The following is a 51,653-nucleotide window of genomic DNA, read 5'->3' on the forward strand; positions in this document are numbered from 1 at the left end:
GCCTGAGGGGCTCCGGTGTGTAGGAGCTTTGGGAATGCAGAGGCCTTGGGGGCCTGGAGCTCAGATGGGGCCTAGAGGGTAAACTTTCTCACTCAGGGAGCAGAGATGGAGCAGATACAGAAAGACAGCAAGGGGAAAACACCTTGAGAGGAGTCTGTCAGATATGCACGCAGCAGCCGGAAGGATCCCATGAGGCTACACAGGCACAGAAACACATAAACACACATGTATGTATAACCCCAAACCAATATGTGGGCCAGCAAATAGACGCACAGCTATTTAAATATTCCCCTCTCTCCTCAACCATCCCATCTTTCATCTTCGCCTCTTTTCTTTTCTCCTGCTGTATCCTCTATTCTGCTGGAAGATATTAATGCCTAACAGGATTATATGTGTCTCTATCATGTGAGACACAAGATCACAAACCAACCCAAGCCCCCTGGGGAACAGCGGGATGGGAATGATGAAACAAGGCCTTGTCTTCCCTGTCCTCCCCTCCATCCCTAAGGTATCCAGATGCTGGGACACGGGGAGAGAGAATCAGAAAAGGGAAAGAGACAAATGGAGCGAGAGAGGCGTTTTGTCCAAAGATATCCGTCTCACTGGGATAGCATTGTCTCCAACCTCCCTGTCATGAACTCCAAAACAACACCACTGTGGGCCACTTTGCCCATCTTTTAATTAAAACTTGAAAAGTTTCTCTCTGCACATATCATTATAAGATATGCAGCGTCCTGTCAGAATGATTGGGCGACTAAAGCAGCGAAAAAGCTGTGTAAAAGCAGTTTGAGACTGATTTTGAGTCATCCTGACCTCAGTCCAAAGGGCTCCCATTACTCCAGAGGCAGTTACAATTAGTTACCAACTCACTAGGTTTATGGTTCCTAAATTGAAATGTATCGCTCTTTAAAGGCTCCTCTCTAATTGTGTAGTCATTAATGGGCGATTCCCTATCTACACTGCGTTGATGGGCACATAAAAACTCATCATGATAGACGGGCACAAGTGCAGTTGCTAAAAAGAGGTTTCCTCTTGTTCTGTCTCATCACCACTAGGGGGAGTAGAGTCCTGCAATGCGAGAGAAGAGGGACAACCACTTTCTCTGAGATGACATGAAAGATTGATGGATTCCTTCAAGCTTCATTGTCCAGAAGTAGAAACATGTGAGGCGCTGAATTAGCCTACATTCACATGACACGCACATACAATCACACAACTTGCACAAACACAGAAGGAATAGTCTGCATAGCATCAGGGCTGTCGCCAGCATCTTAGAAATACTGAGGTCAGAGGTCCAAGTTTATCCAATGCAATGCATTTTCTAACTTCACTGTTAAAATATATTTTCCATAAATTTGAATTTCCTACATGACGGTCGAAATGATACTTATTCCACACTGCCATGGAAAAAATGCTGGTGGAGAAATCCTTGAATACTTCATTTATTGTTATTATTATTATTCATTGTCACATTTAATTATATATATATATAGATATATATCATCATATTGAAAAAAATTGTTCTTAAGTGAGATTTAAGATGAAGTCCATTTCATGTTTTCTTGTTCATAATATAATGATTTAAGAGCTACACTTTTAAGTGGTGGGCTCTTCTGGATGAATGATTATTTTGTTTAATCTTGAGGTGTGTTTGAAGAACTTGAAGAAAGGTTCTTCGTTAACAATGTGATGTATAAAGTTATGTTCATGTCTGACAAATGTTTTTCCTGCTGCAACATTTTTTTTTTTTTGGCCTTTAATGTGCAAGTTTTTGACCGTAAAATGTAAAGTCCTCCCTTTAGGTTGGTAAAACTGCCAAATTCCCAGACAGATTACAGACATGACCTCATATAACTATATACAACTCCTAGCATACTGGGAAGTAGTAGTAATACTACTCATTATGATGGTGATAGCAATAATAGAAATAACAATGATATTATTCTAAATGTTATATAATATAAAAAGTTCTTCTGTGGGCAGTTACAGTATGCATTTGGCTCATTCACTGCAGTTTCAACAATACAACTATAATCTGACCTTCAATGTTAATGCAAAAAATCATATAAAGTTCCCGTTTGTCTTGGTAAATATCAAATGTTTTGTCTAAAGAGCTCGATAATGAACGGAGATTGTACAGTTTTTTTTAGTGATGCATGTTCTTATATAATGGGCAGAAAGCCTGTTATGAAAGCCTCGGCACTGGATGGGTCAGATGTCCCAAAGATCATTACAAACAACACAGTGGGCTACGAATCCCCAGGGTAGAAAGAACAAACACAAGAGATAAAAGACAAAGATGAGGGAGCGCGGATATATATTCCGATGAAAAATAGGGCATCGTGATGATAAGAGTCAGAGAGGAGCAGGGGATTTGAAGGGGGATGCACTTTACAGTTTGTTATGCAGGCAGTTTAATTGTAGTAGTCACTTTGGGTTTGCTGCTGTTAATTGCTGATATGGAAATGGCAGTGTACTTTGAAAAAAAAAGCTCTTTAAAAGGAGATCGTTGGTGGACAAGACTAAGTGAAAATTACACTGGATGGGGGGGCTTATAGTCTTAGACATTAATATTCTTCACTTTATGACCCTCCTCTCCCACTGTCTCCACCCTGTTCTCACCCAGAGGGCTCATTATTATCAGTGGAGAGGGGTTGATCTACGCAGACACTCATATGAGAGCTGTCTGAAGGCATTACTGTACACACACTCCCCCAGTGTGAATGATTAGCAACCTATCATAAACAAGAGGGGCAGGCTGTTAAACATGGCCGCGAGGCAGGCTGCACAGATAGTCCATGTGCCCCCATCTTGCTCAGACAAACACAAATTTGGTTCTTTTACATCTCTGTGCACCACTAATACTCATCCACCTTCACTCACACACATGGCTCAGACACACAGATGCACCCTGACACATGACAAACCTCATATGGTATTTGGAGGAAGTACATTGAGCTACTTAGTGTTTAAGTCCTCCCAATTATTCAAATGCATGATGCAAGACTGACCCCACACTCTTTAGGCAGTAGAGCAACCATTAGATTATCCAATGGACATTATAAAGACCAAAAATAACTAAAAACTTCACATGTCACCACAGGCAACACCTCCACTTTGAATGTTCCTCAGACCTGGAGCTTTTTGTCAGATGAACAAAAAAGGAATTCATCTGAAAAGAAATCAGTATTCTTGGATGAAGCTGTACAAGTGGAGCAACGCCAGAATTTGGTAACCTATTTTTGGCAAATTTCTATGAAATAATCAGTTATTTTCATGTTGCCCTCTTACAAAGTTATTTAAACCTGGAAAATGTCAAAGACACACACACACACACACATGTATATATATATATATATATATATATATATGAAAAGACCTGACCTGTATATGTATTAGCTTTCCAGACATTTTTGGCTTCTTGCAGACATGGTCCGAGAGTGTTTGAAGAAGGTCCTACATCACAACAGAATAACCCAGCCCACACATACATCGCCCTGTCCCTTGTTCCTAATGAGCTTTATCGCATTGGTCCCGCTTGACTTGTCATGCTAACTGGCACACATATATCCATATGTTCCACATGAGCAAGCAGAGGGGACAGGCTGGGTGGCAGAGCTGCTTTCTCAGTTACATCTGAGAGTTTTGCTGCAACAGCCAGCAGCAACAGCAAGTCAGCTTAACTCCATCTCTGCTGTGCGAGTGTGCAGACTGCATTTAGTCATGAGAAGTGTTAACAGCATCCGTTCGTTCCTGTTCCTGGTGTTCAATGAGTGAAAAGTTAAAAAGCAGACTTGAACATTTGAATGGCGTATACCCGATATAGCTACCTGTGATACAGTATACAGTATATGAAGGGACAGTTCTACATATGGGAATAATAATAATAATGGGAAATTACCTTATTTGCATTCTTGCCCTGAGTTAGAGGAGGTCAATACCACTCACGTCTGTCAGTTAGCTTTGCACAAAGATTGGAAACCGCTTGCCTGGCTCGGTCTAAAAGCTCAATAATTATTAAGTTTAATCTAAAAAAAAAAAAAAAAAAAAATCCCTTTACTCTGCCTATCATATTTATGCAGTATTTAGTCTCTATCCTTGAACAGCAATACTCAAAAGAAAAACTATTACAAATCCAATAATGATGCTTTGCAGCTTAACACACAAAATACACAATACATTTTTATTTTTTATTTTTACATAGTTCATTAGAATCTGCAGTGTGAAAAAGGAGATAGGTTGACATGTTTTTTGATGATGTGGACTATTAATGCATCTGAGGTTTGGGACAACAAAACACAATGGAAAAATACAAAAAGGATAAAAAAAAAAAAATAAGTTTTGAGTGACATTAATGTGACTACCATTACAAATTCTGGCCCTAGTTTGATCTTTTCACAAGTTGCATAGTTCTATGCACCGGTCATACAAACTATCCATTAAACAATACAAAAAAATGTGGAAATACATTTGGTACATCTGATACAAAAAGATGACCCTGAAGTGATGTAACAGGAAGCAAGGAGTAACAGGAAGCAAGGAGTCATGTGAAGTTACGCATTTAAACCAATACAATCCTCAAAAAAACAACCTTAATTAAATTAGACAGCTGTAAAAAGGTAAAGCTCAAAAGTCAGCAAAGGTCTATACAAATCTAACATGGAGCACACTGATGGCCTGAAGTATGTCAATAAATACAACTCAAACTAAGTATGAAGAAAATAAATCTTTTACAGGCTACACTAAAACCAAACGGGTGCAAATACCATGCCATTAAACATCAGTTAATGAACAGTTCTTAAAAGCACTTAGCTAATCAAAAGAACAACAAATCATTAAAGTCATATGGTCAGGAAAACTGTAAATAAAGAAACATCATTTGTGAACGAAAACGATCTCTAGTTGAACACTGTATTCCTCTCAAACCTAGATCGGAGAAGAGATTTGATAAATAAATATAATCTGTTGTAGTTTCACATTAACATGGCAATCAAAAACTGTTCCTGTATCTGACAATTCACCTAAAGCTCGGCATTCAGCTTTGACAGGTTTTTAAAACTATCCACACAGATCTCTGTGGCAGTGAAGCCGACGATGCGGCAGGAAGGCACCGTCGGAAAGTAAGTCCACTGGATCTGGCTTTGCTCCTGAATGTCAGAAACAGAACCGTCGCTATAAAACCGAGATGGACCGTTAGTGTTAGTGGTAGGACCGACCCTTATCCCTCCTCGTTTGGTATCTATAGTGATGGTTTTACAATCCAACACACTATCTGTCCCAACGTAACAAGGAAAGGATGGAGCGGTGGTTCCGGTGGTGGGAGGAGGTGCAAGAGTCCGATTCTGCCTCTGAAGACAAAGATCTTCACCAACCCTCCTCACGTATGCGTCAGAAACTGCGCTGAGATCTCAGAGCTCGTCATGGTTCTTGGTGAGGTCCTCTCCGTAGTTGGTGGCCTGGCTTCCCACAAACATGTTCCAGTTTCCAAGGATCTCCTCTTTGGTCAGCATCTGGTCCTGAGGAGGGACAAGGGAATTGCCAGATAAGTAAGCCTTATTCTAACAATATGTGACAAAACAAATAAAAAACAAAAATTCTCAGGCCATAGCCACAGCAATGATAAAATTCAAGTTGTATCCGTAAAGATGCATCTGTGTAAAATTCTAGTGTAAGTTGAAAAGGGTCAACATATAAAAAGCACTTTCAAATGAATCATTATTAAGTGTGGACAAGATACACATGATGACAAGAAATGGATCTTAAACATGTTGATGCAGCTGAAACAACGCACCTTGTCCTGGTCAGACTCATACACCAGATGTCTTGCCTCAGCTTGCGCATGGTCGTAGTCTTGTGGCATAATCCAGTGGCGGATTTCGTCCTGGTCCATTTTACCATCTTTGTTCAGGTCTCGGAAGTCAGAGAACTGTTCCCTCTCGGTCTTGACCCAGTCCGGCTCCGGACCCCCGTCCTCATGAGCAAACATGTCGGCTGAAACGGCCAAGGACAATGGAATTGAAAAAGTTAAAGTTTTAAGTTAATGTTTAAATAAATAAAAAAAAAATTTAAAAACAATTTACACCTCAAATGTTATCTTTGATTCCTTCATCAGGTCAACACAAAATATCTAGAACGTAGTGGAATGCAGCTCAAAACCATAAATGAACAAATCCCAAACGGCACATATAAACACACACTTAAAAGTGGGGGTAAATCAAAGAAAAGGTAATGGATTTTGCTAATAAAACTATGCTAATAACAGCTATGATGATGATGATACCCAACTGTATTTTCCTGTCTCTGTGACAACTGGCCTGTTGTTGCCCTTTTCAGTGTAGAAGGTTTACCATTATGAATTTCCATCTTTACTATATTCTCATTTATCGGTTTTATGCTACTAATTTTTACTTGTGGTTGTATTGCATTGGATAGCACATTGCTACGCTTAATTAATTTCACCCAAATCATTTCAATTCATTACTTAAACTTACCAATATACTCATCTTCATCCACGTGTCCGTCGCCGTTCTTGTCAATGTCCTCCAGGGTTTCCTGCATTCAGAATGAGTTAATGATGTCATTAAAAAAGGGAGACACAAGGGTCAACAATAGTGGAACTTTCACTTTGAGTAATAAATGAGAAACATGTCGCCCCAGGCAGGATGAGTGAAGGTATGAGGGTCAGCTTACAGCTGGACAGGCAGACTGACATAATAATTACAGGATTCCCTGCTAATGAGAGCCAAACCCTTCACATTAAAAGATGATATACATGTTAGCAAGCATTGGCTTTTAAAGCCCTGGTAGATGGTTTTCTCTCTCACATCCTGGTTTCGACAGTGTGAATTTGACTGAATGGTTACTTAAAGGCTTGCCGTGTGAGCTGATCATTAGTTTACAACCGCACACATGTACACTAATTGCAATGCATCCGGGCATAACACGCGCAGCTACACAGATTGAAATGACTGTATGCATCCTTACCTGCAGGTGAGAGGCCCTCTGTGAAACCTGCTGAATGATTAATAGCCATGTAGCTTCTGTAATCTAATCGCTGACTAATAATAAACAAGAACATCCATCCATTTTCTTTACCCACTTAACCTGTGAAAGGTTGTGTGTAAACAAAAAAGGATATGTCCATTAAAAATATATGACCTATAGACCACGATAGACCCCTGTAAACACTAACAGCGTGACGTTCTGTACATTTCAGAAGCATCTGAGAGGCCCATCACAATCACACTAGTCTATAACTTTCAGTTCAGTCAGTAACATACTTGTCATAGTTTACTACTATGGCCAAAACTATACAAAAAGAGTATAGTCTAAATCCCATATCATTAAACAAGGAATAAGGGTGCAACAACCAATGGCGTCTAACATATTCAACCAACCAATCTGCTTAAAGTGCTGTCCAGAATTTTCCACAGGTCATACTAAAATTAACATGGCATACCAAACATACAAAACATAAGCCAGCATGACGAAGGAAATGTAATGTATTTGAAAGATGTGTTGTGTGTGACAGTGTGTTGTGATAAAGATTTTAAATTATAACATCTAGCCCTACTATAGAGTTGACCTTATTATAATGACAGCAGTCAGAAAGCCATCCTGTAAGCCTTTAGGGAAAGCAGAGGAAAATAAAAAGCAAATGGGAATTAGAGTTAAATATCAAAAGTTCAGATTAAGAATGGTATACAATGTACACACAATGTATGTACTACCACTAGCTCATGGGTATTGAGAGATGTTGGCTGGAAGAATCTATGGTTCTTCATAACACCACAGATCAAAAGGCAGACAGGTAACCAACCTACAACTATATTGGAGGCTCTGTGGCGACCTGGAGGTGAACCATACTCATGTGTCTGGAACTGCACTAAACTAAAGCCTTTCTGGGACAATATTACACAACAATAAAAGACATTATGGGATATGCCATTCCAAACAACTGTGCTGTGATACACTGTACTTACTAGGGGAAACTGAGGAGGCTATCCAAGGTTGAAAGAAACCTCTCAGTGTTTTTTCTCAGTTTACAGTGTAATGCAGTGGAGGTCTCTGGCCTCTGAAAGCAGATATCAGCAGGTAGATATGTGAAGCCGGACATTTAAACAGAGGGCTTCGTTATGTGAATGAGTTTGTAGGTGCACAGTTGACTCAGTGAGATGACTTCATGTTCCTGCCTGAACCTGCACTACAAGCTCCATTAGTGATCTGTCCGGCTAGCCTACGCTTATGTCCTTTCTAAAGCTGTAAAGTATCTCTTTTTTCCTTTTCTTTCCCCACGTAAACCATCAATTACTCATTGTTGCATGGTTGTGTGAAAGATGTGCGTTATAGAAAATGAGTTGAACCACTTTTGTGAGAAACAGGCTAAGCTTCCACCAGATTCACCACAATCAGTGAAGATGCCACTGGCTGGCAACATTCGATGTCATAAAAATGAGAGATTAATAATTAACTCTGTCAAATGGGTAGTACAACTTTTATGAACATAGCAGCATAGTGCATCACTGCTAACATTTGCCACGCAACTGTTCCATGAAGCCAAATTTATATTTAAAGATTGGGTCTTAAATGGGACAGTTGGTCTATCCCACTGGACCTGTTCCAAAAAAAAATGCAGAAAGTCAATCATTTCCCTGCCCAGTTAAAATTGCATAAGTAGTTATCCAAATGTAGCACATTCATCCAAGTGGCCCATAAGATTAAAGACACGGAATAGAAACTCAAATCTGTTCCAGTAATTAAATAATATCTCTTAGTGGACAGACAAATTGCAAAACTCTAAATTTAGGGAATTTCATTTTCTCCTACATGCAAATCTGAACTGTGCTTAGTGTACCTACAGACAGACTAGCCTTGCCCCTTTCTAATCATACTTAATTACCATGTGGTTACAGAGGGCTTACCAGAACCACAATATCCCTCATGTGTTCAAATTCCTCAGGGTGGAGGAAGGATGTAAACTCTTCTCTGTCTGCTGCAAGGTCCCCGTTCAGATCAGCTGTTTTAAACCTCCTCTCATCACGAGGGAGCATCTTCTTGAAGCTGAACTGGTCTGTTGCTTCATCAAACTCCTCCGGGTTGGCTAAAGAAGGGGAATTAAAATCAGGTTACTCTCATGTGTATAAATAGCTACTTTATTACTGTATGTAAAAAAAGAAAAGGACATAGCTGCCGAAAACACCCATACCGAGGTAGTATCCGTATGTGGCTTGCTTGTACTCATCCCACGAAATCTTGTTGTCTTTGTTCAGGTCATAATCTGTCCACACCTTTGCCACATTCTCATAAACGTAACGCTTCTGTACACGTTTTATCCAAGCCTTGAGTTCGGCTGTGGTGATGTAGCCATCAACGTTGCCGTCTATCCGATCCACTATTTTACTGTAAAGCAAGAGAATAAAGACAGGGAGCATTTGTTAGTGTTATTATATATACTTTCAACGCTCAAACAAGATGTTGAAGATCCAATATAGGCACTTTCTTATTTTCAAGGATGATTGACGAGCACAAAAGGCAAGTGTTGTGTGCTCAATACACTGAGCTACTATTCTTACCAGCAGACAGGAGAGAAAACAAATAAATATTTGGTAGTACCATTTTTACAATTAAGGGATGTGGCTTCAGCAGGCAACCCCCTTTCATTGAAGAAAGCAGTGTAGCTGGGGTGTATTCTTAGACCTGGGTTGCCACGTTGTGATGTTACAGGGGTGACAGGGTCCTCCCACTCTCATCACCACAGGAAACCGTTTTCTTTGGGAGGAAAGCCCATTTAGCCAACGTGTGTTAGGCTACATGGTGCCAACTTGACATCTAGGCAGTGGCGAAAAAACACTTTGAAGCACACAAACAGAACCACGTAGCACATGAAGTGTAGACTTTACAGTGACAGCAGCTCTATATGAACACGGTCTACTGCCGCACAACTTTACTCAAACTTCACTACTTACAAATGGTTCTTTAATGACGATGTATAATTAAGATTCCGGTTGAGCAATTAACTCTGTAGGAGTGTGTGCGAATAGTACCGGTGGCGCAATAATGCAGCGTTTTATCTAGCCTTGTAGATTTGCTGGCATGCACATCTTTCTCAGGCACTTGTGCTCATGTTGTTAAATTTTAATGTCCTTAGCCTGAAAGGTTACACGCAACAGACTCCGGCAGGAGAAAAGTGAGTGTGCGGGATTGACAAGAACAAAGGCTCAAATGAGCCTGTAACAATAACACCAAGAGACTGATATCAAAATCAGCTCATGTGTCAGAGTAAGGATGTGCTTACCTGAGCCTGTCTTTGCTCTCCTCGGGGGTGAGTTGGTCAAATGTTCTGGCCTCCTCTTTGCCAAGAAAGGCCTCATGGTCGTATTGGAAGCTTTTATTGTCTTCGTGGGCAGGCCTTCCCAGTTCTGGGTCATGAAGAACTCTCTCTTTCCTTAACGTTGGCTTACCGTGCACCACAACAGTGCACAGAAGCGCAGCATACACGAAGGAGAAGACGTCCATCAGTCAGAGATGAAGATGGAGGTTCTTAGTTGTAAACAGGCCTGTGACACTACAATTCACAATAAGCAACCGGCGGTGTAGCCACTTTCACTGCTTGTATCGACCGACACACACTAACTTTTCTTTTCCTGTCTTCAGCAACGATGTGTGCAACAATGTTGCAGCTGCGCAATAACCAAACCTGCAGAGAGGACCTGAGGCTGCAGACAGGTCCACTGAGAATACCTCCAGTCCTCACTCAAACGGTTTTAGGCAATCCTGTCCCCCTTTGAGAACTTGCGCCCTATTTCCTGAGGGAGGGATGCAACCAAACAGGGATTTTCTGCCGCCTTACGTACAGCCAATCACAGTGTCCGTTTCAGGCAGGGCCCAGCCTCCTCCGCTGCCAGGATCCCTGCCATTGGTCCGCGGGATGTCGGTAACACGAGAGGGATTCAGGGCGCCACGTTGCACGCTGACGCTCAAACTCAGCTCACTATGGAGTCAGAATGGGTCAGTCTGAAACCAGTAAGGAGGGTAAATACGAAATTGTTACAGCTCTACAACTACAACCTGCAGAGCTGCTCATGTATCATGGTCGTGTTCCCACTCGTACCAACATGCACCCGCCATTACGGCGTGGCTGTGTGTAAATGTACGAGCGTACAGGTATGTGCACGACGTATAGGGTTCACGCCCCCATTGCTTATGCACTGTCAACCGCAAATATGCAACCCTGTAGAGTATTGTCTCGGCTGTTGTTTGTAATGTAACAAACAAAGCAGGAAGTTGTTGAAGACAAACAACACTGCACTTAAAAATATTTTAGGTGGCCTGTGCACATGTTCAGACATTGTGTTTGTGTGTTTTAGAGGCACTGCAGTCTTTTTTGGACAAAATGAAGTGAATACTGAGTAGCTTACATACTTTTGTTAATGCTATACTTCAATAGTACAGCACATTGCACCATTGCACCATCTAGAGAGTGAGTAAATGTAGCTTATAATGTTTGGTTGCTGAACAAAAGCTGTATGGTTATCCCCTAGAATATATCTTTGCACATTCCTGCAGCTCTTTTATTGTAATTTTTTCTATTCTACAGGCTATTTATGTTTATTATCTATGGACCAAAACACGAAAGCAAATTGCTTGTATGTGAAAACCTACTTTAAACCAGATTCTGATTGTGATTCATCACTCCACAATCTGAGTGTGAGAATTATTTTTTATGGAGAATAATAGCTGCTAAATCATTTGAGTTTTAAGGCTTGCAAGTTAGTTGGTAGTTTGTATTTTAGTTTAGGGACTGTAGGAAATGTATTAGGAATGAGAAAGCGAGAATGAGAGGGTTATGTATTTTTTTGTTTTGCTTAAGGGATGGCAGTCTGTATTGAACACTCATTCAAGTTTGGTTTGATTTTTTTCTATTTTACTTTTCCACTGTGCTATGTGTCATAAAAATCATGGGCCTGCAGCTATTTCACTCTGAAATTGAAACCGTTACTGTTCAAATCACTTTGCCTGTAAAAGCCATTTCAGCTGTGCATAGTTAACCGGCACCATAGAGTGAGAGTGCATGAATAGCAAGAACTTTAATTTTCCGATGGTGATTAAAGTGTGTTTAGATATTTGTGTCTCCAACATGTCTGGCCATACAACTTGGGCATCATATGATTAATCATGACAGACAGTAAGACATCTAATGTATTTCATATTTGTTATTATTTGAAGTCTGGGAGGGTGGGGACAGGGGGAAATAAAATATTCTGGGTGTGATGCTTAGGTCCAGCACCAACAGAGCTAGTTCAGTTCATTCATTTAGTGGCAGTCAAAAGCATTTAGTGGGCAACTCTTTGTTAGAAAATGGCTGAAGTAGTCACCATTTTGTTATGTTTAGTTTACCATATATATACTGTTGTGAGATACTGGGAGAAGGGTACTCGTATAAGGGTATTGCAGTATTTCTAAGTAAAAAGGAGCATCCAAAGAAAATATTTGCCTAATGCTGGGGAGGGTCTCACAGTTGCTATTCTTTTTTCCTGAACTACTTTTGAGTTCCCTCACATTACGTTTTGTGTTGCATTCCCACTGATCCATAGGGACAGTTAGTTTGTTGGTCCTGTCCAGTTCTGATACACGGCCAGTTTAGGGAAACATTCAGATGCAGATACTACAGAAAGGAGAGATGATGTGACACTTTACATCATGCATTTATTGCACATTACTCTATCCTACTCCATTATACAGCCACTGGCTGTGAGCACAACTACTGCTTCTCTGCCTGGCTCTAGTGGTTGGAGCTGTGGCTGTGGATATTGTTCAGACTATGACTACATTTGTGGTTAAATCTAAGATGCTATGGATATGGCTAGCTGCAGGCCTACTGTAATTACTTTTAAGAGCTTCTATTAAAATTAGCCAAGGAAACATTGTAAAGCCACATAGGATTTAAAGCCACGGTGCTTCTATCGAATTTGACAAATGTGTTATCAATACACCACAGGATTTCAAGAATACAGTAGCTTCATTAATGCTCAGCCAGCTCAACAATGTCAATTCACTTCACACAAACAACCCCAGCATGTAGTTAGTGTTATACCCCTTAAAAACTAATGAGTCACAGCCTTAATCACACCAATGCACAGCCATGACTACAGCCACAACCAGTGACAACAACAGGAAAAGATATTTCATGGCTGTAGTCATGGCTATAGCGAAAAGAGTGTGGCACAATAAAGTCCAAGACTTATTTCCACTGTGGTCTTTGATATAAAGAAAGCACAGATTCAGGAGTCGTGACTGAGAGACATCATGGTACCAACAAACAATACAACAAATACTAAAATTAACGAAAACAATTGCTTTAAAAATGACACAACTCATAGCCAGGATGATAAGCTTTCACAATCTCTATTAAGCAATCATTTTAACCTTTTTATTTTTTGAAGTGCAAAGTTAACTTATTCCAATTCCTGGCACCATGGAGCCTAAAGGAACCTTTACATGGAAAGTATTACAATGAGTTCTACACAGTGAGATTTAAAATTTGGTAAAAAAAAACACTGGTATCGGATCATACTCAGGGTATACTGGTAGATACCCTGAGTTAGGGTATTGGGAGAGAAAAAGTTCTATCGGTGCACCCTGGTATTAAACCTAGACAAGCACGCGGCAGCAACACTCTCTAGTCTGTAGTACGCCTGTCACTGTGATATTGTGGAGGTGTCCCGGTTTTGTTAACTTGCGACAATGTTTTGAGAAAGACGCAGAAATAGTTTGCATGGGAAGAGGGTGCAATCATATTTACATGAAGATGACTAGAAGAATCACATTACTCAGAAGCATCTCAACATGCTGTAATATGGAAGAGCAGACTCTGTACCCTGGAAACAACTTGCTGACACTGCCGTGCCTAATCCTCCTTCGTGGGCAGGAGACACATGTACTTTGCCATTCATCAGTAGCATAATAAGCCAGCACATGGCACTTAGCTGTTTAGCATAAATAGTACACCCCAATTTATGATTATAAAGGGGCCCTGGGGCTAACTAGCCTCTTTATTCAATTAATGAATAGTTAAAATATTTAAATTAGTCCTGCCTGGTCAGTTTGAATCAGTGTGTTGTGCAGACATGAAGAAATACAAATGTGTTTTTCCCAGTGAGATACATCTCTAAAATTTACTAAAAATGTATAAATCAACAGAAACTTTATAAAGTCTGGGCTATATTAAAAATAAAAAAATACTTATTGATATTAGACTAACAAGCTTGATCTACAAGAAGAAATTATATTTTTTGTAAACAATATTATAGATGTTTCAACTTTAGCCATGCGGCCTAACTATATATTAACTATATACAGTATATTAAAATGTATACCATTTTATCGGCGTGGTCCCCGGTTAACAGTGGATGCTTTTGAGGCATAGCCAATGTGTTAAAGGTTATCGGGAAGTTGGAATTAATCTCAAACAATAGTAGCATGGTTGAACAACTGCAGGCATTAACATGTTGGAGAGAGAAAGTAGATGGGAAGAGTGGCTTTCAACATGAATATTTCACTAAGGAATAGAAAAGGGAGGGGGTTGCAGCTACAGGGGTGTTCAGTTAACCATGAGATTACACACACTGCAGAAGGCATTTGGTTAATGTAATTAAGAAAACCCTATGGTGGGAGACACAGAGCATTAGTGTCCGGGATATACAGTTCTGTTGTGGCCTTTCTGCCCCACGCTTACAGCTACAGACTATTTATCTGATTGACAATTTTTTTTTTTTGGTGGAGCAAAAGCTTTGTAGTTTGTTTATGCGTGAAAGATTAATCAGAACATGTGCATATTTAAGTGCTTATGAATAACAGATCTTACACTAATTTATGGAAGTGAATGTGACTTTTTTTATTTATTTTTTTACATTACATATTGGTGGTAGTACACGAAGTACTTACCTGGAAGGAAATGCGTCTTGTTTTGAAGATAATTGTTTGATTTTTCAGCAATGTTTTATTCAATATTAGTAGAAAAATAAGCAGTCTCTTCTTGAAGCTTGTTGAACAGATGTACCCCAGTTTTTAGTGAAGATAAAGCCAGAATCGCATAGATGTTGCTACGGTAATTTCTCAGCTTTTTGCTGTCAAAGCTTAGTTTGTTGCTCAGGCATCTGACCAAATTGAGGTAAAGTTAAGAGTGCTTTGCTCTGTGCTGTCAGTCAGCTGCAACTCAGGCCAAGTTCATCACTTAAAGCTGCCCAATTGCAGCTTTAAACCAGAGATCAGAGTGGAAAACAATTCAAACTTATAACACGATGATGATTTTAATGTTATACCCATGTTATACCCAGAAAAGTCCCGTTTGTTATATAATATTTGAATTTAAGCAAATCAGTTAGTTGAAAAAATGAATTGGCACCTATATTTTGATAATAGATTCATTGTTTTAGTCATAGTTCAAGCAAAAATGACAAACATTTCTCTTCTCAAATGTAAGGATTTAATGATTTTTGATAGTTGAATGAATATCTATGGCTTTTGGGCTGTAGTTGCAGCCCTAGTTTAAAAAAGGGAAACCTGTATAAAATGTGCCCAAAATGTATCTTGGATGCTTCAATAAAGGTGCTAGCTAACATTTTCCTTACGTTGTTCAATAAAAGAGTCAAAAAAGACTCACTGGCTCACCAAAAAACAATGAATCTTATTATAACCATGTGCTCATTTATCTAGAGCAGGCCTACCTGCTGTACATCATCCATGTAGGAGAGAGAATTTGGCACATTTATTGTTGTGACCTTTGAAACTACAATGTCATTATTTCTTAATTTACTTCTCTGCTTTATTTTCGTCAGGCACCGTAATTCCACCAAAGTTCCTCCCATTTATTGTTTACAAATTGTTTGGGGTTGCAGTGTGTTCTTGGGATTTCCCTGTGCTTTTCTTAATGAATATGAGTTTTGTGTCACGTTCACTACAACAGTTTTTAGTCAGGTTTCAGGTTGGTGGAAGAGTTGAAGTAGAATATTGATTTGACTGAACAATAACCAGAATATAGAGTCCCTCATCACACAATTACTCTCTACAATTTCCCTCTCCCTTGTGAATTTTCATAGTTATAATAACTCACCGCCCCTACTATTCTGGATAGATTAATAAACTTCCCATTGCTGCCACATAGGAGAAAAGAAACCTTTGCTCTGTTTAATGACAACTGTAAAGTGGAGGCAATCATGGGATGCCTCCCATGACATTTCCCCGTTCCTGTCCGCTCCACTTATCTTAGACAAATGGCCGTGCCAGGCCACTATCGAGATGAAGCGTTTTCCCCGAGTCATTACGTCTGTCACTGGGGCCATTTCCATATTGAAAAATCTGAAACAATAAACGACGCCTGAGCCTTTAATAACTGTGAAGGAATCATATTTGGAAAATTGCATTGAAGCAATAACCTTTTCTCCCTGTAATTAGATGACAGAGAGGTCCTGGTTTTAATTAAGTCAGCAATTTATAGTCGCACAGCCATACCTCAGCGTGCTGATTAGTATAGGAGGGATCACAGAACAGCGTTGCCTCAATTTGAACAGATTTGATCTAGTAATTACTGTGTTATATGGCAAAGGCCGCAGCAAGTCTCAGACTCAAGACACTCTTGATGCAGTGCTCCGTGAAGCATGGCCCTTCCCATCGTTACTCGAGCTGCAAATATGTGGCGAGCAAGTGTCTGTCTGAATAGGTCTTCAAAGGGGGTCATCAACAGAGGACATAATGTTTGAGGAGGCATATTAAGTGTGTGTGTGTGTGTGTGTGTGTGTGTGTGTGTGTGTGTGTGTGAGAGAGAGAGAGAGAGAGAGTGTGAGAGAGAGAGAGAGTGTGAGAGAGAGAGAGTGTGAGAGAGAGAGTGTGTGAGAGGGGATTTGTTTTGGTGCAGCATCATTTTATGCTGCATCTTAATTGATCCCATTGGTCACTGTTAAACGTTAACATTTGCAGGAAGGGGGCAGAACAGTTGCTGTTTTAGTGCTGTGTTAATAAACATGGCAATTTACTGTCAATTTATGTCCTGACAGGTCGTAATGGAGGCCATGAAAAGAAGATTAGCTGGAGCTGTTACAGCAGACCGTCTGGGGACCGCCATCATGAGACTGTGGGGACCAGCGCTTGTTGTGTGAGCTGGCACCCCTCTGGCTTTCTGTAGCTGTCCACATGATTGACATTAATGGTCTAGTTTTCAGAAAGAATGGTAAATTTGTGTTCTCTCTTTTGAGAATATGACATTCATCACTTTATACAGACATGCACCTATAGGCGATCAGAACAATAGCACATGGCAGCCCCCTTGACACATCATTAGTGACATCAAACAGATGCTTGTGATCTGTGCCGCTAATTTCATTAGCTTCTCCAGCTAACCACAACATTGTGGTAAAGGCCTGTGTTGCAACTAAGGAAGAGGTGCAAAAACTTGAGAGGTTTTTGGTTTCCTTGTTTGATATATGGTGCTCATTTGCCTTTCTTCTCTACTATATACGTATGTTAATTTGTGTGTCTTACAGCATCTGAAATTAGCTACACCGTCATCCTTCATGGGGAGTAAGGTATACAATATCATGTCCTGCAAAAAACTCAATGATTTGACAATACTGTGACACATTATAAGGGGTAGGATGTCTTTAAAATTGAACAGGAAGTGCACACACCTGGTAGAGATCAGAAGAACAATGCGTGTAGGCTCCTCATGTAGACTACTCCCAATCTAAGCAATTTGAATCCCAGTTGCCTAATGGGAGAATGGGGTTAATTATTCCCAGAGGACATCTTAGATTGAGGAGAGGGGCTCCTCAGCCCCCTAGATCTTCCCCCCATAAAGGTCATACTTCACAATAAGACAATGCATGTGTTGCCCCTCTGACTACTTCTCATCCTCTCCCTCAAAACATCTAATTTGATCGCCTTCCTTCAATCAGCATAACTATATCGCCTGAGAACAAACCCTGGAACACACTGGGACATCAAATAAACTAATACTAAATGCCGTCCCCATGCTTTGAATCATTCATAGATCTGTGACAAAGTGGCCTTAGAGGCGATAGAGTCTGGTGCTAAGTGTCTGCCACTGGCTAAACATCATTTGTGTGCTGACGTGAGATACTAAAGATTGTCTCCAGGCCTTGGCTGTTTTGACTGTGGGCTGTGATTTATTGGTCATCGTTTGGGTGACATTTTCCTCTGGTCCAACATTCTAGTTAGTTGGCGTTACGATACTTTCTTTACACCTTCTCTGCACTGTGGCATATTTGAGGGAAACTGTGCTCAAGTGTGCGCATGTGCCACAGATGCCATTTCCAGCCTTTGTGCTGTCGCTGCAGGGTTGTTCTGTGACAGAGGACACTCGGTAGCTAAGTGTAGCGACAAAGACGTTATTGCTATCTGATGTTAAAAAGGTTTGTCTCCATAGGCTAATGACCCTAATACTTCTCAAAGCACTGAATCTAGAGATCAATGCAAAATTGCCGTTATAATTAAAACACTGAAACAACAATCCAAAAACTAAATATCAATACTTTGTCTGTACTACATCTTCTTCCTCACTGTAGGTTATCCTGCAAACTGGTACACCTGCAAATTCTTTCTCTGTATCGTCTGACTTGATTCGCCACTCCTCCATCCAGCAGATAGGATGGTGGTGGAGTGGTTTTGGCTGCAGAAAGAGTGTCTCCCCTGGGCAGCAGAGCAGCTCCTGTCCCCTCCTCTCCCTGCAGCTGGAGCTACCAGAGCCAGATGCTACGTAGCTCCACCACCCTCTGTCCCCCCTTTCTCTCTTCCAGGAGGATGGTGCCCAGAGAGGAGGATGACAAACATCTCTGCCTCCTCTTACTGACGGATTTGGACGACCTGACTCCAGCCCTGCACTGTTCCAACCGCCAGCACAAGATGTTGACTTAATGGAAGGGGGTTGGCTGTGGATTGGCCCATATGTGTTTGTATTGGGAAAATATGGCAGGGTGGTGTGTCTGTGTATTCAATAGGATTGTGTGTGTTGTGTGTTGTGTGTGTGTGTGTTCACCTAGCCCAGACTGCCTACATCCATCATGCCATGGTGCTCTGGCAGAGAGTGGGACTCAGACAGCTTCACTAACACACGGTCAGTTAAATTGCCTGTTAAATTGTCCTGGTCTGCAGCTATCTTAGGTGTAGATAAAAACACTGCACTTAAAGCCTGCACTTAAAGGCAGAAATTGTCAAGTAAATGCCAACCTCCTTCCATGCATAGAGAGAAAAAGAGAGGGACAGAGGGAGAGAGGGAGAGACAGAGATCCTCTAAGGGAAACACATTTCCATTACAAGACAAAATTCTGCGACACACACACACACTGTGTCTATTGTAGATGCCACAACTGTTAGCCTACTTAAGAGTTATTTCTCAACCTAAAATATCAACAATAATCTTTATATTTTCATTGAATTATGCTGTTTATACTCAGATATTATGACCTATGTATATTATAGTATATATTCCAAAAACAAACACTTCTTTTTTTACTTTGGAAGATTCAAAAAATTGTCCAAGAAGCCAATATATGTTGTCCATATGAGATCCAGGCTCACCTGATCAATAGGCTAAATTATGCATGAGCAGCAAAACTGTAATACCTCTTCATCAACCTTCACTGTGCTCCCTTAATGATTATATCACAGTCTCAATCCAATACGTTTGACATTTCTCTCCATGCAACCAGATGGAAAATTAAGCCTCATTCTTTTAACATTACTGGGGTATTATGAATAATTGCCTAAATCCTACTTGTGCACCTGGAGCAGAAAGCTTTAGGGAATTGCTCTCCTGTAACCAGTGATGTAGTGCTAAAAAAAGGGTGGGTTAGTTAAAGCCTCTGGTCAGTGTTTGTCATAAAGACAACTGCTAAAAATACAAAGGAAAAGCAGTTATACTTCATTTCACATGAATTTAGATTTTGATGATTTGTTACATTTATACAATTGGTAAAATCTAGAGAGGAAAACTTTCTTAAACTCTACACTACATTAACTGACTAAAACTCAGCAGTCTGTTAGTTAAAAAATCACACTTAATGCTCTGAAATGTTTACTAGGTTTTGCTTTGGTTCTGGATTTGGCCCAAACGTCAAAATGGTAACCTTTGTGTGTATTCAAATGGATTTTAAAAGACTAATACGGATTCATTATTTATACTAGCTTTATATTAATGCTATCTAAAATTACTTTATTATTTAATGGATCTTGAAAATTGGGATTCATATAATTAGCCATCGGGTGAAAACCTGACCCCAACATTTAAATAGTCTATTGACACACATGGGTCTGTTTTTTTCTATTATACTCAAAATAATCATGTTAGATCCATAAATACTTACTGTAAATAGAAAAACTATTTTTGTTCTTTAAACATCTCTATATTATCTAAGTAGATGTGTCTGATGCATGTTCTACAATATTTAAGACATTTCTAGCAGTATTAGAACCTTGATAAGTAGATGGATGGACGTAGTCTGCCAACATAAACTCAGTAATATAGAGGTCATCTCTATTGACACACCAGGGAACTACATACATACATTAACTGCATCAATGAACAATGTGTGACAATGACTTTAAAAACATCAATATTTGTCAGCAGCCATTAAGATGTTGATGTTTGCATCAACCCATGGAAATATTTTTATTTAACAGCTCCAATGTGTAACAAAGAGAGAACCTAATGTATAATTAAATCAGTTGTGATAGTACTTATAAAGTTACATTTGTTCTCACACCTTGTATATTAATGATTTATGATGTGAAAAGCACATATTTGATAAGATATTCATTTTTTTGGGATTAACATAGATAGATGAATGAATCGATTAAGATTGATTGATTAAGATTAGCAATACAACTATATTCTCAGAATCTGTGCGCCCCCCTGAACCTCATTCACGTGATGCCAAACGTACATAAACACAACTTACAAGTTATCAAAACAGTTTTCATTTCGTTCTATAATGTAATTGATGCCCGAACTCCGAGGTATTGGACTCAAAAGGTGAAAGTAGTCATTCAGTAAACCAGTTCACCTGAATACAAACAATGCCACGTCACCCTTTTGTTCAGCAGAGCGCAAATGAACCCAGCAGCATATTTAACTGCGATATTTAACTGCACAAACCATCAGTCAGTTTTGTGTGTGGGTCTCTAGTTGGGCGCTAGGGGGCAGAAAAGCCCCACAAGTGGCGATGATGGAGAGCACAGTGTGGCAGAGAACTGCTGCAACACACAGGCCAAGTTTTCTCCTATCCGTTATCATCTGAAGAGGTTTTTTTGTAAGATTTGGTTTTTGGTTCGCATAAAGAGCTTTAGATATACTTGATTCGAACTTGTTTTTATTGTTTTTATTGTTAATAATTACTTGTTAACTGTAGGTTAAGCATGGCCCGCCGATTAAGTAAAAGATATATACCTATATGTGTGATTTAAGTGAATTCTTGCATATTAGTACAATTACTTACATTGCAGTCCTTTTAAAAAATAGGGATATCCTAAAACATCACATTATAACCAGGAATTCTGTTACTGTAAGTCAATGTTATATCACTAGTTAACAATCATATCTGTACATAGTAGTCAAATGTTTGTTTACTTTGTTCAGCTTTGCTGTCCTTGTTTTTACCGTATGTCGATTTCGGTGTATTTTGAGAGCAACAAAAAGCCCCCTGTTTGTGTTTACACTAACTTGGCCATTAAAACGGATTCTTATTCTGATTATAGTGGCACATAGCAATATAAGGACTATTTTTTTTCTTGAGTAGCTGATGTTATTGCATGCGTCAATTGCATGAGTCTTCCCATTGGAGTGCTTTTACTTTGGGTCCACCTGACACTATTATCCCCTCCTCCGTCGTTTATATGGCTATCTGTCTCCGAAGTCTGAATCTTGAGTCTTTTTCAGGTCTGCCTTTTGTTAAGGGAGATGTGACGAGGTCGTGAAGCCAAAGTTCAACTTTCTTGTAGGCCCTCTCCAGTGGTGGCTGAGCAGGCAGGGGACATTGCGGGGGATTTTGGCTAAACGTCCCTCCATCTGCTGGCCCATCTGAAGAGTGGCAAATCTTTAACTTACACAATGCAACTTATGAAGCTTGTGTGTGTGTGTGTGTGTGTGTGTGTGTGTGTGTGTGTGTGTGTGTGTGTGTGTGTGTGTGTGTGTGTGTGTGTGTGTGTGTGTGTGTGTGTGTGTGTGTGTGTGTGTGTGTGTGTGTGTGTGTGTGTGTGTGTGTGTGTGTGTGTGTGTGTGTGTGTGTGTGTGTTGGAGAAAGCGCGCATAGGAGAGAGATGCGATGAGTGGAGACTGATTGAATATTCATAACCACACTTGACACAGTTTTATTATATTTTAGTATAACGTGGTCTGCGTGATTAATACCAGGTGCACTTTTACGCACGCCACGTCCACAATAATCCCATAAATCCCAATGGTTGCAGGTTTGGATTAGCAATTAGGATAATTTTATGCATTATTATTATTATTATTATTATTATTATTATTATTATTATTATTATGGTATCTATACTGAACCCTGTCTTTACCTTGGATCATGCATGTGCGATCAATTTATTATATCACTATAACTTTTGTTCATGAGGCGATTTCTCTCATTTGAAATCGAATGTAATTCCTTATTTGTCCTGGGCGCGCGGGTTGAGAATCATAACCTCAGATAAATGTATTACTATAAAAGCAAATATATTAATTTCAAATCCAAACGCGACTCCTTAAAGTGGAATATGTAATGTGTTATACCAACTTTTACACGCGCGTTCAACTGCACACGTGTGATTGATAATGATGACTATGTCCAACCACCGTGCTGTTTGGACCCTCAGATGACGGGCTATAGTGCGCAGGCATCAAACTAATGCAGGGTGACCGGGGGCTCTCTCTTGCTACTAAACCTCAGAGCTGTCTTCAAATCATTACATGTCAAAGAAATATGAAAACAAACACACAGACTCTCCTCAGTAAATGGAATAGAGTTTACTCCCCTTTTCTGACATAAATATATATTTGATAGTAAACCTGGTGCAAGTTACATGAAAAACTGTTTTCATGTTTATTATTCGCACTGTGAAGCGTCATGGTGATCAGCAACCGCCAATCATAGTTTAACCATAACTATTTATTGAATATTACATATATGCATAAACGACTAAGCGCGTCTTGGTTTGTGAGCTTCCCTTGCACCAAAGCAGGAGGAGGGTTGCATCTGTTAGGGTCCAATGTTAGTCTTAATTACTGGCCTTCATGTTCTCCACGGCCCTCAACCGTCTTTAATTAAAACCTTGATTAGGGGGGAGGAGGTCTCGGGCAAGACTATTACCAGATGGGTTTCCAGCAATAATAATAAAGACTTTATCCGCTGCCGCTGCTGCTGCCTGTGTGCCATAAAGCGCAGAGCTCGCTGCCCGTCCATATCAAAGCACAGCGAGCAGAAAGAGGCTGTTAATTACGCCGGTAATTACTTGTCTAATTACGGTTCGTTTGTGATTAGATTTAGAAACGTTTCGTGGTCTATACAGAGGCTTTCTGTTGCCAGTACTCAGGCTTAACACTGTATAGGCTGAAATGTAGTGTGTATCCACAGCGGGGTGCTGCTGAATAACGGGCCTATATGAGATGGAGTGAATAAGATCAATAGTGAAGCACTGACCCGAAAGTTATCTTTATTTTTCTCACAGAAATACTCAATAATCTATATGCTCAAATTGCCACCAGAGTAAGTCACAAACATATTCGCTTTCCTTTCTCGCCTTTTTGTCTGCATTATAGTTGGCACTTTTTTTTTCTTTATTTTTTTACAACCCTTCCCTTCAGAGTTTGGCAGCCTTTAGTGAGCTTTCTTAAAAGCAGTGAGGAGGCCATCTGAAATGTCACATTTTAACGACGAGCTTTTTCAGCACCTTTGAGAGCCTCTGGATCCCCATCAGTGTTAAAAGAACATTTGCGGTGAAAAAAAAAAGCCAAATCAATAATGCATCTTGACATATACCGCAGAATTGCATATTAACAATTTAAGATTCGCCACATTATGAATATATCTTGCCAATGGTCTGAAAGTCATTATCAGTGCGTAGCCTCGCCGCCGCTTTTATATTCAAGACAGACAAACTTGCAAATAACAATCAGTTCAATTATCCTCAAAATATTTACTCCAGGATAGGATTTGTCATCCAGACCAACGTGCCCAGAGAAGGAGGGAGGGGACGAGAAGTGATTTTTTGCTGCACTGTGCGTCCATTTTCCAGACGGTTTGTCGTCGTTATTGCCTGATTTAGTGTGTGTTGTTTTACTCAGCCCATTTATCTGTGTGAGTTCACGTACAGCGTTGTGCCGCAGCATCCATTTATAGCTACATATCACACAGATCTACGTTGAGTTCGTCACATTTGGTGTTTTATGTTCTGCTCCTCTCTTGCATTTATAGACTTGTTTGTAGAAGGTCCCACTGGCCATCACATGCGCATTTATTCGGACATTTGAAATTTTTTTTCTTTTTACAGTTTTACGCACATAAATAGTCTCTATCCATCTAAATTGTGTGTAGCTGGGTGCTCCACTATGTGACCATGTGTGCAACGTTGCCGACAGTATAATTACCTCTCCTCCTCGGATCCTCTCGCTGCTCCTCCTGCAGCAGGTGCTCTGGCCTCTCCGACCCTGCACAGAAAAGTGCCAGAGGCCAGGTGATGGCATTATTGAAATGATGTCTATTTTTACGCGCACACCCCGCCCCCTTCATCAGCAGAGAAAAGAGGCAGGATCCGAATAAGATCTTTACAAATGCCATCCCATCACCTGTCACTCACCATGCTTGTTGAATCGTCGGGAGGTGAGCCTCTATGCAACAAAAAAAAAGTAATGAGTTGTTACCATCATCTAGTGGAGGAGAGATCCGGGAAAGTCTTTTTAAGATGACATTAGATAGGCTATAATTAAAATGTTTGATAGTGAGTCAAATATTTCAGTGTAAAGAATGCTGTGGGGAAACCACTCTAAAGCTTTTACTGCATTGGTGTTTTGCAGGATGATGTTCAGGTCATGTGTTGCCCACTTGACCCTTGATGACACGTTATTCTTGTCAGTCAAATGTCTTAATGTGTCATAATTTGGTCCTTAGTTTCCCCCAGCTCATTTGAACGCAACGTTTGCTATGTTTATTTATGTATCTTAGAAAAGACAGATTACACAGAAAGCATATTTCTGAGTACAGACACCTGAGAGTAAGAGCAGATCATCGTGGTCCTCATACGATGGATAGTTGTTTATAATAGAAGATTATTAAATAAATGAACAAATAGATATGATCATATAAAAAATAAACTGGTAGGAAGTCTCCAATGCAGCCAAGAGCACCGCCAAAGTGTCTCTTTAAAGCAGCAAGGGTTAGAGCCCAGCACCAGCCCTGCCCTGGGGATTATGTATCATGACCATAACTACCATACCGTGTGTTGGCTATATCGCACACCATGAATTACACAGGAGAATGCACAACCTCCAAGCTCAACGTTATTCACAAAAATCAGTGAGATAACAGCCCTCACACAAGTGATGGCAAGACAATAGGCTGCGACAGCCAGGTGACAAGAGTTACATTTCATACTAACATTTACACGTGAAAAATAAAAAAGGTAAATAAATGTCCTGCACACATGTCGGAGCAAGAAATTACAGTTGTTTTATTTCTGGGTAGAAAACACAAAGACTTATGTTAAATAAGTAAAATGTAATGTAAAAACGGCTTATTTCATATTTTGGTACTTTCCTCAAAATGAAAATATAGCCTACTTGAGAAAGTAATCATTACATAACCTAAGTCACCATCAATAAACAGCTGTTCATTCCAATATATGATCTATTCACCAATTAGCAGGTGATATGCTAAAACATTCTGTCCACATGTGAAGTCAGTTTTGCTTTAATTATTTGTCAATCAACTTCGGTCAGTTGCTCGTGAAAGTTACAACACAAAGTCCAAGTTCGAGATGGTCTGTTAACTACAAATCATAGGTGTTATATAGACACAGTCCTCTCTGGTGGGGCTGAATCCAGGCCAACACCCTTTAGCTGATGCGTAATTTACCTCGCCGTGCGTAATTAACTGCGTCGCCGCCAGACCCCGGTATGTGTAACACTTTATTTTGAACGGTGCAATACGTTTCCATTAAACGTTATTAAAGCGCAGGGAGTGACGAGCTCTCATTTGTCTTGTCAGGACATCTGACAACCTCGTTAGCTCCCATTTTCCCCTGTCAGCTCACAGCGCGACACGGACACTGACTTCAGCCACTCCTGGCAAGCGAGTGATAAATGTGCCTACTCAGCCCTGCGCAAAACAGCAGCATTATTGTTGCCAGCACGAAGCATCAGAATCAATCACAGGCAAGTCTGCGTTGCAGGTGTCAGTCTTACGTTTTTTTCTTTTTAGATCCAGCCCACTGTCAATCTTTAATCTAATTTAAAGGGTCATAGATTTGGGGCATAATATCCCCTCGTTTGGACTGTCTCTCTTCAGTCTGACTCAGAGGACTGACCATGTGCATCACCGCCGACGCAGCCCGCATTTAGCGCTGCACACAGGCCTCACTAGCAGATTAGAGGTGTCGCAAATAGAATTGGTATGAATATTTGTGAGCAAATGGAGGATCTTGTTATTTTGCACTAAAGAAAGGGGGGGAGAACACTTAATGGCATGGGATCTTTCCGCTCGCTGCACTTTCAGATGCAATTGTAGATCGAAGTCAGACTTGTCACGTTGAGCCAAAGTGAATTCCTAACATCCAGGACGTGCCTGTCTACTCCGGACAAATTGCATCCAATCACCCCGGGGGAATTCGGCTAATGTCTCGATCCAGGGCCGGGGAGCATGGAGAGAAAACAAATCAAACTCTGCACACAGAGCGTGTAGGGCCTATTAAAACATTTCACACAGGGGGACAGAGAGAGAGACGAGGAGTCTGTGTGTCTGTGCATGTGTGCGCCCGTTTAGTGTGGGGGTTATTAGGCTATATTATCTTTGGACACTGTATCTTAAATTTAAAACATGACCAATCTAAACATCTCTGCACAATACATTACAGCTGTTTGAGTAGCAGTCAGCAGGAACAGGCCTGGCGATTTTAGCCACTGCATGCCAGATCAGGCTCCATTTTGACTAACTTTGACCTTTCTTTACAATTTTAACACTATCAGGTTCGTTTTGAGGCGAAAAAACTCAAAATGCAATTAAAAGCCCATTACTTTATGCATATTTTACAAAGTTTCAATCACATGTAGGGCCTATTTTACAGCCAGTTTAAAGTTGAAGTTCAGATAAAACTTACCTCCTCGTCTCCATTGCAATTAATCCTAATTAAGATGGATGAAATGCCCCCTTTGAACGCAGCATCAACTCTGCGTGCACCCTCTGCTTTCTGGTAACGTGCTCGGTCCCCTGGACATTTTTCTCTGTCTGCTACAGCGGCAGTAAACAATAAGCTCATGAGGCGTAGGCTATGGCAGCATAATGTTCTGCATGGTTAGAGAGGGGAGGTCGATCATTACACAATTTGTTTCAAATTTGATCAGTCAGAGCGAGCAAGAGATTGACATATCCCTGGAAAGCTCGCACAGAGATCCTTTAAGTTAAAGATATTCCCCATAAGTTTTATTCACGTGTCTATGCAGGCCTGTCCACATCAACATTTAGGTGGGAATAATGTCTGATATTTAACTTGTATTAAATGTATGTGGTTGCTAAATATGCATGGCAGTGAAGATTGGGATCACATGAAAATATAGGCAGATCTTTCTTTATCATTAGTATTAAGAGTTGCGAAACAGTTTCCATATTTAACTAAATCAGAAAAACTCTGCGTGCGTGCGTGCGTGCGTGCGTGCGTGTGTGTGTGTGTGTGTGTGTAGGAGGAGGAGGGAGGGAGAGAGAGAGGTGGCGTTCTGCAGCAGCGTGGTGACGGCAGAGGGAAAACCGGCTGGACAGATTTGCGTTTACGCCTGATCTGCTTCTGGAGAGCGGGGCTGTGTGGGAAGGGAAAGGGAGCACCTGGCTCGACCGCTGTATCCCATCTCTTTTTATTGACAGTCTGATAAGCAGGGACCAAGCCGTGCGGTTTCCAGCGCGGATGTCGAGCACCCTGCTGCGTTGCACAGTATCAAGACCTCTTAATGGCTGTCCCTCCAAATAATGACCCAAACACAGCCAGTCCTGACTGGCCCGTACCTGCGCTGCCCCGGTCTCTTCCTGAGAGACAGGCGGCGGCGTGGTTGCCCATTTACTCACCGCCTTGTTCAAATTGACACAAACATCAGAGGTTGTGAAATAGGTTTCGAGGCTTTTAGACCGCCTTAGTAAAAGGGAAGCTAAGCCCCATTAGGACAACTTTATAGGGCTGTAGAAAAACGCTTTAAGTTGTCTCCAACATAATGTATGTTTACGATTACAATTTTAAATGCTTAAAACAAAACTGTACTAGGATAATACCAGAGCTTTGGAGATGTGTCTAGGCCTACTGTACTGCCCAAATACATCACGAGGAACAGCGAAAGGCATTTGTATAGGTCTATTGGTTGAAACTTGCCTGCACCTGTGCTGTCCACACCTGTTGCACACTGAGCATGCCCAGATTAAAAAAAACAAAAAAACCCCACAACTATTAACTTGCTCATGTCTTATTACCATTATAGTCAGTAGCAGCTATTAAGTCACACTGACTAAAACAATTGTGGTGATGGTTAAGTTTTCATACATGTAAAGTTATATTAAATATCTCGCAAAAACTCCATGTAAAGCTTTAAAATAAAAAAAAAAATAAAAGCCTACCAGTCAATGCATACAAGCCATGTTGCATGTTGTTGGCATAGCATGAAACATGTATTTTACTAATGTATTTTCAGCTTCAGGATAAGATCACGAACCTCTCTCCATGTATGACTTGTTTTCCTAAAATCACTGGACACCTTGTTTGTTTGTTTTTTGCGAAACCGTCCTTTAATCTGGCACAACAGGGGGACAGTGTGGAATAAAAAAAAAAATAAAAAAGTAAAATAAACTTAAATCAAAAGATGAACCAGGACGTTCCCCAGCAGAGTGATATGTTAGCTGTCAGTCCCGGCGCACAGCACACACTGGGACAGTAAACAGGCCGGTGTGCTCCACATGTAGCCTATATGCTACCTTCTGCACTTCCCCATTCTGTGCTCTAGTGTCCTGTCCAAGTTATGACGTCGACCCGTCGCTCTAGCCAATCACTGCCAACTTGAGGCGGATGCTGAAGGGAAAGTTGCTGGTAAGAGCTGCAGATTTTTTTTCCCACTCTCATTGACATTTCAACTCCAAGACGGATCCAAAGGTAGATAGATTTTAATCGGGACCTATACGTTTCTGTCGCTGTGACTCGGAGGAGAGATCCGGGGAGGGAAGAGGCGACTTTTTACGCACAGGATACCGGTCAGACACAGCTACTGCCTTTCATCCGGTGAGTTTGGACGGACTAGGCTATATTTGAATTTCTTTTTTAATATTTAAAGCCCTGATACCTTTTGAAATTCTCCTTTTGAGGATATCTTAATACTGCAAATGTGCGAACTTTGCCCCCATCTCCTAAGACTGGAGAGAAAATGAAAAAAGCAGAAACTTGCATGTAGATTGATAATAAGCATGAGGCACGGGAAAAGTTAGGTAAAATTACGGGTTAAGTGCTTGCACGTTGCTCTGTGTAGCCTACAGGAGGTGTGCACCCACACAAAGTTGAACAAAGCGAGCTGACTTCGTTTTTGTTGTCATCTATATCACACACACATATCGTGTAATTAGCGATCTTCACTGAGGAATTAAGCGCACGTCACTCCTTTAAAGAATTGTGAGCTTTACTCCTGGGGACAATTAAAGGCTTCGACCTGTACAGTAAATTGAATGTGTATGGGGATCTATTCAGCCCTGCTCCATCCATCAGCGCGGTGGAAATTACGCTGTCCATCAGCGTAATATTTCAGTTTGGCTGCGTTTCCTCATCGCGCTGCAATCTATGTGCGATCTTTGGAGAAAAAACGTAATATGTTGGCTTACATGTTGAGTTAAAGAAGTTACTGGTCGTGTTGTAAAATACATTTTCTAAATGTTGGCTGTAATTTGCAAAAAAAAAAAAAAGGGAATGTCAAATTTCCAAGTACAACTACGATTGCAGGGAAATGACGTGTGCGCCCTGAGGGGTCTGAGATTGATTAAAAAGGGCCTGGGCCTTGTGTTTATATTTGTATTCATGTTGTTTTTTTAATTTCTATTTCAATCCCAACTCCAATAAGATGAGCTTCCATGTGTTTATTTTTTTTTCCCACAAAAAAAAAGATAAAGATACAATCTGATTTCCAAACAGTAGCTGAGAGCCTTTGAATGTCTCAGGTCCAGGCTCGTGTATGTTTGGGTCCGTGTTTCTTTCTGTCACGCTTGCCGAGCAGCGTTGTGACACCATTAGCCCCGGTGTTTATCCCAGCCTTCAGCCTTTTGCCAGGAGACTTCTGTGGACTATGCACTTTCTGTGGGCTGCACAACCAATCCTAGATCATCTCCATGTCTCTCCACAAACTTCAAAGATCGTGCACTATGGATTAGTTAAATCAAAACTACATTTGCATGAATGTATTTATCCCTCAACACACCCTGCCAGGAGGAGGAGGGTGCACCCTAATTCAGCTCAAAATAAAGTAGGCCTATTATAGGCATGTAGACCTTTATTGTGATGGAACATGTTTTAAAAGCGCCTATAAAGCAGATGCTTGTTAGGCCTTTAGAAAAGCAGAATAAGGACCATCTGCAAACATTTAAATAGTTCCTAATGGAGTTATGTTTCCTTACATTTTTGCTTGATGTGCTGATAAATTATTAATAAAGTTCTCTTTTCCTGGACGCGCTCCATGTGCAGCAGGGTTTAAAAAATATAAAAAGAACTGCGAAAAAGTCAAACAAGGATCTGATTGTTTGATTATTGTTGACAGAACTGCACATTGTAAAAGTGCAAATAATGTATGCAAAAAAGCCAGCGATGTCCTCACGAATCTCTTCACAGAGAATAAATCTGACAATCCGAGGCTGTTTGATGAATGACAGGTCATCTCAACAAGAACACATCTTGGAAATTCAGGTCGACATTTGTAGTGATTATTGAGATTACACAATGAACAAAAAAAAATTAATAAATTTATTTGTAAAAATAAATAATAATAATTGTAGGTTCATTTTGATTTGACTAAAAAAAAATTCGAATGACTACTATTAAAATACTATTATTTTTTATACTAACCGTAAGTCCGTCATAACCAAATAGCCAATACTATTATCAGAAACAACAGTTACAATTACCAGCTAATAAGTCATAATTACCGTCATCATCAACAATAACAATAGTAGAAATAATAATAATAATAATCATGATATATGATGTATGATGTATGATATTGGATTTAATTATTTGCTCAACAGTGCATGAAGCAGGTGTAATAAAATGTGAGGCCTATAAATGATCCCTTATGAGAAGCAAGTAGAGTTGGAATTTGTAGGAGATAATAAAAGTTACACAGGATGTATAAAATGCACCCAGCAGTTCAAGTTTCAGTTTCAATTTGGTGTTGTTACTTCCTAAAGGAATAACTAACTCTTATTAAAATTAAGGGGATACATGGATCAGAGGGATTCAGCTAAGCCATCTTTTGTTTACTATAAAACAAATGTTGAAACAATCTTTGTAACATTTTCTAATAGACCTCCCCAAATGTCCTGACCTATAAAAGGTGAGTGAACTATGACCTCCATGGGGGATCATCACAAAAGCAAACAAGTATTAGTGAATTAAAAACCCACAAAAATTAAATAAATAAAAACAATTGGAAGCACTATTCCACCAGTTTTACACATGATGAATTTATCTCGTATAAACGTGCATCAGCCTGTAAAGGGTAAATCCCAAATAAGAACTAAATTGGGGGGGGGGTTAACCTGCACTATCTTCCTTCTCCCTATCTAAAAACAATGTCACTGTTTTACACTGCAGCTCCTTCCCCTTATGTTTTTTCTTTCTTTCTTTCTTTTTTTTTGCATTTAAAAGTTTCTAGATGGGTACGAATACCACGTTGCCTCAGGGGGAAATAGCGACCAGATTAGGTTTTCTTTTCAAGGCCTGTGGCATTAGTTGCTGCTAATCCGAATTGGGCTAATTGCTTTCCCAACATCAGCCTATCCCGTTTTAGTTTTTTTTTTTACAGACTTCCACACAATCCAGACCATACTTTACAAAACCGAAAAAAAATATACATGAAAAATATTTTATAAAAGAGCTGATAAAGATGGCATACTGGGCATGCGAGTGAAGGTTGTAAAAAAAATAACAAAAATAAAAATATCTGAAGACGAATTAGCTCTTGGAGCGGATTTACAGCTTAACCAAAGAAATCAATAACCTACTGGAGGTATTGTTTCCAAAGAAAACTACTTGACACACTCATCGGGGAATCGGTCTTTTCAGCGAGGGCAGGTTAGGTTGGTGTGAATTTTTGACAGCTGCAGTCTGTGACAAATGAGTGGCAATAACATTTGCACTACAAAGGTAGGCTATAACCACAATACATGGGATGGAGGCTGTTTTTTTTTTTTATTGCAATTGAGATCGCATTTCTAACATTTAATTGAACGAGATCTTGTATGTTTATCAGCAAACCTATTTACACAATTGAGCTCAGCTTAAGTGTCCCAATCAGAAAATGAAATACTCTATTACTTATGACGTTTGGCTGTGGTTTAGGTGCCACAGCTCTGATGCAGCTGCTGTCTAAGCCGACGTGCACTTGCTGACTGACATGAGGATGCATATAGTTTAGTAAACACTGCAGGAGTTCAGACTCCTCGTTAGTCCGGTTATCAACTACCTATTGTACTATTTTAGTGTTAAGTTTAATTCAAGTGCATTTACAAGAACATAATTTCCCTCCATTAAGCTCTATAAAAAAAGTTATTTCTGAATATTAATGATCAATGTTGTTTGAAAGTTTGACTCCACCTTCAGGTTTACAGTAAATCATAACCAACACGAGGTCCCCTCATTGCACAAACTCCTATCGGGTGGGGGTGACTGGTTGGGAGTTGTCTAATGTTTGTGGTCTAATGCATGTCTAATAGGGGGGTCCTTGACGTGAAAATGTTTGGGAACCCCCCTTAGCTGATATAAGCTGCGGCCATTCATGGTAGGCCTATAGGCTGAGCCACCAGTCTAAGTGAGTAGAAACAATGCAGGAAGGAGAAACAGATGAATGTGCTCGTTTAGTTTACGGGTTGTTTGATGAAGGAGTATTGGCCAAAGTGTTGTTCCTCACTGCGGGACCCTCGGTGACAGTTTGAGCCGGTCCTCTCAGCTCATTATCTCGCCGGCCCACTGAGGGCCCCATTCAAGCCGGGCAGTCCCTCTTTCTGTCTCTCCCCCATTCCTCCCTCCTTCTCCCTCCCTGCCTCTCACCCTCTCTCTCTCTCTCTGGCAGCGTCGTTTGTCTACTCATTGAACCCATAGTCAGGAATGCGATGGTTGTTAGGGAGCCCTCTTTCACCTCCGAAGTGTTTTATTGATGAGCTCTGACTTCTCCTACTTTTTCACATGTCAAAGAAAGTCAAGTGTAGGCCTCCATGACTTCATTTCATGGCCTCCCATCCAAAAAAAAAGAAGCAATTTCTCTCCCCTCCCCCTGCTTATGCCTATCCCTCCACTCTCTCTCGCTCTCTCTCGCTCTCTCTCGTTGCCCTTTCATGCACCCCCTTTTCTGCTTTAGTTTGGCTTCCACATCCATACAACCCTCATTCTCTTCCCTTCGGTTCTCCTCCTTTTGGAGTGAGCGACGGGGCTCCTCAGTGCTGAGACTGGTGCTGCCCAAAGCTCCGAGTGTATGCTCAAACACGGGCGCAGAGGGGTTGCTTTTGGGTGCGTTGAGGTGTGCGTTAATAGCCAGTCATTCAACCAGCGCAGTTTGGGAGCGTGTGGCCATGGCTACACAGTCATTTGCTTTACTTTATTTACGCGTGCTATTTGCTGTCAGGTCGCAGGAGTGACGTCGCCGTGCCTCGCAAATGTGTCCATAAAAAGCACCGGAGCTTGCCTAAAGGCTGCGCTCTTTACGCATGGTGTTCTTGTTGACAGGAGGGGTAAGGCTATTCAGGGGAAGTTGATACCCAAAAGAATCAACAAAAGCACGTGGTGATTTTTGATTGTTTTTAGTGAGGGAGGGCCGTGCCATTTTCAAATGCAAAAGATTTCCAAAGTATCCTCTCATTTGGAGCGTTTTGTTAAAAAACACACACAACTTTCACAAACTCAGCTGCACTTTGCAGCACCAGAGGGCTCCTTCTCAGGGATGTTTTGGGGGCTTCAATTTCCTATTTTAGAGCAATATAGTTTTAATTCTGTTTGCTTTAAATTCAATAAGAAAGCAAAGCTAATGCAAGTTATTTGAACATTTTGTATTTTATCAAAGGGAACATTGTTGTCAGTGATCATAACCACCTGCAGATCTACACGTGAATGCAAAAAAACAAAAACAAACACAAAACCTGTCTCAACAAAACATCATTATAACATGCGTCTATATAACATTAATAGCATCTGTAGAGCATCGGCTGCTTCATAAAAAGCACGCTGCAGCTCTTTGTAATTTTCATTTGGTGTTATGAGCTCCAGCGTTCACGTGTGCTGCTGCTCCACTGCTACTTTCCGTCCCCCTTGCAGCACTAGTTAGCCTCAGGTTGGAGCTGCCTAAGATTCCCTGCTCACCCAATTCAGCCTGGAAGAATAGAGCCTTCCGACCAATGGGCATTTCCGAGGCAGTTGCTTTGCAATAGGGCAATATTCAGCAAAGAGAGCGCAGGGTATTTGCATGCGTGGGCTGATTAGTGGGTTGGGAAGACTCTCTCTCTCTCTCTCTCTCTCTCTCTCTCTCTCTCTCTCTCTCTCTCTCTCTCTCTCTCTCTATCTCTCTCTCTCTCTCTCTCGCTCTCTCTCTCGTTGTCGCTGTCGCTATGGCTCGGCCCCGTTTCCCGCTTTGGCTGTGGTGCAGGGGGAAGTGTTTATATGGGGGATGATGACAGAGGTCGGGTCGCGCTAATGGGCCAGTGAAGAACGGCGGAGGGAGGCGAGGCGAGGCGCACACAGCAGACCAGGAACACATACATTAATACACTTGTTCCATCACCAATCAGCATAGGTGTGTTCATTCTCTTACCCCCACCTCCTTCTACCACCACCACCACCACCACTCTCCCTCCCTCCCTCCTTCCCTCCCTCCCCTTTTCTCTCTCTCTCTCTCTCTCTCTTTCTCTTCCCCACTCTCCCTCTTTCCGACTCTCTCATTCGCTCTCTCACACGCCAGCGCACATCCTCGCCAAACTCCGTGCGTCCTGACATCTGAGTTCACTGTCAATCTCTGTCCCCTTCGCAGGGATATCCCCTCCGTCTCCGCCGAAGACCACTGGAAACTAATTTTTCCTCTTCTAAACTTCCCGAGAAAGACTGATCCTGGTCGGCTTTTTTTGCTCTTTCTGTGGTGTGGAGAACTAGGCTGTAGCCTATAGTTTACCAAGGACTTTGACAACGACGCAGGATGCCCCAAAAAGGTAAGATCCTGACTTAAAGTTTGTCTGTTCTGTTTAATTATTATTATTATTATTATTATTATTATTATTATTATTATTTTATCATTAATTATTATATTCATTAGTTATTATATTCATTAGTTATTATATTCATTAGTTATTATATTCATTAGTGTTGTGTATTATTATTGTTATTATAATTATTATTATTATTATTATTATTATAGGTGAATTATTCTCGGCTGTAGGTTGAGGTTCAGCGGTGAGGTTGTGGGTGTTTTATCGTTTAGACTGTGCAGCCTGTCTTCTGACTGGACTCTCAAAAGTGCGAACAGCCTTTAGCGCCTCTGTCTGCTTTATCTGCTCGGTTTTGTTGGGGTGTTTAGGCCTACGGATAGCTTACCGCTTATTTATGACAGTAAAGAGTAAAAAGTCACGTTGGGCCAGGACAGTGATCATCGTGGAGAATGGGGCGCAATGACCCGTTGAGGAAAGGTGTCAGATTGATTCATGCAGGCGAGTCACCCAAGCGCCTTCTACAAAAAAAAAAAAAAAAAATGAAGCACTTGGAGAGGAGGCCAGTGTTAGCGTGTTAGTGTGCAACTTTCCCCATTTGTTCTTAGCTGTTTCCCTTAATGGCAGCGAGTTAAACTACTTGAACATTTTAGCAGTTCGGCTGTGTAACATTTTAAAATAGTCAGACACTCTTTGACAGGCATATCAGCCTATAATAGTAGGCTAAATAATATTTTAAATACTTTCATACATGTAATAAAACACTAAATATGGATGCAAATTGCTGCTGCTTTTAAACAATGTTGTCAAACAGGTAGACAAATTAGTCAAACAAAACAGATGTATTCATTAACTGTAAGTATGCATTTTTATTTTCTAATTATGAAGTTAAATTGAGCATAATCCAGTTTAAAAATATAATAAAATAAAAAAAAGACGTATAGCAAAAACATACTAGTATATGGCACAATGCTATGTTACCATACACTATAATTGTTGATCCTTTGAGTTGTGGTTAAAGCTGTTGGTACATGCATGGTAATAACTAATTCACTAACTCTTCTGTAATCTGTAGCCTAACACATTTTTAAAGTGATGTTGCGTATTTTAATACAGGCTATATATTTTCTGTTAGCCTGCAACTTGCACCGGGGCCGTTATATTGAAGGCCTACATACACTATTTCTGCATATGAATGTTGTGAGCGCGGCCACAATAAAACATGTTGAATTAGGACATTGTTTTTACGGATTACAAAAGGAAAAGAAATGCAGATTAGATCGTAGTTAACCTCGGAAACAACAACGTTTGAGCTTTCGACCTTAAATAAATGATTAACCACTTGGACCTTACAAGGCTAAAAGCTACTGAGTGCAGTGCATTCTCAGGCTGGTCAGGCTTAAATAGGCTGCTTTTTATTTTATTTATATTATTATTCCACCTTAAATCATGACATTAGGCCAATGACAATAATAATGCCTGAATTAGTAAGTGGTTGTTTTTTGGTAATTTCAGGTTATGCTAAATAGGCTAACTCAGGCTATGTGGGCCAGTGTGATGGAATCTGAATTTGATTAATGCAGCCTATTTGTTAAACATGAAAGAAAGCTACAATCTAAATGCAATGGCGGCCCTGCGTGCATCCCCACAAACTAGCATTGGACTAAACACAGCAGTTATAGACGTCGCTATCAGGCCATTTTGCTCTGCCCACAACACAACTTTGCATGGAGGGAGAAAACGAAAACTTCAGACTTCTCCCTCCCTGGCCCCCTTTTTATCTGTCCCCCCAGTCAATAGCTTCTTTAATGCATTTGTCTTTTCCAATTGAGCGCCCTACTGCGCTGTTGTGTCTTTAAACCCGCTTTACAACCCGCACCAGCAGCACGAACTAACCACCAAATATTTGTAACAAGAAATTACTTTTTCAATTTTTTTCTATAAAAGCAGGGCCAACAAAACACACATTCACGCACCAGCGGCACCGGGGTCACGGTCGTGTGTGTGTGTGTGTGTGTGTGCGCGCGTGTGTGTGTGAATGTGTTATGTGTGTGAGAGGGTGTGTGAATGGTCCCGGAGGGGGTGGATGCATGCCTCCGGCTCTTTGTATTAATCTGAACTTGTTGGTGTGTTTAGTGGGGAAGCTGTGTTTCTAGTCGCGGAGGCCGAGTTTTCGCCCCGGGTTTGAGACATACGGAGGCAGAAAAGGGGGTGCATTGTTGGGAGTCCAGCAGGCTTTGTACACCAGCTTTGTACCCCCTCCTGGTCTGGACTTTTACAGAGCAGTGAGGCGAGGCAGACAACGTGTGTCACTGTACAGTTTCCACGATAGACTCCACAAGAGGAGGGTTATCAAGTTTTAAAAAACCCAGAACAAAACTATTTGATTGCCTCTTGCTGAGGAGATGAGGGCTGATTGCTTTATAAGCCTTGGATGAAATAGTGCTGTTAAAGAGTTATAGGCCCAATATCACGGCCAGCTTGTTAGTTTGAATGCATTTTGAGTGCTGTAGGAAACATACCTAACAGAGATAATAATATTCATAAATAATCTTGTACCGCCTCAATTTTTTTATTTATTTGCTTGGCAGCAACATTTAGGTTAATTGTAAATGTAGGGCACAAATAAAGATACAGTAAGTGCATCAGTATAGCTGTGGCTGTGCTAATGTGTTGTTTTGCTTTGTCCTATAGGGAGACATTAAGTAGTGAAAACGGCAGATGATTGACTAAATTGTTATAGAGTGGACAGTCAACTCTGTTTCCAGGCAAGTTTAATTAAAATACATACATACACTGAGGATGTGAAAATTCATTATGCATCAATAATGTTTTAAGCACAAAGATCCGCAAACATTCTAATCGAACGATGAGATGAGAAACTTTATTTAAAAAAAAAAAATTTAAAAATGTTGCAAATAATTTGACAGTGAAAAAAAAAAGAAGTGCACATGATACTAACCAGCTTTGTTTTTTTCCTTGTGACGCGTAGAATACCACAACCAAGCCACGTGGGAGTCTGGCGTAGCCTCAATGATGCAGAACAGTAAGTTGTTTTCATATTTATTTAGTTTTTGAAACTTTTGATTACAACCGCAAGTTCTAATGTGGTTGAACACCCACTGACATTATGCACTGGTTGTTATAGCGCAATATCTTAAAAGAACACTTTATGTAGGAAATGTATGTGCAGGCATACATTTACATGCCTTTGAGGTGCAGGGGCGAAATATTCTCAGTTATTTGATGGCCGTTTCATTGCTGTTAATTTATTTTTTGCAGTGATAGGTAGAGAAGTTATTATTGAACAAGTTAATCACACGTCGTCCTTCTCCAGAGAGAGAGAGAGAGAGATATGGAGAGAGAGAGAGAGAGAGAGAGAGAGAGAGAGAGAGAGAGGGGGGTGGGGTTGAGAGGGAGACTTTTGTTTCTGCTTGAGTTGGTATTAAATAATTGCACAGCCGTCTGCATTAGCGTTAGAGCTGGCTGCCAGGCTGCATACTAGATTAGCTGCGTAGAGAAGAGCCCTGCATGAAACATGAGGAATAGCAATAATGTCTTATGTAGATTAGTCCATATTCTTCACGGACAGACAGCATGAACTAGAAAGAAAATGCTCATATTATAACCGCAGGCCTCACTGTTTGGTGCAGGCTGAATTTACAGCGGAAGATAAATATTAACAACCATATTGTCGTGGGTGCCAATCAAAAAACATGGTACATGAAGTTTCTTATAGGCCTTAAAGTGGCCTACATGAGTTGAATATCTGTCTTGTTCCTGGTGTGTGTTGAAACCAAAAAGGATAAACATGAAACATTTTCTCTCTTGCTGCTGGACAAGAGGTGTATGACATCTGTGATGAAGGTGTGTGGGATGATTTTATTTTATTATTCTCCATATACCTTGATGACGTGTCTGTGCTGTAATCTGTGCGCATTAGTGAAAACAAATGTTAGAATCCAGTGTTGGACAGCTGGATTGTTTGGTGTGATTCATAATTAAAGTGACCTGTGATGAAAACCCCAAATACCTGTACGAACTGCTTGCATTCGAGTCTTAATTTATAGCTACTGTGATTTTTAAAAAACATTATTTATGATTTTTTTTTTTTTTTTTTTTTTCTTGCCAGTGTTCCATTGTAAGAGCTGATGGGGCCTTATCAAAGCTGTGTACAATGCTTTGCAGAGGATTGATGATAATGGGATGCTCCCCTGGCTTGTGATGTCTGTTGCGAATTGCTGAGGACATATCATTGGGCCCGGCCCTTTGGGTTGTCTAAAGGTCGCGACGGCCTCGGTGGCTTTTGTGCTAATAACTCCTGGGTGTATGTGGTGGGGAGCGTCCAAATTGACACCATATGTTTTCCTATTAGTCGACTTGCAATAGAATACAAGGCGCATAATCAGCGCCAGCGGGCGAGATCGACTCTGGGCACTTGAGGGAATTGTGCCATGATTAAGACTTAACCTTAGGAGTGTTTGATTTGTATGTGATGTGCTTATCTGACGGGTTTTATCGATCCGGAGGATTTATATGATAGCTATAAATCAAAGGTGACGGAGCAGCCCACGAGAACCCGCAGAGCAGGACTACTTAATGCGAGTAGGCCAATTTCATCGTAAGAAGTCTATTAATTCCACTTAATCCTGGAATTACCAAAGAGCAGGATGGATGATAATGGATTTACTATCAATCAGATCCACGCTGGAAGATTATTACACATAGCGGCCAAAGGGATATGTTATTCCATTTAACAGGTTTATTTTCACTTAGCTGTAGCCTACACAGCCCCCCCCCCCCTTTGATAATTTAGCCTATATAAAATTAAGTCTGCAGTTTAAACCAGAGTCCTGTGACATATTTCAGAGTAAAGACGCCTACCGATTGCACACAACAGGACTGCAGTGGCTGTGAGCATTTGTTGTCAAATACAAACAAGGGGGGGAAAAAACTGCATGTCACTTTTAATATGTTAAGAATCCAGGCGCGCCCTCGTTTCTGTGACCGCGCGTAGCCCCTGGCCACCTTAAAACGAAGTCTCCCTCGGAGGGTAAACGAGTAGCGTCCAATTTTGTCTGAGTGATATCCAAATGCAGACAGAAAGGGTCGTTTTATCATGCTACTATTTGTCGTGACGATGCGATTTTCAAAAGCAGAGCGGTGTCATAAAGTGACATGCCTGCCACAAGTGCTCCAACTGATCTTTTCAATTAGCCTCCCATGCATGATCCGAGGCGACTTCCGCCTATTTCCAGAAATTAAGCTCAAACTTGACGTGCAGCTAGCTTTATTTTAAAGACAAATGTCAGGCAGGCTCATCATATTTTCCCCCTCTTCTATATTTGGAGCTTATTTATTGCTAAGGAGCCTCTGCTCCCGGAGTCAATGTACCGGGCGGCAGCGCAGGGGAAGGGAGCGGAGAAACAGAGAGCAGCTCAGGCACTCCGGGGAGTCAGCTCTCCCATTTGGCTTCAGGTTTGCCGGTTTATTCTGTGCTTTAGAGAAATACCATAGAATCATTTAGGAATAATTTCCAAAAAGCAATCTTTTTTTTTTTTTAGACAATAACCAATCATGAAACATGTTGTTTTAGAGCTAGTATGTGGTGTCTGTCTTATTGATGCGTAATTATTGTGTGTTTTGAAGGACTAATGGTAGAAGGAAGTTGTCGATTTAAAGTCACTTTCGGAAAAAAGCGATGCTTTTGAATGATGGCTAATTTAACACATTATTTCAGGTCTAGTATTTTATGTGATTTTCGGTGCTGCTGGTTATTATTTTGAGGATAGCTTATGAGTGAGGCGCTGGTGTTGTTGATGCGCAGCTGCATGAGTGGATGGATACCGGTGCGCCTGTTTTAATACCGAAGTTGCTGGTTTGCTAAAAGGTTGCTGGAGTTTCCTCGGGGTAAAAGACCGACTGAGTTGATCATATATTATATGAAAATACCCATATTGAGATGTTATGATTTAGTTTATGTGAGGCTTTTGTCGTTTAATCCATGTTCTGCACGTTACTGAATAACTGCGCAATGTTTGTCTACAGAGGAGAATGTACCGAGCGGTGTAACCGTTTCTTAAAACTATTGTTTTATCAGTGCACTAAGGTTTTAATTTTTTTTTTTTGAAAAAGAAAAATGACATTTCATGTTTGAAATCAACAGCAATAAATCCTCTGTACATATGCAGTCTTCGTGTTTCATCTTTAACTCGGCTATCCTGAGCGCGCTTAAACCATTCTCCTCTCCATTAAATGAAACTCATTTGCTTTATCACCTATGTTTTGAGTTCTAATACGATGGGATGACTGATGCTTTTGTCTCCACGTAGGTCACAGTGGCGTAAACCAGCTTGGTGGTGTGTTTGTTAATGGTAGACCGCTGCCGGATTCCACCAGGCAGAAAATAGTTGAACTTGCTCACAGTGGTGCTCGACCCTGCGACATCTCCAGGATACTGCAGGTGACAATCACACTCCTTTTTGATCAGAAAACAGATTTTATGCATACTTTGTTTTCAATGGACAGAGACTGCTTTTATTTAAGCAAACTATGAAAGACATAACGGTATGCTTTTCACATTAAATCCATGTTTCCTGTAGCCTAAACGATGCATGTTATGGTTGTTTTTAAGTAAGTAAAATTATTATTTACTAGTTACATCTTTCCGTTTATTGGAAATGTAATAAGGCCGACAAAATGTGCCTTCTCTCATAAAGAAAACATATTTTGTAAGAAATGCCTAATATACAATTCAAGGCATATTTTTTGTGTTTATAGACCCATGATGAAGTCCAAGTGCTGGACAGTGAAAAGGTGATAATTATTTGACGTCATCTTAGAAATTCCGTTAATAGTCGTAAATAATGTATGTGAATTGTGTCTTTTGTTTTCTATACAGGTATCCAACGGCTGCGTAAGCAAGATCCTGGGCCGCTATTATGAAACTGGCTCCATAAGACCGAGAGCAATAGGCGGCAGCAAGCCCAGGGTTGCCACTCCAGAGGTGGTCGCGAAAATCGCGCAGTACAAGCGGGAGTGTCCGTCTATCTTCGCGTGGGAGATCCGTGACAGACTTCTGTCGGAAGGGATCTGCACCAACGACAATATACCCAGTGTAAGTGCACTGACTGTAAGTTATGTGCATGATTTAATTTGCCACATGAAATGACTTTTTTTTCTCATGCAGTGGAGGAAAAGGAGATGGGCAACTAACCATTCAGTGTTATTAAATACACTGTGTGCGGCGCGCATTATGTGATCACCCAAACATACAGTCAATTAGAAGGAGCTCCCAGTCCATTTGTGCGCTTTACAGGAACATCTTCCTGTGCACATTTATTATGATTTTAAGGTGTGTGTGTATTTGTAGAAACAAGCTGATATGGTGCTCCATCTAATCTTTACTTTTATCATATGTAATTTGTCATTCAGGTGTCATCGATTAACAGAGTCCTCCGCAACCTGGCTAGTGAAAAGCAACAGATGGGCGCAGATGGCATGTATGACAAGCTGAGAATGCTCAACGGTCAGACAGGAACTTGGGGGACCCGGCCCGGCTGGTACCCCGGAACATCAGTGCCAGGGCAGCCCAACCAAGGTGAGCCTCATTATCACATAGTGGCAATAAAGACACCTTGACGCATGCACGTTTGTATAAAAAAATAAATAAAAAAGGATACAGCCGGTCGCTCAGGCTCAGTAACATGTATGGTCAATCACAAAAAAATATTTTGAAGGTGATAAATTAGGATAACTGGGAACTCATACACATAAATTGTCATTTTTGAGTATGAATAGTTTTAGAGTTTACTATTCCAGTGGTTCCGGTCTACGACCCTGTTTGCAGGAAGGTATAGTATTGGCATGCTTTGATGCCCTGAAAAAGATTCCCAATTAAGACTAGTCGATTAGAGGAAGCCATAGGCCATGCATGCAGGCTGAATGCCTCCACTGTCCCAGACATGGATGTGCGTGACAGCGGCTTGTCCTTTCAGCAGAGGTGTCCACCCAACAGCCTGCATTTTCCTCCCCTCCTGATGGGGAGCAGAGCCGGAGAGCTGTGTGCTGGGATATTAGTACAAAGGAATGTTTTCCTTCACACGCAATGATTGGTTATGGGAACGGTCCGCACTACGTGTAATTGCTCATTAGAGAGGGCTTTGTCTCTCATTATGGCAACATGCAGGAGTGTGGAGATGGTAAGGCTGCTGTGGAAATGTTCCACTTGAGAGGGTTTCCTGTCGGCCTACTGCAGGCCAAACACATTTTCTTATTGGAAGCACCACCTTAACGCTTACGCTGCTTCTTAAATATGCATTCATCAAACAAGTCTTAACGATGAAGCACTGAGTCTTCATTCAGTGGTGGCAAATAATAATTAGCATTTGTGTGATGACCATTTGGTCACGTGGGGCTGGTATCAACAAGCAGGAAAGCGGAAACGAACAAATAAACAGCTAGCCTAAATGATTAACTTTATTTTGGAATCATAATATTATTATTATTATTATTATTATTATTATTATTATTATTATTATCATTATTATTATTATTATTTTACACAAGTAATATCCTACCTTTTTAGTTTTTACTGTGGTCACAGGTTATATTAATCATTATCATTATATTTATTATGATAACATTATGATAACACCAGAAATAACACTACTAACAATAATAATAATGATAATAATAATAATAATAATGATAATAATAGGTTAGTTATTGTGTTTTTAATTCAATTACTTTTTAAGTGAAGCAATTGTCTCAGGGGAACGAAAATATGTTCTCCATCCGACAGCCGAGTAAGCAGATATAATGGCTACATGGAGAGTGACAGGGCCCCTGAAGAAGACAACTCTATCCAAAAAGGAACGAATAAAAACTCCTCACCGATTTTGTCTTTTATCTCTTTCTCATTCGCTGGCTATATGGCTCTAAATCCCGTCTATAGGATTTAGTCTCTCACTTTCTCTTTCAGTTCTAAGCGGTTTCTCAAGAGTGTTTTGATCCGGTCTCAGCAGCTGAAAGGTGCCGCAATTGGTTCGGTATCTCTTTTTTGCTGCTTTTCCGCCTCACTGGCCGAGACATCGTGATACTAAAGAATGAGTTTATTTCCCAGCGCTTTTATAAAGAAAACAAATCCCATCCTAGCGTCAGTGGGTCTGGCAGACGGATAAAAGCTGCACATTCACTCCTTTTTATGGATTATCCAGAGTGAAGAAACAAATAGCGCGGATACAAACTATTGGCCTGTAGAAGACTACTTTTGTCTATTTTGCAGCGCGGGAAATTGTCAAAAAAAACAACCAAAAAAACATGTCGCATCAGGTTTTCTTCCAGTGAACCAAGACGTTCACATTTAGACACACTAAATATGTTTTCAGGCCTACAGCAAACATGTACAATTGCCTGTGAGCAAACGTGCAACTTAGCTTGAACTCACATGATGGAAATGTTTTAAAAAAAAGAATTTAAAACTACATCAAGACAATACAAGACAAAAGAAAGTTTGCCCACACAAACTTAACTTTTTGGGGTGTGCATGTAACCCCTTTTTAGAGAGCACAGAAGCCTAGTGCATGGCTACTGCACCTGCTCCCACCGTGCAACAACCTCTTGTCCTTGAGCAAGGCACTACTCACTAACTAGCCAATCCGGTTGAAACATAAACACAATATGCATACAAAAAGCTGAATTCCTCTTCATGAGTTCAACCCACGGCTCCAAACAAACATCCGTGAGATATTACATAAACCACCCTCTTATCAGCGCACCCCTGCTTACTTTCGCATTAACTTCTCGGTGTGATAATGATGTCCAACAACAAGACAGACATTAGTCGATAAGCCTCGCCCTGCAACTGAATAGATTGGCCTTATTTTGGTTGTTCAGGGGGTTGCATGCTCTCTCCTCACTCATTTGTTTCCAATTGAAGACAGAAATCCTGACTGGCGTGTAGCTGGCCGGGGGACGTGATTAATGATGGTAGTGGATAAGGGTTAACACACTGGACTCAAAGCTCTGTTGACTGGGATCCTCGTGCGCACAATGCCAAAGTACTATAGCCTGTGCGCCTCCAGAGAGAGAGGATCCTTTTGTCATCTCCTCCAATAGCCCCCCTCCCATATATTACACCCACCGAGGGCTCACTGCTCGTCCCTGGCTGTGTCCATAGTTTAATGGTTTCCCTTACTCCTGAAGGCATTGTATCATTCTGAAAAGCGTCTTCTCCTATTCAAAAGTTGGTGGTCACCTCAATGGCTATGCCAACGCCCATATGGGAACGGCCATTGAGGCATTGCTCTGCCCTAAAAAAAGGGGGCTAGAGAGTTTGGGGTTTTAATACATTTCATAGGCTCTGAAAAGAGGCTCGCCACATCTTGTCACATTTCTCTTAACCTTTAGAGAACACACGCCATTGTTGGGAAGCGATAAGTACGCGGAGCCTTTTCCCTCGCCAGCCTGTTTTTCCCACAATATTTTATAAACAGTTTAACCGCGGAGCCTTTTTCACATTGTTCCTTTTCACGCAGGCAGTCGTCTGTAATCTGGCAACATTAAGAAGAATGCAATGATTCCTCTGATTTTGAATTTAATCAGCCATGATATGGGCTCCTCGCTCTGTACAATTAGCTGTAGGCTAGGCCAATACAACACGAGACCCGCAAATTAATTATTCAATTAGCTTAATTGAATGTATATTTCCATCTTGCATTTTTTTTTTTTTTTGCAGATGGCTGCCAACAACAAGACGGCGCAGGAGAAAACACAAACTCCATCAGCTCGAACGGGGAGGATTCAGAGGAGACACAGATGCGACTGCAGCTCAAGAGGAAACTCCAGAGAAACCGCACGTCCTTCACACAGGAGCAGATCGAAGCACTGGAAAAAGGTCGAGCAATCAGCGATCCACCTTATTCATTTATAACAACATACCATTTTTTTCTTTACGAAATGTTATTGTAATTTGTGAAATATACCTCCATACGTTTCTGGTTGTCTCATGTGAATTGAGCTTCATTATATATATATATATATATATATATATATATATATAATAACCGAATAACATGGCTGTCCGACATGGCACAACGCTTAGTCCATAGTTTCGTATTAAGGCACTTGACATACGTTTTATTCAACTAATAGCCCTGGAAAAATTTAATTAGCCTCGACCTAATGTATTACGTATTAACTAACACTTTTGTTGTACGATTTTTTTCATTGCAGAATTTGAAAGAACTCATTATCCAGATGTTTTCGCACGAGAGAGACTAGCAGCGAAAATCGACCTGCCCGAAGCAAGAATACAAGTAAGTGATCAGAAGTTGTTTTTACTGTAATTAAAAAAAAAAAAAAAATTCAACAGATGTGTAATAGTTTTTAAAAGTTGCAACAACAACAAAAAAAGTGCATGTAAGAAAACTAACAAGCAGCTTTCATTGCAGGTATGGTTCTCAAATAGAAGAGCAAAGTGGAGGCGAGAGGAGAAGCTGCGGAACCAGCGCCGGCAGGCCAACAACTCCTCCAGTCACATTCCCATCAGCAGCAGCTTTAGCACCAGCGTCTACCAGGCCATCCCACAGCCCACTACACCGGGTAGGTCCACCACAGCAACACTTACAGGATACCCCCGCCCCCTAAAATAATATTAAAATAGAATTGGTTGACTATAGTATTGCACAAATGCTGCATAGATTATTAATGTGTTACTAGTCACATTGCATTATTACTGTAATGATGTAAACAACACATTTAAATGCCATTGGGTTCAAGTCAGACAGGGGCCATGTGAAATATTACTGAATATTATTATGTGACAGCCACGTTCAGATTAATATAAAAGGGGAAAAGAGGCCTCGAAGGCTGTGCGCTCTAGTTCACATGAAGAAGCACCGGTGGTTTCCTTTTGATGGATGATTGAGCAAAACTTCTCAGCTGACTATCTGTGTAATTACCGAATCAGGCACGAGGGCACACCGGCAGAGCTAAAGCTCATGCTCACAAGTCAATCACCTGAGACACACACTGTTCAGTATGTGTCCGAGCCTGTCAAATAAGGCGTCACCTCACGCATGTACTACTTAACGCTAATGAGACGGTCTCTCACACTAGAAGACCGTGTGTGTGTGAGATTTCAGCAGGTTTTAAACACTTTTTTTTTTTCTTCATTCACAGTGTCTTTCACCTCAGGGTCAATGCTGGGTAGACCTGACTCTGCACTCGCAAACACCTACAGTGCGTTGCCCCCCATGCCCAGCTTTACCATGGCGAACAATCTACCTATGCAAGTAAGTAAAAGACTAATGCTCACTAGTCAATTATATCAAAGATATACCTTTTATCTGATATTTTATGTATATGATTTAAGGGTGGAATCAATAACACCATGAGTAATTTAAATTGTTTCCTGCCCAAACAAAAAAATTTAGAGGATAGCTTTCTCAGAGAACTAAAATTATAAATTAAATCAAGACACTGCCTTACAGTATTACAGACTACAACTATGGTTGGCTAAGCTAATGTAACATTCTCTCCCCCCATCTATAGCCCAGCCAGACCTCCTCTTATTCCTGCATGCTGCCTACCAGTCCGCCTGTGAACGGGCGGAGCTACGACACATACACGCCCCCTCATATGCAGGCACATATGAACAGCCAATCAATGACCACTTCTGGTACCACCTCAACAGGTAGGCAGACAGTTCATTGTTTACCAACATGCTTGGGAATTAATCATAAACAGTGCACTCTTTGACATATCTGCCACCTTTCCTGTAAATAAGGGGGTACTACATAGCCATCTTTGATTCATGATCTGTTGCAGCAACTTACCTTTTCCCCTCCATCTATCTGAGAAACTTCATGGTTTAAACGGATCAATATCTCTACATTCCACATCATTTTCCTTCTGCAGTCGCATTAAGCTCATTTCAAGCAACTCTAAGCCCTCCCCCCACCCCAAAAAAACAACCCCATTTTTTTTTCCCCCACTAAAATTGTTTTTTTTTTTCAACCACATTTATTTTTTTTTTTGAGTTAATCATGCATAACCACATTTCCTCTGTGCTAAATTGCTAATTAATTTGATTAATTTGCTGTTCTACTCTCTCTGTTTAAATGCCATTGCCAAAGCCTCAATTTATCGAGCTTGCAAGCCTTTTACTGTGCAACCATGTGCAGAGCATTGTGACTCACTGCGGCTCCACTACTCGGCTACCTATTTACAAGTGTTTAAAGCACAATGCTCTGTGCCATTAGCTGTCACACTAACTGTGCATGGTGCATCCACTCATCTAATTTAACGTGTTGACTTCTGTTTATATTTTATTTTTGTTTGACTTTTTTTTTTTTTACTGACATCTTTCTCTTTTTGTCTCTGCAGGACTCATCTCTCCTGGAGTGTCTGTCCCTGTCCAAGTACCAGGGAGCGAGCCTGACATGTCTCAGTACTGGTCAAGACTACAGTAGAGAGAAGAGCTACTTCACCCTGTAACCACCCACTCCACCATCGCCCTCCGGCAGTGCTCCTCACACATACACGGCACAGGAGAGTAGAGAAGGCGAGAGAGGGTTGTGAAGAGGCAAAGGACAGGAGAGGAAAGGAGGAAAGAGAGAGAGAGAGACTCTGGGAGAGCCTTGGGACGTCTGGGCTTTGTGTTTCCAGTGGGACTGTGTGCTGTTCTGTAGCTCTAGGCACATTCAAACGAGGACTTGGAAGAGAGAACAACGATGGAAAGAGAAAAACAATGGACCTCTGTAAAGTGCCCGGTGTTACATTTTTATGGAACAAAAACTTATCTTTTTTTTTTTTTTTGTCTATTTCCAACTTCAGTCATTGTTTCCTTTTTCTCTGGTGTGTTAGTAAATGGCCATTTGTATGTTAATATGAAAAACCAAGATCAAGTACTGATAGATGGACTGCTAGAAAACCATGTTGGTCTTGTGTTTGTTTGAGAGAGGAGAAGCTGAGAGATTCTGCCATGACTATCTTTTGATCTGCTTATATCGAGACTTTCTACCAGCCTTTGCATGGTCTCTGGACGCTGTTGCATATCATTAAAGACGAAAAGCTGGAGGGAAGACTCTTACTGTGTCAAAAAAAAACAACAACAACTATTTATTGGTCTTACTTCTTACGAATGGATATTTAGCAGAGGAAACTCGATCCACCCACTGACGCTGTGGTCTTGACTCCCCTGACGTGGGCCTGTTTGCCGGCTTATTAAACACGGATCACTATCATCAGCTCAAAGTGTGCAAAGACGGCGCAACATGCGACACAACCTTGGACCTCTTGCTTCGGTGGTTGGATTGACTCTAGATTACCACGAAGAACATTAAATGTGGAAAACAGGTGTAAAAGAAAACCTGTAGTCTGTAAATGGTAGACTGCGTCTTCGATATAATCCAGTTTGTTTGTCAAAAATGTAAAGTACTTGTCTTCCCTAGAAATCTTTTCTCCAAAAAGATTTCACCAATAAAGGTTGATTTCATTTATATCCCCGAGAATATTCTATAAATGTTCCATGCATCATGAAATAAATTTCTTTAGGGTCAGGTACAATTTGTCTCTTAGGTATAGTTGTATTATAGTGTCCTATGGTCAAAAAAAAAAAAAAAAAAAATTGTGCAACTAGAAATATTTAATTCCTATAATTATGATTAAACATTGCTTGACAGAGTTTTAAACTTAAGTGTTTGGCAGTTGTTTACAAGTACATATCAGATTTAATCATTGTTGATTGTAAAACAGACCAAAGCCTTTGTATTTCATCTAGTACACAATGTTTTTTTTTAATTTTTTTTTTTGTGTTGCAAAATTTTGTAAACACGTTCTGTTCGATTCTGTTCGATTACATTGGCTTCGAGTTCGTAAGACTGCAGTCGAACCCCGCAGTCCTTATTTATAATTGAAGACCATGGGAGGGTTTTTCTAGCATCATCTGTCATGCTCTTTTGAGTTTTGCATTTTTATTTCGGTGTGTACGTAGAACATGGACACACACTGGGTTTACGTCTGAGCAATGCTTCTGAGATAAAACGTCTACACGCTGTCTCTTAAATATTTCAATTTAATTTTATTTAAAATGGAGCTTTCTAAATGTATTTTGTGAAAACTATAAAACATTTTGTACAGTAAAATTGTGTCTTAAAGAAAGCCTTTTGCCTGTTCAATGCTGTGTCTTATACAGTGTCAATCTTTACTGAGCAAGTAGAGTAAAAAAAAATGTTGTCATAATGCATCATAGCTGCAAATTTAAACAAATATAAATGCTGACAAATGCCAGTGTAAGGGCTTGTAATGCACACACATGCAACACTTCCAATTCCCACCAAGCAAAAGTTGTCCAAAAATAACAAACGTCTCTTGATTTATGGGCTGAACCAAGTCGACACGGACCACACAGCACAACACCGCTGCACAATGAGAAAGGTCAAGCAATTCACCATCACTGGCTCTTGTTGTAGTAGAGTTACGGTGGTATGAAAAAAAAAATACAGAACCAATGAGGATGAGAGCAGAGAAGAGAGGAAAAAAAAAAGTCATGGAATAAAGCAGTCAGTGCCTAGAGCGAGGCAAAGGAGCGATTGTGTGGCAGAGTGAGTTATTTTGCTTCACTTGCTGCCTCAGCAGGGGGGTTGTGTCTGTGTGGATTTGAGGGGGTGTGTTGGCGAGAAAGAGAGAGCATCTAAAAGGAAAAGATGTCCAGAAGAGTGAGGTCAGGTAACATTCACACAGCATGTAACAGCACCAAATATCTTGCTAAACTGATTAATTGAATTTACACGTCTCACTCAATATTTAATAGTCCCATCAGAACTTAGAGGATTGGAGGTTAATCAGATTTTTAAGAGGATTCTTTCCTTTCTGGTGGCTAATGCAATTTCTCTATTCATTTAATCCAGTTTATCACACAGACGGAGGAATATTGTTTTGAGAGCTCAGGGAGGGGAAGGGGGAACA

The 51,653-nt window shown here is 40.6% G+C and overlaps 2 protein-coding genes and 1 long non-coding RNA gene across 13 annotated transcripts; 2 read left to right on the plus strand and 1 right to left on the minus strand.

The window, feature by feature from the left end:
* Positions 1-4,169: 4,169 nt before the first annotated feature.
* On the minus strand, positions 4,170-27,522 carry rcn1 (reticulocalbin 1, EF-hand calcium binding domain). Of its 2 annotated transcripts, XM_039794529.1 has the most exons (7): positions 27,373-27,522; positions 24,650-24,709; positions 9,206-9,399; positions 8,922-9,100; positions 6,492-6,552; positions 5,792-5,991; positions 4,170-5,516 (listed from the first exon to the last, which is right to left on the minus strand). In XM_039794529.1, the coding sequence occupies exons 1-7, from the start codon at positions 27,384-27,386 to the stop codon at positions 5,409-5,411; spliced, it is 816 nt and encodes a 271-aa protein (XP_039650463.1). In that variant the 5' UTR covers positions 27,387-27,522; the 3' UTR covers positions 4,170-5,408. The 2 variants fall into 2 exon arrangements, with proteins under 2 accessions (XP_039650463.1, XP_039650462.1); XM_039794528.1 differs by lacking the exons at positions 24,650-24,709; positions 27,373-27,522 and adding an exon at positions 10,295-10,867 and having other exon boundaries at positions 4,172-5,516.
* LOC120555647 lies at positions 10,981-20,710 on the plus strand. The gene is made up of 3 exons (XR_005638740.1): positions 10,981-11,163; positions 17,052-17,224; positions 18,579-20,710. It is a non-coding gene; the product is annotated as an uncharacterized LOC120555647 (long non-coding RNA).
* Positions 27,523-29,365: 1,843 nt separating the features above from the next.
* pax6b (paired box 6b) lies at positions 29,366-50,846 on the plus strand. Of its 10 annotated transcripts, XM_039794460.1 has the most exons (15): positions 29,368-29,523; positions 35,513-35,687; positions 38,376-38,449; positions 38,674-38,727; positions 39,525-39,548; positions 42,014-42,144; positions 42,462-42,497; positions 42,583-42,798; positions 43,116-43,281; positions 46,420-46,578; positions 46,917-46,999; positions 47,135-47,285; positions 47,865-47,977; positions 48,237-48,378; positions 49,071-50,846. In XM_039794460.1, the coding sequence occupies exons 4-15, from the start codon at positions 38,715-38,717 to the stop codon at positions 49,154-49,156; spliced, it is 1,320 nt and encodes a 439-aa protein (XP_039650394.1). In that variant the 5' UTR covers positions 29,368-29,523; positions 35,513-35,687; positions 38,376-38,449; positions 38,674-38,714; the 3' UTR covers positions 49,157-50,846. The 10 variants fall into 10 exon arrangements, with proteins under 10 accessions (XP_039650397.1, XP_039650398.1, XP_039650399.1 ...); XM_039794462.1 differs by lacking the exon at positions 39,525-39,548; XM_039794456.1 differs by lacking the exon at positions 38,376-38,449.
* The last annotated feature ends 807 nt before the right edge of the window (positions 50,847-51,653 follow it).

Source organism: Perca fluviatilis, chromosome 3 (genome assembly GCF_010015445.1).
Source record: "Perca fluviatilis chromosome 3, GENO_Pfluv_1.0, whole genome shotgun sequence".
NCBI classification, from domain to species: Eukaryota; Metazoa; Chordata; class Actinopteri; order Perciformes; family Percidae; genus Perca; species Perca fluviatilis.

Coding starts and splice junctions, on each gene's coding strand:
- pax6b (XM_039794456.1), top strand. Junction 39,549..42,013: donor GTATGACATCTGTGATGAAG/GTGTGTGGGATG, acceptor GTCTCCACGTAG/GTCACAGTGGCGTAAACCAG. Junction 47,978..48,236: donor CGAACAATCTACCTATGCAA/GTAAGTAAAAGA, acceptor CCCCATCTATAG/CCCAGCCAGACCTCCTCTTA.
- rcn1 (XM_039794528.1), bottom strand. CDS start 10,515: ATGGACGTCTTCTCCTTCGTGTATGCTGCGCTTCTGTGCACTGTTGTG. Junction 6,553..8,921: donor TGAGGGATATTGTGGTTCTG/GTAAGCCCTCTG, acceptor TTCTGAATGCAG/GAAACCCTGGAGGACATTGA. Junction 5,992..6,491: donor GGATGAAGATGAGTATATTG/GTAAGTTTAAGT, acceptor TGGCCGTTTCAG/CCGACATGTTTGCTCATGAG.